This window comes from Hyperolius riggenbachi, unplaced genomic scaffold (assembly GCF_040937935.1).
Source record: "Hyperolius riggenbachi isolate aHypRig1 unplaced genomic scaffold, aHypRig1.pri scaffold_216, whole genome shotgun sequence".
NCBI lineage: Eukaryota > Metazoa > Chordata > Amphibia > Anura > Hyperoliidae > Hyperolius > Hyperolius riggenbachi.
In genome coordinates, this window is record NW_027152427.1 from 1 (window position 1) to 72089 (window position 72089).

A 72089-nucleotide genomic window follows, 5' to 3' on the forward strand; every position below is an offset into this window, starting at 1 on the left:
GCACTTTCAAAAGCGCTACCGTTTGAGCGTTTTGCCGAAATTGCCAGCAAAACGCTCAAGTGTGAATGGGCCCTTAAGGACCAGGCGAATTTGCATGCGGGGGGGGGGGGGGGGACAGGCAGCCAGATCCCCAGTGCAGATGGCAAGGCTTGGTGTCCCCCCTGTATCCAGATGTCCCCCCTGTAGCCAGCAGCATTTACTCACCTCTCAGGCTCCAGTGATGAGCAGCTGTGGACCCCTCCGCTCCGGCCGGCATCCTCACTCGTACTGCCGCTAAGTTCTGGGTCGCAGCTTGATGATGCCATAAAGCCAGAACCCGGCGCTGACATCAAAGCGAGCGGGGATGCCAGAGCGGAGCGCCAATTGCCGTGGGAACGGCAAGAAGTTAGTGGATCCTCTTCTTTCCCCCCCTACCGCCACATCAGGGGAGGACTGGGGCCTTTTGGCCTGGGTGGAAAACACAAACTAGAGGCCCGTTTTCACGGCAGCCCCAGCCCAAATGACATTACACACGTGCCCCACGTGCTATATGCCGGTAGTCACGTGGGAAATACAGCAAGGACACTCGAGGGACAGCGTGACAGGTAAAGTATAAATGCACTGGCACCGGGGGGCACATGATACATTTTGAGTTACAACGGTCGGCGTTTCTATCTCTTACACAAGTCCTGCAAGCAGCCCTTCTGGAGTCTAGGGACTGTCTGCAAGCAGCCTTTCTGGAGTCTAGGGACTGTCGAAAACTTTTCAACCTAGACAATATCTTATGTAGCTGTGCACATGCAGTTAACAATGGTGAGAGACCAGACAGATTTTTTCCCACGGACCCTGCAGGCAAGCCTCTGCTCTGTATCATGCTGTGTATATTTACTAGCTTGCCGACCCTGCAATTGCTCTGTAATTGGGTGTTTATTTCCCTCATTCAGCCTAGTATTTCACATTGCCTTATACAAAAACCTGAATTCACCCGCCACAGTGCCAGCCCTAAATCATTAAATGAAAGGCAGCCTGGGGGGAAATCTCCCCCCTTCCCCCCTGGCCAGTCCTCCCCTGCGCCACATCAGTAACAGGGATGACTATGATCCACCGGCGATCGTAGTGATCACGTGACCAGGAGCCATCCACGATGGCTGCTGATCACTGAGGGGAGATGTCAGCTGTCATGTGACAGCTTAATCTCCCCTCTCAGGTGTGCACGATTGCGTTGGCAGGCGGCGTAAATTCTACGCAGCATCAGTTAGGTGGCCACAATGGCGGGCGGCGTAGGATTTACATCAGCGGTCCTCAAAAGATTAAGGACACTAGAATTGAGAGGGATATGGAGATTGCCATATTTATTTCCTTTTAAACAATACCAGTTGCCTGGCAGTCCTGCTGATCCTCTGCCTCTAATAATTGTAGCCATACGCCCTGAACAAGCATGCAGCAGATCAGGTATTTCTGACATTATTGTCAGATCTGACAAGATTAGCTGCATGCTGGTTTCTGGTGTGTGATTCATACAGTACCGATGCCAAAGATCAGCAGGGCTGCCAGGCAACTAGTATTGTTTAAAAGGAAATTATATGGCAGCCGCCACATACTTCTTACTTCAGATACCCTTTAAATTTCAAATTTATATTTGCCAGATTTCGGTTATTCTTAATCAATTGACAATGTGTCGATGTATATTTCCAGCTTCAGAAATAGTTAGCCAATTAACCTTTTCACTTTAAATACCAGAGCAATTTTCACCCGTCAGCGCTCCTTCCATTAATTCACCTTTAACTTTATTACTACTTATCACAACGAAACAATCTATATCTTTTTTTTTTTGCCACTGATTAGGCTTTCTTTGCGGGGGGGGGGGGGGGGGGGGTTGTACTTTTTGCTAAGAATTATTTTATTTTAACTCAGATTTAATGGAAATAATAAGAACATTTTTAAAAAAATTTAATTATTTCTCAGTTTTCGGCCATTAAAGTATCAAAATAAAACATGCTACCATAATTAAAACCCACACATTTTATTTGTCCATTTGTATCGGTTATTGCAACGTTTCAAATTTTTCCCTAGTACAATGTATGGCGCCAATATTTTATTTGGAAATAAAGGTGCATTTTTTTAAGTTTTGCGTCTATCCCTAATTACAAGCCCATAATTTATAAAGTAATTGTAGTATACAGCTTTTGTATACATATTAAAAAAGTTCAGTCCCTAAGGTACTATTTATGTATTTTTTTTTTATTTGTAATTTTTTTTTTTAATTAATAAAAAATAAAAAATTTAATTAATGCAGAGGGGCTGCAGCACACAACAGGAAACAGTGACAGGGGCTCTTGGCTACGCTTTAACGCGCTTAAGCTCACCAACTGCGCCAAAGTGTCCCCAATCTGGTGAGTCCTACTCTACCATGCATAATGCCAGTTTTTATAAGCAGTCTAGTGGGAACTAATCCAAAACCCAGAGTCAACTAAATGGGAGAAAGAAATTAAAAGAAATTAAAAACACCTCACCTTTCACTAGCTACCAAATGAACTCTCTGAACATGTGCTATGCACTAATTTATATGCTTAACTGTGCTAGAGGTGGGCGTGGCTATGCAGGCTCACAGGGGAAAATTATAAACAAATACCAAAGGGGTGAGCAGCACAAACCAAAATTTAATGCAATATTTTTGCAAAGTATGCAAGCAGCAATGGAGATCCCCAATCTCCACATAAAATATATAATTAATGCAGAGGGGCTGCAGCACACAACAGGAAACAGTGACAGGGGCTCTTGGTTACGCTTTAATGCGCTTAAGCTCACCAACTGCGCCAAAAATAAAAAATGGTAACTTAAGAGTGTGGGAGGTCAGGGGTTAATTAAAAAAAATAAAAATAACTAGCAATGATAAACTGAAAAAAAAAGGGGATGTAATATTACAATTTGGCCACAAGATGTCCTCGGTGGTGACTCCAGCTCCGTACTATTAGTACGGAAACGGAAGCACTACGTAGACGGGATTCATGAATGGCAGAGCCGTTTGAATAGACGGCTGCAGCCATTCACAGGGGGACTTAGATCAATGAATGAATTTGGTTTTCCCATTCATTGATCTAGCGGCGGGCAATTGGCGGTAATGAGCGGCGGTATCGGGCGGGGGGCGAGGCGGGAGGGACGTATGACTTACGCCCCTGCACGGAGTTGTAGCATTTTGCAGGGCGTAGGTACTCGTCCCGGGGAAGGGGAAATGGTTAAATATTAAACAGTATACTGTGTGTATTTAGACCAACCCCTGGGGAACATTCATCGGAACTTGGGACATGCCCCTGAGGATCCCGCCCTCCAAGCTGAGCCTAACAGCCCGCTCTGCAGATGCGTCCAAACGTCTGACGGATTGGATGGAGAAGTCTGACCCACTGATCAGCGCCTGTAATGGACTGAGGCCTACGATTACTGGCAAGGTCAGTCCTTTTATCCTTGCCTATCTGCAGAACCTGGCTCACTAAAATTCTACATAAAGCTATAATATAATCTGTGATACAGAGTCTGCCATATTTATTTCTTTTTAAAGTCAATGGAAATCAAGAAAAAAAACAGCCAGACACTTTCCTAAGAAGAGGGAAGGCTCTGGGTCCTATAGAGTAGAGTAATGTTCCCCAACCCTGTCCTCAAGGCCCACCAACAGTGCAGGTTTTGTACAAATCCACAGAGGTAGTTAATTCAGCTCTGCTGAGACAATAATTACCTCACCTGTGAATGCTTGTGGTTTCCTGCAAAACATGTTCTGTTGGTGGGCCTTGGGGACAGGGTAGGGAAACTCTACTCTACAGGACCCAGAGCCTTCTCTCTGATTCCCAATGACTTTAAACAATGCACATTGCAAGGCTGTCCTGCAGATCTTCTGCCTCTAATACTTTTAGCCATAGACCCCGAACAAGCATGCAGATCCGGATAGATTAAAATGCAATGGGGCCCTAGACAAGGTAGTAGATTTGGGGCCCACTTGTGGTTTTTTGGTAAGCTGAAGTGGAGAGAGGTCAGAGAAGATGACAGGTGGGCCCCTTGACACCCACTAGGCCCCAAGCACCTGCCTAGGTTGCCTGGTGGATGATCCTGCTCTGATATCAGATGTTTTTGACAAAAACCTGACAAAATGAGCTGCATGCTTCTTCCAGGTGTGTGATTCAGACACTACTGCAGCCACAGAGATCAGCAGGGCTGCCAGGCAACTGGTATTGTTTTAAAGAGAACCCAAGGTGGGTTTGAAGAATATTATCTGCATACAGAGGCTTGATCTGCCTATACAGCCCAGCCTCTGTTGCTATCCCAAACCCCCCTAAGCCCTACCTGCGCTCTGCAATCCCTCATAAATCACAGCCACGCTGCTGACAAACAGCTTGTCAGAGCTGGCTGTGTTTATCTCTATAGTGTCAGTCTGCTGCTCTCCCCGCCTCCTGCAGAACTTCAGTCCCCGCCTGCATCCCTTCCCTCCCTGTTGATTGGAGGGAAGGGACGGGGGCAGGGACCAGAGCTATGCAGGAGGCGGGGGAGCAGCTGAGACTGACACTACAGATGTAAACACAGCCTCACAGCATGGCTGTGATTTATGAGGGATTGCAGAGTGCAGGGGGACATTAGGGGGGTTTGGGATAGCAACAGAGGCTGGGCTGTATAGGCAGATCCAGCCTCTGTATGCAGATAATATTCTTTAAACACACCTCGGGTTCTCTTTAAAGGAAATAAATATGGCAGCCTCTATAGGTCTCTCACCTCGGGTTCCTTTTAGGCCTCTTTTCCACGGACAGTTGATGCCTCTCAAATATCTCACAACTGCTCGCTGCTGCCTGGGGTAACTGCTTGCTGCTGCCTGGGGTAACTGCTTGCTGCTGCCTGGCAACTGCTTGCTGCTGCCTGGCAACTGTTTGCTGCTGCCTGGCAACTGCTTGCTGAACACACAGTTCAACTAGCCATGGAAAAGAGGCCTTAACGAGATTGCACACAGTGGTAAAATGTGATCTGATTAACGCATTCTCATTATCACGGTCACAACAGGTCTCCGCAGAGATTCAGGTCCCACAGAAGGTGAGCCAGTGCTCCGATCAGGAGAAAAGAGAACCTGCCACAAAGAGTGCTGAGAAGGTATCAGAGAAACCGACGCAAAGATCTGCCACGGCCAGTCCGGCTGGTTCCCACAGATCTGACCGCAGCGCCCCCAAGATGCAGGAGGAGGAGCACAAGCCCTGGGCCAGCAAACCAAGCTCCAGGTGTGAGGTCCAGAAACAAGACCAACACATGGACTTCTGCTAACAACTATCTGTAAACACCTTGTCCACACCCAACCCAACAGCAATAAACCGCCAATGCTCGATAAAGCTGTGGTCTCCGCATGCAATTCCTGTGTACAATGCACTGTTCCAAATTATTATGCAAATTATTTTTCTCATTTACCTAAATAATTGATGTAAATGTCAGCATAATTCTCATCTTATCAACTATTAAGAGTACAATTCAAATTTTATTGAACAAACCTCCTAATGATAAGGCCTCCTTTCTACGGACTGTTGATAGGCAGTGAAATGCCTCTCAAACTCTCAGGCAGGGAACACACTTGGTGTGCAGAAAAAGTATGCAGAAAAACGCGCGCGGAAAACTAAAAGACAAGTGTGTTCCTTGCCTCAACTTCTCACTGCTGCCTGGTAACTGCTTACTTCTGCCTTGTAACTGCTTGCTGAGCACACAGCTCAACAGTCCGTGGAAAGGAGGCCTAACTTTGTTTTTCAAAAATAAAAACAATAAAAATTCAGTGTTCCCAATTATTACGCACAGTAAGAAACAAAACACTTTATAGGTTGTAAAGAAGTGAAAATGGACATTTGTTGAATTTGCAGAAATAGAAGGTCATGTTTGCTGAAATAAAAAAGCTATTTCAATTAACATGACTCCTTGGCCCATATGCAATTCACTTTCACAACTTGTAAATAAAATTACTTCTAAACCCCCAGCAAGCAAATCATGTAAATAATTTTGACAGTACTTTTTCTCCTACTCATTGGTATTTTTCCCATTGCAAAGTGCTAAAAAGCGAATTTAAATTGAAGATGAAAAATTATCTCCTTGGGGAAAACGCAGAAAAAAAAATGAATTGCATATGGCCCCTTATTTGATAGCAGCTTCAGAATTCTTGCATCCATTCAATATGTGAGATTGAGAGTTTTTGCTTGAATTTCTTTGCAAGATGTCAGAATAGCCTCCCAGAGCTGCTGTTTGGATGTAAACTGCCTCCCACCCTCATCTTTTGCTTCAGGATGCTCCAAAAGGTTCTCACTCAGGGCTGTTGCACACCAAGAGTGGTTCTGAGCGTTTTTTTTAAACGCTTTCGGGGGGAAAACCACTTGGTTAATGTTAGTCAATGGGATGGTGCACACCAAAACGGATCGTTTTTTCCCCCAAACCCAAACTCAGGTCCTGCAGCATTTTCGAGATTTCTGCCGCAATGTTATGTTTAAGAAAGTGGAAAACTGCTTTGAAAAACGCTAGATCAAAGCGGTTTTCCAGGTGTTTTTTACAGAAGCTGTTCAGTAACAGCTCTAGTGTAACAAAATATAAAATCTGCTACACAAAACCGCTTAAACGCTAGGCATGCTTAGAAAACCTCTAAACATGCCTAGAATCGCTCTGAAAAACAGCTTCAAAAACCGAGAGCATTTGCAGATCGGCTAGCGGTTTTTAGTGTGCATCAGCCCTAAGATAGAGGTCAGGGGAGGATGAGGGCCACATATTATGAGTTTCTTTAAATGTATGCCGATAGCAGCCTATGGTGCATTGTCATTTCTTGCAGCATGAACTTGTGCATTGTCATGCTTGAAGATACGGTTCTTTCTTGTGCCATGGAAACAAGTGGTCAGTCAGAAATTCCACATACTTTTCAGAGGACATTTTCAAACCTTCAGAGACCCTAAAGGGGCTGACCACCACCAGCTCTCGCCTCATGATTCCGGTCCGAAGCAGGACTCTGCGACCTCCTCAGAAGATCTGACTCCATGGCCTCAATTCACTAAGCTTTATCAAACAATTTATCGAATGTTTGATAATTTACCTCATGAGTAAAATCTAATTTTGAATTCCCTAAGGTGTTATAGATATATTGAATGTTTTATCGATAAAACATTCCATAAATCTATAACACCTTGTGAATTCAAAATTAGATTTTACTCATGAGGTAAATTATCAAACATTCGATAAAGCTTAGTGAATTGAGGCCCATGGGAGGCCATCTGTACAGTGCCGGTACTGAATTCACCGCCTGTCATTTGCCTATGTGAAAGGGGCCTGAATGAAGATCTTATGCAGTTTGGATTTGGCCCAATCAAATTCAATAGGAAGAGCATTTGATTGGTCCAATGCCAAACTGCATACATTTTCCATTCAATTTACAGGCAATCATGAGTGATAAGTTGCAAAAGTTATAGGGCCAGTGCACACAAAAAACCTCTAGCAGATCCGCAAAACGCTAGAGGTTTTTGAAGCAGATTTCAGAGTGATTCTAGGCATGTTTAGAAAGGTTTTCTACACATGCTTAGCATTTTTTGGAGTGTTTTTGTGTAGCAGATTATATTGTTACAGTAAAGATGTTACTGAACAGCTACTGTAACTAAAACAACTGGAAATCCGATCTGATTTAGCGTTTTTCAGAGCAGTTTTTCCCTTTCCTATACTTTACATTGAGGCAAAAACGCCTCAGAAATTTAAAAAAAAAATAATGCTGCAGCCCCCGAGTTTGCGTTTGTGGAAAACACAAACCTCTCTGGTGTGCACCATCCCATTCACTTTCATTAGCCAAGTGGTTTTCCCCCTGCAAGCGTTTTAAAAAATGCTCCAGAGCCGCTCTGGTGTGCACCAGCCCATAAAGTGTAGGTGAAGCAGACATGAAACTATCCAGTGTAGAATGATCATTGTACAGGCACCATGCTTGGCTTTGCAATCGCCAATACTTCCAAACAGTATTATCCATCTGTCAATCTTCAGCAGTGGAGACGGTCTCAAAAATGCTAATGATCCCAGCTAGCGATCACCAAGCCAAGCATGGTGCCTGTACAATGATCATTCTCAAAACCAGGGCTGTGGAGTTGGTACAAAAAAATCATCCGACTCCTCAGTTTATGAAACCACCGACTCCAGGTACCCAGAATTGCTCCAACTCAGACTCTTCGACTTCTTAGTCTAATTTTTACAAAGGCTATGGATTGTTGAGAAACACTGCTTTATTCTACTGGGCATGCACAGACCTTATTCTTCCCAGTCCGGATTCACTCATCCATGGCAATGCTCACAAATTTTGTAGAACAGGTATAGAGGGGGTCCCTACACTGGGATGGGGGCTGCAGGAGGATCCGGGTAGCCTCTACGGCATCCAGAGGCTTTCCACTACTGAGACAAGTATTTAAAGTGAAAAACTTACCTATGAAAAGGGAAGCCTCTGGATCCTATAGAGGCTTGCCGGGCTCTACTCGCTCCTGCCGCCACTTGTTAGGAGCCTCTACAAGATACATGCCGTGCTTCTCTTCAAGCGTGACTGTGCTGCACTAGTCCGAGCACGGCCGCACCTGTGCAGTAGCATGAGCACCTCTGGCTTACTGCGCAGGCACGGCCGTACTCGCACAGGCGCAAAAGGACTTCACATGCTCAATAAAAAAAAGCCTCAGAGGTCCGCATACGGCCCTCGGGCTTTAGTTTGAGGACTACTGGATAAAGATGGATAAAGTTCAAAACGCTCACCACCTCAAACTAGCAATTGGGGGAGATACTGTACAGTATAAAGACTCTGTGCGAAACCTTGGGGTGATCCTGGATGGAAATCTAAAACTCAAACACCAGGTATCAGCTGTCATAAAGTCTTCCTTCTTCCATCTAAGAAATATAGCGAGAATCAAACACCTTATCCCAGCTGAAGACCTACCTGCCCTGGTTCATGTTTTTGTATCCTCCCGCCTAGACTACTGCAACGCCCTGTTCATCGGATCTACAGAAAAGGTTCTGCGCCCCTTACAGCTAGTACAGAATGCTGCAGCCAGACTCCTAGCCAATGCCCCCCGCAGCTCACACATATCCCCAGTACTGCAATGCCCCCCGCAGCTCTCACATCTCCCCAGTACTGCAATGCCCCTCGCAGCTCACACATATCCCCAGTACTGCAAACTCTTCACTGGTTGCCAGTAAAATGGAGAATCAATTTTAAGATCTGCCTGCTGACATTCAAGGCTCTACACCACATGGGACCCAAATACATAGCGGATCTATTGGAACTTTATGCCCCTCCACGCACCCTCCGTTCTGCCAACAAGATGAAGCTGGTTATTTCCAGGATACACTTAACATTTGGTGCTCGAGCCTTTTCCTATGCAGCCCCTACTCTATGGAACTCACTTCCACAATCAGGACGAGAGGCTCCTTCTCTGGACAGCTTTAAAAAAAAAAAGGCTAAAAACTCACCTCTTTTCCCAAGCCTCTGAGACTGCATAATGCAGGGTCACAGCGCTTTGAGTCCCCAGGGAGAAAAGCGCTATATAAATATTATTATTATTGTTACTGATCTAGAGACTTCTCACTTCTAATGCTGGGCATACACTGTTCGTTTCTGCCGCTCGATTCTCCTGTTCGATCGTTTCGCTGCTCGATCCTGCAGTTGACTCATCTTCAGCTCGTTTTTCTTATGTTTTTCTATTCACAGCTATCACAAAATCGAGCAGCGAAACAATTGAATGGGAGATCAGACATGTCGGAAATTATCTATCGAGCCATCTAAATGGCTCAAAAATGAACCGTGTATTCCCTGCATGAGGTAAATATCTAACCTAAGTTCTCATGACAGCTTGGAAAGTGGATGGAGATGAAAAACTGCGAACTGCTAATCCAAACAGTTTATATCAGACAGTGGTACAGAGAAGTTCCATTGTTCCATCCAGCGCTGGATCCGAGGGGTCACTGGCCGCTGTGGTCCGCATCATGGTGGGAGACCGTCAGACACAAGCGACATTCTGATAGCGCACAATCATTTGTTTTATATCTGAACAATACGACTTGTTTCCTATATGGAATCTCACCATCACGAGTTTTGTCTCGGAAAAGACAAAAAAAAAAGTCAAACTGTTTCATTATTTAAGAACATATTTTTATTGAATTATTCAGGAGATGATCTCATTTGTATTATTGTACAAATGCACAATAAGTTTACTTAATTGCAAAAAGGCAAAACAAAAGAAAAAAAAAAAAACAAAAAAAAAAAAACAACCAAAACATTGCCCTGTATTTTTGCTTTGGCAAAATTAGCCACAAATTAATTTTGCTTTTTTTAATAGCAGAGTGTGGAAATTGTCCCCCGTAAAAGTTCTACATTCTACAAGCGACATAGAGAGAACACTTTGTGAGATCGATGAAGGACGGCATGAATACACGATCTGTACATGAGGGTGTTTGTAAAGTGGAGGTAAATTCCCTTCTTGAATAACAGGCAGATAAATAAGTGGTTTAAAGTGAACCGGTCACATTACAAGGCGTGACCAGACATACTGCAGAAGCACAACGCCTTCTAGTGTCCACAAGCACCTGCCATAATTCTCATATCAACTTTTGAGCCACGCCCTCTGACAATTTTATACAAACAGTCCTCCAAGCCACACCCCTTGATGCTAACCAAAGCCTGAGCCTCAGTGGCCATTACAAGTTCTGTTACATGACACAGCTAAAGGCAGGTTTTTAATAGAAAGAACGAGATTAATTGCCAGACAGGAAAAGCAGAGACCTACTTTAAGTACACCGAGGGCTCATCAGATGCCCCAAAGCTGCTTAAAGGCTCATATTTTCAGAATACAGATACCCCAAAAAGCTTTGTCAGCTTGGCTACACCTTGTGACGTGACCAGTTTACTTCAAGGATTTCCCTTCATGCAAAAAACAAGACATTTGGTTAAACAAAAAACAGAATGCAAAAACATTTTGGTTCAAGAAGACAACCTGAAATAGAACAGAGGTAGCCAACGTTTGAGCCCAGGGATCAATAGGTAGTAGGCTTTGTGGAGCTCAACAAGAGGTCTACTAAGTCAGGCTTGGTGGAGCATGGCAAGAGGTCTACTAAGTCAGGCTTCATGGAGCTCAGCAAGAGGTCTACTAATTCAGGCTTCGTGGAGCTCGCCAAGAGGTCTACTAATTCAGGCTTCGTGGAGCTCGGCAAGAGGTCTATCAAGTTGGGCTTTGTGGAGATCAGCAAGAGCATAAATACTAAACTTTAACATTCACCCACCCTCCCCCCCAATGTTTCAGGGAAACCTAGATCATGTTAGTTTTATAAGCTTTCCAGTTGGGAGTAGGTACAACCTAAGAGGCTACGAGGACTGTTCCAGAATTGTATAGTTGAAGACTTTGAGGAATGAGTAAATCTCAGTCACAATTAACCGTCCGATAAAAAACAGCACTCCTTTAAAACGCCGGCCCCACTCAAACGCTGCAGTTCAGCGTTTGTTGGATGCGGTAGTGTCTGATCACACGTCACGGTTTCCGTCTTTCGGGCCTCAAAAGGAGAAGACAGTGGAGTACAGATGGTCAATGTCACACAGGTGTCAAATTCCAGTCCTGGTGGGCCTTATCCATGCCAGTGTTTAGGATGGACTGAGAAATATGTTCTACTTGATGAACCATCCTGATTCAGTCCCAGTAATTGATTTGAGCTGTCGGGAGCAATTTTGGGTACCCGGAGTAGGAGTCGGTGATTTTATAAACTGAGGGGTCGAGTCGGATGATCCACAGCCCTAGTAAGTATTAGACTAAGGAGTCAAGTCTAGGAGTCGGACCCATTTTGGGTACCCGGAGTCGGAGTTGGTGGTTTCATAAACAGGAGTCGGAGTTGGAAGATTTTTGTACCGACTCCACAGCCCTGCTTTGTACTAATCTGGATTTATGAGCGTGTGCCAAATTTTCCCCATCTCTACACACCTTTAATATCTGTAGCAAGGTGTGACTCATCAACCTGTTGGAGTTTGTACTTAAAGCGTGCCCATCATAAAAGTAGTATGGAACCCATCAATTCGCTTTTTTTTGGTATCCAGGGTCCAGACAGAATGCTAATCATCTGGCCAGAAGATGCCTGTCACAAACCAATGTATGCACACAGTGCTACACTTACTCCCTACTTGTTCCACTCAACTAGAGAAGGAAGTCAAGATGGTCTCCTCCATTTCTCTCTGCTGACAGGTATACTTCAAGTTTTTTGAACACCCAAAGGCCAGAGATGGGGCATAACCAAGCATGGAATTAATACAATGGACATATTGCTGCTGATTAGCCTACAATAAAAGAATCCGCTAGAAATCATAGGCTAAATACCACCTGATGGAGGAAGATGGATTCAACGACGTTCCCCGACGAGCGCTCCGTGTTCCTTTTTGTGGCCGGCGGGTATGCGAGATGATGCCGCATGAAGGGCGCGAACAGGAAGTCAAGAAATAACGGTCAGTGTCCTCCCCAGATATTTTTTCCAGCCAGGTGGCATGAAATAGTAGCCGGGTGGGGCGAGATGATAGAATACAGGGCTGGCGCTTCTCTGCACAACTCTGCTTACAGCGGAGGAGGTGAGCCGATGACAGCCGGGTGCTCACCAAAACTAGCCGGGTGGAGCACCTGGCTAAAAGATCCTGGGGAGAACACGGACAGTACTTTGCGTGGAGTCATTGGGGATCTTACAGATCCGATATGTCGGTCATCGCTGCACATTGCTAAACGTCTTTTGCGTGATGCCGGGCCTGTATCCACGTCGTGAGATCATGGAAACAATCCCTCATTGGTCAAAAAGGAAGTCACCGATCGGAAAAATCGCAGTGGGTATGGGCCTTTAGCCCCTCAGGGCTCCTTCCACAACTCTATTATGGCGTTTGAGCGGACAAACTCATCATACAGCTATAGATTGTTTTTACCGAGCATTACGTCGATTTTTTGGGGGGCTGACAAACTCATGTGGACTTAACTAAAGATTTCTCTGCTGTCCATTTAATATGCCCTTTCGGTGCTTCCCACGCATGCTGCGGAATGTTAAATGCCACTTCCCACAATAGAATCCAGACAAGAGGGCCTATTGTGCGTCCGCGGCGGGAGAAGACAGAGACGCTTCATTCACAGAGTCTGCAAAAGTCAAACGAAAACGGGTTCTACAGCAGAAAAGCAAATGAGCCCTCAAAAATAGATCTCTGGGAAATACTAAGGAAACACCCCGCATGCGGCCCTTGCTGTTAGCAACAGACGTCTATAGTAAGAAGCTAACAAACCCATCTAGTATTCTATGTCCGTTGGGCTTAGCTGTCAGGCTCATCTCATCTGGCCAGTGTTCTGGTAAACGCGCCAGATTGTGGGGAATTGTGCAATCTAGGCCAGCTGGGGACCATAGTCTAAACCAGTCATCTGCAAACTTGGCTCTCCAGCTGTTAAGAAACTACAAGTCCCACAATGCATTGCGGGAGTCCGACAGCCACACGATTCATAAATGCAAATGCATTGTGGGATTTGTAGTTCCTTAACAGCTGGAGAGCCAAGTTTGCAGATTATTGGTCTAAACCAGGGGTCTCAAACTCAATTTACCTGGGGGCCGCAGGAGGCAAATTCAGGATGAGGCTGGGCCGCATAAGGGATTTGACAATCAGCAGCTCCCGCCCCACCCCCCCTTTCCCCCCACCGTCCCTTGCATTGATTTTTATTTCAAAATCAAATTCACACTGAAGCAAACTATTTTGCCTATTTTACCTTATAGTTCCCTTCAGTGCTCCCATTACAAGTAATCCGCCATGTCCCTGCTGCAAAACGAGGGCTGCAGAGCCCCCAAATCGCCTGGGGGGCAATCTTCCGGCATTTCCTGGAAGGGGCAGAGCTTTCAGCTTCAGCTCTGCCGCTCCTGACGTCACTCGTGGCCCCTCTCACTCTTCCTTCACAGAGAGGGGCGGGGAGAGGCGGCAATCCGTGCGGCGATTGACGTCAGGAGGGGCAGAGCTGAAGCGGAAAGCTCTGCCCCTTCCAGGAAATGCCGGCGGATTGCCCCCCCCCCCCCCCCGGCGATTTGGGGGCTCTGCAGGCCTCGTTTAGTGGCGGGGATGCAGCGGATTACTTGGGAGCACTGAAGCGAACTATAAGGAAGCTTTTGCCGGCGAGGGCTACAAAATATTGTATCGAGGGCCGCAAATGGCCCGTGGGCCGCGAGTTTGAGACCCCTGGTCTAAACAATACGATAAGACTGCAATTCAAGAAAAGCCGGCAAGAATTATTCCTGGAAAGTCAATTCACAAGAATTGCAAAAAAAATCCAGTGAATTTAACAGACATCTGTCCATTACACGGCAAAGCAAACCTGCCATGAAAAAAAACCCTTATGATCTAATGAATTGTTTGTGTAGTACGAATAATGAAAAGAACATTAGTAGCAAAGACCAGAGTCTCATTTTTATTTTCAGTTATATAGCTTTTTAAAAACAACCCTGCATCACTCTGTCATATTTGCACTTTAATAACCATAAGCTATAAAACAAAGCAGAGATAAATGACCCTTTAAACTTTCCTGCAGTAAAACCTTTTCTCAATCTGTCTATTTCTTGGCTGTATAAGCTTTTCAGAAACCCAGTGTGGAATAGCTCAGGGAAGCTCTTTTGCATAAACAATGCAAGTTTTTTTTAACTCCTTCTGTACTGGAAGCAACACAAGACTTGTTTGTTCTTTACTAATGTTCTATCCCTTAGCTGTACTACACATACAATTTACTTTCTCATATGTTTTTTTTTTTTCTTCGCTCCAGGGTTGCTACAGGGACATGGAGGCTGCCATATTTATTTCCTTTTAAAAAAAATACCAGTTGCCTGGCTGCCCTACTGATCCTCTGCCTCTAATACTTTTAGCCATAACCCCTGAACAAGCATGCAACAAATCAGGCGTTTGACATTATGGTCAGATCTGACAAGAGTACCTGCATGCTTGTTTCTGGTGGTGTTCAGACGCTACTGCAGCTAAATAAATCAGCAGGGCTGCCATTTGTTTAAAAGGAAATAAATATGGCAGCCTCCATATCACTCTCAGTTCAGTTGTCCTTTAAATGGCCAATTCCAATCAGCATAGAATGTGGCTTTAATTCAGATGCAAGCCTTCCAGTGCTGAAATCTCAAACCTGGGTGAGCTGTCAGACAATGTCAGATGATTCTGGGAGAGATTCCCAGGTGTAAAGACTTGAGAGAGATTCAGTAACACAGTGCTTCCCTTTGTGTCTTCTGTGGTTAGCTGGAGAGATAAAAGAAACAGAGCAAGGCACAGAGTCTGTTCCCAACCGATTACCAAGTCTTTGGCTGCATGAAGAGACATTCGGGGGTCTCCTTACATTCGGTGAGCCGCGTCGGCAGTGTAAGCCTACATTTGGGAAGGCAGTCTACAAGTTACCTTAGAGGAAAGGGGACACAGGGAATTGGAACTACTCTGTACGGCTTCAGGGAGAGCAGACCTAAAATCATGTAAGGAATGACAAACTACCGATTCCCCAGACACAGCAGCATGACTAACGCATAAGACACTCCAGCAACAAATCCGAGTTGACTGAGGTGCCGACGTGCTGAGAGGCGCCTTTATTAAAGTGGACCGCCGGGCAAACCCTTTTAAGTTAAGACACCTGTCAGGCTTATATTGCTGTTGGTAACCGCGTAGTGGAGATTTCCAATCACTTGCTGACAGGTGATCCATTTTTAAAGCCCGACCACTCCTAGAGACCAAAGTACGGCATCTTGTGGCTCAGTAAGCGGTGTGCTCACAGGTTATTCTTTAACTGACCAATGAGGCCACTGCAGCTAAAAATCATAATCGAAAATTTGCAGGTGTGGCGTAAAGCAGCCTAACTAGAAGTTAGCAGTGTATGCGAACAAGCCTGAAACTGACAAAATGGTGAGGAAGTGTATAGGCGCATTACAGCAGACATCCTCATCGCCTGATCTTTCAGGGGCTGACAGCGCTGAATCCCGGAGGTTGTAGAGGACAGGGGGAGGCTCATTAGGATCCAGAGATCTCCCCCTCCCGAGGCAAGTATCCCCTAGGAGGGGTTTTCTTTCTTACATTTTCCTTTTAGCTTCAAAAGGTACAAATAATTGGCAACACGTTAGCAAACGATTAACCGTCTGATCCAATAATTGTGATAAGGTAAAAAAAAATAGATCAGGCCCATAAATGGGATAAAAAACAAATTAAACAGTCCAATCATTTCAGATTGCATCAATCCATAAAAAGGGATTGATCAACGGATCGATAAAAGGTTGATCATTCGCTAAATTGTATCGTTAATGGCCCCCTATCCACTAGTGTAAAGGCTGTAATACTGCTCTCCTCCTAGAAGGGACTCAAGAGGCTCCTATGAACACTGAGGAAGAGATCGGATATGACCAGTATCTGATGTTCTTTGAGGCAGATTAAGAAAGATGACTTAAAAAAAAACCAAAAAAAAAAAAAACTTTCAACTATATTCTGAGGTTAAAGAAGTCTTTCCACCTTCCATGGAAAAATAAAATAAAAGTCACTGTACACCCTTTACCACCAAATGTATTTATAAGATAATTTACATTTCCTGTCCTGGCAGTCACTAGCTATGGTGCTCCCTCCACCCCGAGGCCAGGCATCCTTCCGCTCACGCGTCACTTCCGGGGAAGTCAAACTTCCTCTGTAGAAGCAGTATATATCGGTATGCCCTGCCCAAGGGTCGGCTCTATGCACACGCCCATTGGGGGTGTGGTGTAATGATGTGAAACTGTAGCTCTTGCAGAAGCAGGTGGGCAGAAGGTCTCGGGGTAGGCGGAGCACTGTACATTGCTGGTGGGCGGCATGGCAAGTAATATCTATTATCCATTATAAACTGTAAGGATAGCTGGATCCAAGTTATATTCCCATACAAGGTGGAATACCGCTTTAGGCATTAATGGCAACAGAAGGTGGTTAAAATGGCGTTTTCCGATTACATGGAGGCGATGCCGGCTGCCGACAGAAGGGTGAGGACCAGAACTATGTAACCAGACCGGTACACTTCAGGATTCTTGAAGCCTTTGCCTAAATCCCAGCTCTGCAAAGAGAAAGAAAATATTGTGGTCAAAAAAATGGAGGCGACACAGGAAACAAGAACGGATTTGTCAACATGAAATAACAGAGTTAAAAAGAGTAACTGTCAGGCTGCAAAAGCTAATTTAAACCTCTATTCTCCTGTGTTAAACAGTTTAGAAGGAAGCCAAAAAGGCAATACTGAAGTTAAAAATCTCTCTTACTTTTGATGTGTGCTAAACATCAAGGCTGTTATTCCCAAGTTCTTAAGAGGCCGCATAACATACTGCAAAGCATTCTGGGGCTGCTTCTTCCCACCTTGGGTCCTCCCCTCTGCTGCTAGTGAGAAGTTACAGGCTCATGTTACAACAGCTTGTAACGCAGTCCAGCTCACAGCACTGAAAAATCTCCAGGCAGAGTATACTGCATGAGTCCGCTATTGTTCCTAGCCACATGGCTAATTAATATTCACTGCACAGTAGTGTTGTCTTTTTTCTGAGTGGAATCATCAGGAAGCAGGGAGGACATGACGACACATTTGGCTTCATAGGAGACAGACAAACATGGAACCTGCCATGAGCTGTCAGGAGCATCATTCTCTGCATATACTATATAAAAATTCTGTGAAATCCAAACGTGGACAGTGAAATGCATATGTAATGTAAGTACAGCCAATCTTTAGCTACTGATATATGTGTTTTTTTTCCTCTGAGACCTTATACCTAACAGCTCCTCTTTAAAGTGAACCAGAGACGACGATTAGGAAAAAGTATTATACATACCTGGGGCTTCCTCCAGCCCCATTCGCACAGATCGCTCCCATGCCTCTGCCCTTCTCAGTCTTCTGCATAGAGTCCCGCAAGTTCGGCCAGTCGCTGCCTGTCTGTGCTACCTTTGTCTCCCTCTGGCAGAGAATAGCACTGCGTCTGCGCAGTACTATTTTCCACCGGAGAGAGAGCACTGCGCTTGTATCAGACTGGCCGCGACTCGTAGTGGAGGATGGCGAGGGACCAATAACCCTGAAGAGGGCTGGAGGAAGCCCCTGGTATGTACAAAACTTGTTTTTGGCTCATCTCAGGTTTACTTTAAGTGGCATGTGACATGATGCGATAGACATGTGTATGCACAGTGGCAAGCATACAAAAACCAATGCCATTTTCCTTTTCTTCTTTCTTTGCCTGAAAGAATTTATATTTAGCAATGCAAAGGACAATTTTGCTCCAGTCAGGCTCCAGACGGACTATAGCATCCCTCATTGCCATAAAACACTTTCCTGGCAGACAATTGGGCTTCTTAGAGCAGGGAATAGATTAAAAAAAAAAAGAGCAATAGTTCATATATTTTAGCTCTCTGAGACACGGGAGATACTGAGTCATTGAACAGAGGCAAAACAATAAGTCTATTTTTTAAAGTTTTTTTTTTTTTTAAACATAACATAAAACTGGGATATCTAAAATTCACATTTAGGAGTAGGAGGATAGGTACAATTGTTTATCTCATCAGTTTATTTTCACGTAAGGTTCACTTTAATAGCGCCCATACACAAGACAATCTAGTGCTAAGAACACTCACTGGATTAAACTCAGTCGAGGCCGTAAGGTGTAAAAACCCCTCCGGTGAGAAATATCTAAAGAAAAGCGGAGGGTACCCAGGCCACTGTACTGTCCGATAAGATGCTGTGTCAAGTCACTCACCAAGTGTCTGATGCCGTTCCACGTGTGGTACATGATGGGGAAGGCCAGGGCAAACTTTGCAGAGTAGATGAGCGCTGGGCCCAGGTGCAGGGACCTCACAAGCTCCAGATGGGATGCATAGTCCCCGGGTAGAGCCAGAGCTGCCAGACTAAATATCGACACTCCTGGGAACAAGAGAGAGATCAGTCAGGAGTTAAAAATGATCTGAACTTCACCCATTTTCAGTCATTGGTGGAGTCTGGTACACGACTGCTGCATCCCTCAGGAATGTTTATATCGAGATCTCCCTCCATCTTGGTGGTTCTGGTAACAGGCACTGATTAAAGCGGACCTGAACTCAGAACTTCCTCTCTGCTCAAAAAAAAAAAAGCAACTACTTAATCATTAACAAAAAAAAACAAAAACATTTCTTTGTTACAGCTGATAAATCCTTCCAATAAATCTGCAGTCTGTCTACTTCCTGCTTTAATAGAAACAGACAGAACAGACATATTGTTAACATCCTGTGTTTACAAATTAGTTTATCTGCAGAGGAAGCCAGCTGACACAGCTGAGAGATCAAATTACAGTTGTGTGTGTGATTAGACAGGCTAAACTCTCTAGATACATGCAAGGTGCATTTCTCTCTGTTTTCCTGCTGTCCTGTGCAAGAGTTCAGGTCCACTTTAAGAACAGCAACAGAAATAACCTTCACTTGCTAAACAATGACTAACAAAGTCCACAGGTCATTTTCCCAGATCAGTAAACATGGGCTGTACAAACAGAGCACAGGGAAGAGAAATAAAAAAAAGGCATCAGCTTGGATTTCCAGTAGCAGAAATACAGCACGCTGAAGCATAAATGTAACTTTAAAGAGGTCCTGTGGTGACATATAGCAGAATGCAGAAAGGTGGCCATAAATTACTCCATATATGGCCAGAACGACCATGAGAAGATGTGATCAGAGAGGGATCTACTGGCTGCCCACACACACACTGCACAGTGATTTCTAATAGCGTTATACATGAAATCTACAGAAAATCGACCTGCTGTCAACAACCTCGCTCCCCCAAACCAGCAGTGTTTATTTATATAGCGCCGACATCTTCCGCAGCGCTGTACAGAGTATATTGTCTTGCTACTGACTGTCCTCAGAGGGGCTCACACGCTAATCCCTACCATAGTCCTATGTCCATGTATGTATCGTGTAATGTATGTATTGTAGTCTAGGGCCATTTTAGGGGGAAGCCAATTAACCTATCTGTATGTTTTCTTGGAATGTGGGAGGAAACTGGAGTGCCCGGAGGAAACCCACACAGACACGGGGAGATCATACAAACTCCATGCAGATGTTGACCTGGCTGGGATTCCAGTGCTGCAAGGCGAGAGCGCTAACCACTATGCCCCCGTGGTGTTGAAAGCTTAAGGCTGGTTTCACAGTACAAATTGGCATTAGAGTTGCGCAGCCGTCAAAAACAGGCCTTCAGGGAACACAGCGTTAGTACACGGGGTTCCCTGACTGGCATTCAGCCAAGCAGGAAGTGATGTGCGCTTGTGGTCACTTCCTGCTATGCCAGTGCAAATCCTGGCCTCCTCTGGAAGGACAGCAAGCGCCGGTACCATGTGACTTCGGCACATGCACTTATTGCCACATGGCATGGGCGCCAGCTGGGACCAGGATTAGCATGAGCCTTAAACAGTGCAAGTGGGCACCATACATATAGACCTGAGGGGGGGCACCAGCCGGGTGTCCATTGGTTGTCGCAATATGGAACATCATTTCCGCCGCGCACCCGATAGAGCCCTTGCACCAATTTTCCAGCATTCCTGATCTTCCAGGCGGCCATGTTATGCCACCGATTTGATAAAATTATCAAAATTGGAAGGTAGATAGGTCTGAAATATTAATATTGAGTAATGTATGGGCACATGTAGGCCCGGTTCACACTGGCACAGATGGAACGCATCAGTTTTCCATCCATGAGCCTCCGTTTCGTTAGCACGTGGTCTATGCGACGCACCCGTCAGCCCGTAAAAAAACCCCCAAAAAAACAAAATGCTGGAGACTCAAAATTGCTATGAATGCTGCGGAACGCACCAGACAGATCTGCTCGAACCGACCAATGCGAACCGATTCATTGGTTAAAATTGGATCTGTTCGCATCTATTCCGGTCCGCTAAACCTTTTGTTTTTAGGCCAGTGTGAATTGGGCCTCACTGTTGTCCACGGGGCAGACACATAAAAATATCCTGGAATGAGGCAAACTAGTTCCTAAAATCCTGTATTCATTTCTCTAAGAGATCTATTTCGCACAGTTCAATAAACAACACAGAAAAAAGCTCAGCTCTGCTGCAATAACTGTGAGAGTTCCTCCGGCAGAAGTAGGACAATGCTTACCCGCGCTCAGGGCGATGCCAGTACCCCTGTGTGTGATGGACATGAACATGGGCAGAGACCATCTGCAGAAAACAAAGCAGGAGAGAGGTTAGCCTCGGGCAAAGGCAGAGTGTCAGCGGGTGATATCTCAGCTCTGCCACTTAGGAGAACACGCAATGTACAGAAATTACAGCACACAACATGGAGAACTGAGCATACATCATCCTGCAAATACAGCACAACCCTCTACAAACACACCGCTCACATCCAATCATCAACTGCTGTATACAGATAACCTGCAGGGGCGCTGCTAAGGGCTTTGCGGCCCCAAACACCACTTCATAGGTTCAGGACCATCCTGTTATCAGGAATGTTTGTTGAGCCAGAAGCAAGTGTTTTAGCTTCTATTTACTTTTCAGGACTCTCTGCCATTTGACTTTTCAACTGTACATATTTTTGAAAGGTCTGTTGTATTAACCCTTGCAACGAGAAATAAAGAGGGAAAACCGACAATTTTCTGACAAAGTGCGTCTCCAGCAATTTACAAATTTGTCCCAAAACGATTACCTTTTTAGTTAGCAGCTCAGTTTTAAAGTGGACCTGAACTCTTGCGCAGGACAGAAGGAAAACAGAGAGAAATGCACCCTATATGTAGAGTGATTAGCACGTCTAAGGGCCTGTACACACTGAAAACCGCAAGCAAAATCGCAAGTACATGTAGTTTTAAAAACGAATCGTATGCGTTTTAAAAACGCATGCGCTTTTGCCTGCGTTTTTGATGCGTTTGCGTTTTTCTTGTAGTTGCTAATTGGCTAAAGAATCCTTTGTTTTTTTCCTAGTTTGCATTTCAACAGGAATCAGGAAATTGCCGAGTCTTCTGGGATACTGACTTCTGAAAAACGCAGGCAAAAACGCAAGCGCATGCGTTTTTAAATGCATTTTTCAAGCACTTCGCTTAAAAAAAGCACAGCAGGCAATGCAATTGCGTTTTCTAAAAACGTATCGCACCAGTGTGTACAAGTCATCACGATTTTCATTTTTCAAAAGACCTTGCGATTTTAAAAACGCAGCGCAAGCGCAGCAGTGTGTACAGGGCCCTAAGTCCCCCTCATGTGTGACTGATCACAACTGTAATTTGATCTTTCAGCTGTGGCAGCTGGCTGCCACGGCAGAGCAGCTAATTTGTAAACACAGGATGTTAACACTGCACATTTATTGCTGGATTTTTATCAGCTGCATCGCTTGAAGGATTTTCCTGGGCCAGTTGTGGGGGATCTAGGGGATGCAGAACAACGGCGAGGGAGCAATTAAGGTTACCCCTTTAAAGGTTATTATGCTATTGTTTATCTTTTAGAGCAGAGAAAGTTTTTGAGTTCAGGTACATTTTAAGCATAAGAGGTAGAGGACCAGCAGCACCGCCAGGCAATGTGCATTATTTAAAAGGACATAAACATGTCAGCCTCCATATTGCCCCCCCCCCCAAAAAAAAAGCATAACAAAAACACCACAAGATTTTTTTTTTTTCAAATTTGCACCCATCCTATCCCCCCCCCCCCCCCCAAAAAAAAAAAAAAAAAATTCACCTGCTATTCCACTGAGTGTATTTTTGGTAGAAGGAATAGCGGAGCACTTTATCGTGTCGGGCACAGAGCGCTGGTGGGCAGAGCTGGCACTGGGCTCCTGATAGGGGCACAGTTAGCACATTCTGAGCGGGAATTTGTCAGGAATGCATTGAGGGGGAGATGCGGAGCGTGTGGCCATCTTCACCCCTTGTCTGTAAATAGCAGCCTTATTCATGCTGCTGCGGGGCCCTGGTATGTGAGCGGGCGGGCAGCGGCTGCCACTGGCGCAGGCTTGCTGCTGAACAGTCACGTTTCCTTGGCAGAAGGAGCTGAGCAGAGCCCACTGCGGAGGAATTCTCACAGTGTGATCGCTGGATACAGACGCACCATTGATCAGCTCCCTCCTTGTCACTCTCACAGTCATCAGCCAGAAACATACAAGCCTGTAACTGCTGTTCCACTAAAACACCTCCGGCCCTGATAACAGAGTCCTGAGCAACCTGCTGCTACAGTATTACTGTACTCATACTTCAAGGGAACCTGATGTGAGAGGGATATAAAGGCTGCAAATGTATTTCCTTTTAGTTGCCTGGCAGCCCTGCTGATAATCTGCCTGTAATACTATTAGCCATAGACCCTGAACAAGCATGCAGCAGATCAGAGGTTTCTGACTGAAGTCTGACTGGATTAGCTGAGCTGCATGCGTGTTTCAGGTGTGTGATTCAGACACTACTGCAGCCAAATAGATCAGCAGGGCTGACAGGCAACTGGTATTGTTTAAAAGGAAATAAATATGGCAGCCTCCATATACCGCTTCACTTTAAAGTGAGCCAGAGACGAAGCACCCTCATGTATTTTACCATATATACCAGTGGGAACAGAGAAACCACCTACCCTGCTCTCGGTTTCATTCTTCAATGCTCAGCTTGCTTATCAGCTCTGATAAAATCCCTGACTGAGCATTGAGTCTGGCTTTGCTCGGGAATCTCTATAGCTGAGTCTGCCTTCTCTGAGGTCTTTTCAAGCCCAAGCCTGCCCCCTGCTGGCTCTGCTCAGGAATCATTATAGCAAAGCCAGACTGAATGCTCAGTCGGGGATTTTATCAGGGCTGATAATAAGCAAGCTGACCGGTTAAAAATGAAACAGAGAGCAGGGTAGGCGTTTTCTCTAATGTTTCCACTGATATATATGGTAAAATACAAGAGGGTGCTTAGTCTCTGGTTCCCTTTAAAGGATACCCGAAGTGACGTGACATGATGAGATAGACACGTGTATGTACAGTGCCTAGCACACATAACTATGCTGTGTTCCTTTTTTCCAGGGGTCTGGGGTGGGGGGGGGGGTGGGGGGTTACGGCATGCAACTGTGGGATGGGAATAGGATGGAGAAACCCGCAAATCCCCCACTGTGTGGACAGTCCAGAGAAGAAGCTGCAACTCCGCCTCTTCACTCTTCTGCCAGTTTCTATGGTAACGGTTGTCCTAAGTCTTTGGAAAGTTACTTTTACTTACTTGTAAATGGTCATGTGGGGCGATACGGGGCGATTTAGACGGGTGTTCTTTTCCCAATACCGATCCATCTCCTGCTTTGACGTCGTCCCCATGGGGAGAGCGCTGACAAGACAGACAGAAGCGTAAGCCCATTAAAAGACAACAAATGCACAAGAAACTAGATAACAAGTGATACTTCAGCAAAGTAAAAACATTTCCGATATCTATCATTTGATATAAAGCCCCACCCCCCCAGTGATGTTTAAGTCAAGGCTATTGAGTTCAGGTGTTGTTTCTGCTCACTTCAGAACACACAACAGGCATTCTGCAGTGATGCACCTGCCAGCAGTAAAGAGGTTGCCACCTGTGATAAATTAAGGAATGTGAATCAGGGGAGAGGAAAGATTGTACAAGGGGCAAACACTGACTGCTTTTATTTTACAATATTGATTTTTAAGTTATTTAATTTACACATCCAGTAAAGTAACTTCATCCACTTCAGTACCAGCAGTCTCTAGCACCTTAAAGAGGAACTCCAGCCTAAACAAACATACTGTCATTAGGTTACATTAGTTATGTTAATTAAAATAAATAGGTAATATAATCTCTTACCCACCCTGTTTTAAAAGAACAGGCAAAGGTTTGTGATTTCATGGGGGCAGCCATCTTTTTGGTTGGAAGGAGGTGACAGGGAGCATGAGACACAGTTCCAACTGTCCTGTGTCCTGATCACCCCTCCCAGCTGCTAGGCAACAACATAGGAAATCCCATCATGCTTTGCACAGTAGCAGGGGAAAAAAAAAGCCCGGGCAGTTTTCTTTGATGGGTGGAGCTTAGCTAAAAATGATGCTTTGGTAAGAAAAACAAAGTTCTGATGCTGTGAAACTGTTAGGGCCCGTTTCCACTATAGCGTTGCGGAATCGCCGGCGAATCACCGCAGGAAAAATCGCATGCGGGTGCGATTCCGCATGCGTTTTTTGCCGCGATTTCGCATAGGTAAGGGTGATGCGATTTTAACCATGTCACTGCCTGTGTGAATTAACATGGGTACCTATGCGAAATCGCGGCAAAAAACGCATGGGGAAAACGCATGCGATTTCCCTATTAAATACATTGCGTGCGATTCGCCTGCATTCCACACGCAGGCGAATTCTGAGGGCCCTACCCTGCAGATTTTTTCTGCACAGAAAAACGTGCAGGAAAACGCACAAGTGGAAACAGTCCCATCCACTTGCACTGGCTATGCGAATTCGCATGCGGGCACCGCATGCGAATTCGTGATAGTGGAAACGGGCCCTTAAAGAAACACCAAGCCTTTTCAGTGCTGCTGAGTAGATTTTTAGACCGGAGGTTCACTTTAAGGACCAGAGACCGCTGGTACAAAAGAAAAGAAATGGGGCTTACTGACGTCTCGCTGCACGGACCAACCCTTGCCACCTATATCCCGTTGCTGAAGCTCACATGCCCCGCCGTCGCTATGACAGCAGAGCTCTATGAACAAATCAGGAGACTATTTCATTGGCTCCTGACCCTGTTATCACTGTGAGCCAGGGAGATTGGCACACAGTAATCATGGGGTCAATAGCCAATGAAATCAGCTCCTGACCAGCCCATGGAGCTCTGTCGTCATAGCGACAACAGGGCTAGTGAGCTTCAGCAGTAGGAGAGCGGTGCGATCGGCGGTAGCATGAGGCAGGCTAACTGAAATCTGGCAGGGATAACAGGTCCCAAACGGGGCGTAGACTTCAACTAGTGCGGTCTGGAAGCGGTTAGCATGCGCGTTTTGTTTTCACAATTAACCACTTAAGCACCAGCAGTCTCCGCCCCCTTAAAGACCAGAGACAGCTGGTACCATAAACCACAGGATATTGACCAATCACCGCACATACCCACCACAACCGCCACCTCCGCCGCACACCCATCGATTCAGGCCACCCACTCTGCCATCTCTTATGACGGCAGAGTTCTTCTAGGTACACACCAAACAATTTTCTGTTAAGGGGCCCATACACTTAACGATTTTCCCGCCGATATACAGCAGATTCAATCACTGCTATCAAATCTGTTGTGAAACCGTTGCGCAAACACTGACCGAACGATCAATTTCCGTCCGAAATCAATCATTCCCGTCGAACCGTTCTTGCGGAAGATTTCGCTCGATCGCTGGCGGGTCGGGAGTGCGTCGATAGCGGCGTTCGAATGTCCGACGACCGATGCTAGCGGCAATACATTACCTGATCCAGCCGGCGCGTGTCCCCGCTGTCCCTTCTCCGCTGGGTTCCGGAAGGCTTCACGTCTTCCTGTCTCGACAGGAAGTTTAAACAGTAGAGCGCCCTCTACTGTTTAAACTTCCCCGGACAGGAAGTACAGTGAAGCTGGAGCCGAGCGCGGAGAAGAAGACAGCGGAGACCGGGGGACTCGCGCCGGCCGGAACAGGTAAGGTATGCAGGAGGGCGGCGGCAGCTTCACAGATGGTGAATAGATTTCATGCTGAAATCAATTCACAATCTGTTTGCAGTAAAGACAGCCATACAATCCCTCTCTGATCAGAGAGGGATCTATCTGTTGGTCGATCTGATGGCAAATCGACCAGTGTATGGCCACTTTTAGATTTACCTGCCAGATAAATAATTTCCAACATGCTGGAAAAACATGCTGGAAATCATCCAACCATCTATCTGCCTAGCAACATTAAGCACTTAAGGATGGTGGTGATTGAAATCCACGCCCGTTTTGATTCCATAATCCCTGTCAGGGCGTAGATTTCACCACACCGTTGCGCTTTCAAACTGTCCGCGTCGCTCTTTGCCCACCAAGCTCACTCGCCCTGCCGTCTCTATGACAGCAGAGCCCTGTGAGCAGGTCAGAAGCCAATGAAAGCTGCCCCTGTACGGTTCTAATGCCTGGTACACACCATACAATTTTCTGTTCGATTTTTCTGTTAGACTTTCATTAAGATTATGTTCTGTAAAGTACTGGTAGAGACTGGTCGTTCTCTGGCCTTCTGTGCACAGATTTGTAGGTAAGGCACAGAACCTTAAAAGGAACCTGAACTGAAATCTTCAATATCCCAACGACTGAAGAACCAGATAGACCTCTGGACGGTGTCCCTCTGAGTGTATATAGCCCTCCTCCTGTGTCACTGCTAGCGCATGTTCCACAAGACACTAGCAGATATTATGTCATCACTGTGCTTTGAGTCACATGGAACAGGGGCTCACTACGACAACGGACGAGGCCAGGAGTCAGGCCAGTGGAGAGCTAAAACTTCATGCTGCTTTCTCACCAGGACGTTGCGCTAAGTGGAAGGCAGAGTCCAAACTTTGCACGTTTTCCCGGACCGCAGAAGCCTAGGCTAGTCGCCGCCATAACATAATACTTACATGCCCCACTGCCGCTAGGTCCCCATACACAGCCTTGGGGCTGGCAGAAGCATGGGAATCTCCACTGGGCTGCAAATGTCCAACAGGAATCTTCAGCAACACAGACGATTTGCATTGGCTCGTGGTGGACCAATGAAAATTCTCCCTGTTGCTAGGGAGAATTGCACTATTCTCCTGTCAGCCCCTACCGGCCTCCGGGCAGTTTACTGAGGGGCCGGGCGGCAGCGGGACGCGTGAGTGGCGATGCATACGGCCGGAAGTGACCGACGCAAAAAATGTGATCGAAGCGGATGGTGAAATTACTGGAAGCGGATGCAAAATGGACAAAACGCATATGCATAGCAAATACGCTTACCGTGCCCGTTTTGCATACGCTCTAGTGTGAAACGGTCCAGGTGTTCTTCTGTCTGTAGTGACCACGCGAGTGGCACAGAAGGGAATTCTTTACTTATAACAATACTGAATTAGCACCATTACAGCCTCAGAGCTATATTCCTTACTGGATAATTATCTGACTTTTTTTGTGACCTTCTACGGCAGGCGTTTTGGAGGCACTGACTCTATAGGAAACAACTGGGAATGCCTGTTGGCACCAGTAACAGTCACTGGCAAGCACCAGCCAACACCTGCTAAAGCGACAGCGCCAATCATCTCCTGTAAAAGCACCAGGCATCGCTATGTTTATATCAGTGCTTCCAGTATGGCTGAACCCTTATTACAGCAGTAAACAAGCATCTACCATTAACAAAAGAAAGATTTGGTAACTAGCAAACTTCTCTTTACTGCACTGCGGTAATATAAGGCCTTACCCAGCGTTCTGAATGTCAGAGACAGTGAGATGCTACCACTTCTGAGTTGATGTCATTTTTGTTGTATTTAATAAGTAGGCTGAAAATTGGCTCATATTTTTTATTTTCAGTTATAGCTTTTATTTTTTTAATATATAACATTGCATCATTCTGTCATGGTTGCAGTTTTAAAACCACACTGTCTTTGAGGGCTCGTTTCCACTATCGCGAATCTGCATGCGTCCAACGCATGCAGATCCGCACATGTAATACAAGTGGATGGGCCTGTTTCCACTGTAGCGTTGTTGAGGTGCGTTTTTTTCAGCGTGAAAAAAACGCACAAAAGAGCCAACGATTTCGCCTGCGTCGGGAATCCGTGCGAATCGCCGCTAATGTATTTAATAGTAAAAACGCATGCGTTTGTTACATGCGTTTTTACCCGCGATTTCGCGTGCGATTTCGCACCTTTTTCAATTTTATTTAGCCCTGGCAGTGTCATGGTTAATTTCGCATGGCACCCTGCCATGCGAAATCGCATGCGAAATCGCGGGTAAAAACGCATGTGGAAACACATCCGCATGCGTTTTTACAAGCGTCGGAATGCGGCCGAAATCGCGTCGCAACAGTGGAAACAAGCCCTGAAGCTATAAAACAAAGCAGAAAAAAAAATGACCCTTTGAACATTGCTGCAGTACAACCTTATCTCAACATTTCTTGGCTGTTTAAAGGAGTTATCAGGGCAAATCTATGAAAAAGAGTGGTACTTACCGGGGGCTTCCTCCAGCCCCAAGCTCCCAGGACCTCCCTCGCCGCAGCTCTGAGGTCAGCCGTTCGCCGGAGCTCCGACCCGGTCCCCTGCGCAGTCCGCTCTGGCTCACGTGGCGGTGATTGACAGCGCCGATGGCGCAGTACAGAGCGACCTGGAGGTCGCTCTGACGTCATCGCCGGGGACCGGGTCGGAGCTCCGGCGAACGGCTGACCTCAGAGCTGCGGCGAGGGAGGTCCTGGGAGCTTGGGGCTGGAGGAAGCCCCCGGTAAGTACCACTCTTTTTCATAGATTTGCCCTGATAACTCCTTTAAAGGGAACTCGAGGTGAGAGGTATATGGAGGTTGCCATATTTATTTACTTGTAAACCATGGCATAAGTAGTGTCTGAGTCAAAACCCTGGAACAAGCATATGGCTAATGCTGCAAGAGTTGAGTCAGAGTACCCTATCTGCTGCAGGCTTGTTCAGGGGCTATGGCCCAAAGTATTAGTATTAGAAGTTTAGGATCAAAAGGATAGCCGTTGAATGTGCAATGTTTAAAAGGAAATCAAAATAGCATACTCAATATCACTCTCACCTAATGTTCTTTTTTTAAAGAGAATCTGTATTGTTAAAATCGCACAAAAGTAAACATACCAGTGTGTGAGGGGACATCTCCTATTCCCCTCTGTCACAATTTCGCCGATCCCCGCCGCATTAAAAGTAGTCAAAAACAGTTTTAAAAAGTTTGTTTGTAAACAAACAAATTGGCCACCAAAACAGGAAGTAGGTTGATGTACAGTATATTCACACATAGAAAATACATCCATACACAAGCAGGCTGTATACAGCTTTCCTTTTGAATCTCAAGAGATCATTTGCGTGTTTCTTTCCCCCTGCAGCTCACTGAAGAGTTACAAGCTGATTGTTTGTTTCTTCTTGCAGACAGCTCTGCCTGGTTGTCTGTAATTCTGCAGTATGTGATTCATCAGTATGTGAACAGAGAATTTATCCGGCTTGTAAAAGATAAGAGAGCAGAGAAAAGCTGGCTAATGTAAATAACACACACACAGGGGAGTGTGCATAGAGGGGGCATGCATAGCAGATCACACTGAAGAGTTGGCAGCCTTCCAGACACAGGAGGACAAGTCCGACAGGGGAAAGATAAGCTGATTTATTACAGAGATTGTGATAGTAGGAAGTGCTGCAGTAAGCCAGAGCACATTATAATAGGTTTAGGAACCTGTAGGATGGTAGAAAACACAATGACATTTTTGTTACAGAGTCCCTTTAAAGAGACACTGAAGCGAGACTAAATTTCGCTTCAGGTCTTATATATCAGGGGCACGTGTGCCCCTGCTAAAACGCCGCTATCCCGCGGCTTAACGGGGGTCCCTTCACCCCCAACCCACACCCCGCAAAAGTTGGTCATAAAATGGTCGCTGGGAATCTTCTTCCTGGAGGCAGGGCTAACGGCTGCAGCCCTGCCTCCCAGCGCGTCTATCAGACGCGCATCGCCGCCTCTCCCCCACCCCTCTCAGTGAAGGAAGACTGAGAGGGGCGGGGGAGAGGCGGAGATACGCGTCTGACAGACGCGCGTGGGGCAGGGCTGCGGCGGTTAGCCCTGCCCCAACAAGGAAGCGCTCCCCCGCTGCACGGAGGGGGTTTGGGGGGACAGGGACCCCCGTTAAGCCGCGCTATAGCGGCGTTTTAGCAGGGGCACGCATGCCCATGCTAGCTATGAGGTCTGAAGCGAGATCTATTCTCGCTTCAGACTCTCTTTAAGTGCTTCAGAACACAAGGCTGTATTCAACCCAGTGAGTGGAATAGCTCGGAGAAGCTCTTCTGCATAGATAACTGAAGTGTTTCAATCTTCCTGTACTGGAAAACAATATGAGACTCATTTTTTTTGCTACTAATGTTCTATTTCTTAGCTGTGCTATGCATACAATTCATTATGTCATACGTTTATTTTCCCTGCAGGTTTGCTTTGAAGCACTGCATATACCAGTGATGGCTAATCTTGGCACCCTAGCTGTGGTGGAACTACAAGTCCCATGAGGCATTGCAATACTCTGACAGCTCTAAGCATAACTCGGGGAGGCAGAGGCATGATGGGATTTGTAGTTTTGTCACAGCTGGAGTGCCAAGGTTAGCCATCACTGGCATATACTATCTCAATAACAGGTTTAGCATATTTGTATGGTCACCTTATGAGATGCCTAATTTTAGTAACTTAAAGGAATACTATCGATTCACATATTTTTTTCAATTGACACAGGAATTGTTTGGGAAGTGCTGCTAAGTACTGGTGTATACATTTTAGTAGCAACTTCTTTGTTTACTGTTAGCAAAATACCTTCAAACTTTACTGACGCCAAAACTGACGGCTGACTGAGCCATGAGGAGAGGGGAAATTCCCCTCACACTTGATCAGGTAACTCTATGTAGCTCTGTGTGTGACAGAGAAGAGAGCTCCCAACAGCTGCAGCTCCTGTGTTTCTGACTGACCTGTCTAAAGAGAGCAGAGGAAATGTAACTAATTCTCACAGCTTTTTCATACTGTTTTTGCTTTCAGAGTTTGATATGTTTGATATTTGCTTTCTGTAGTCTGATATGCAACTCTGGCTGTGCATTGAAGCAGATTTGTCCCAATATAGCTAAATCCTACCCTCAATAAATTACAGCTTTTGCCTCTGATATTTAACATGAAAAGTAGGAAAATGTTTACACAGCTACTTAGACATTATTTGTACATTGTCATTTTAGAACACTTGGGTATCAATAGTATTCCTTTAAGTGTCCCTCAGGATAATAAAGTGATAGAACTGACAGCACAGCCATTTCCTTCTGATAAACATGACCTTCAAAAATAGTAAAAACATCAAACATAAAAGATGACAAAAAAAGGCCATGTCTGACGCCACTAGAGAACTTTTGCATAAGGGCCAGTTTCACACGGACACTTGGCGGGCGTTTACCGCCGGCGTCTGGGACTCATTGTCAAATGCTCCCGTTCAAGTGACTGGGAGCGTTTGTATCTGGCTTTTACCGGCGTTTGCGCAAATTCGCCCTTCCGATCCCGATTTTCCGCATCATTCCAGACGACCCTGGGCACCAGGGCTGCTCATCACAGATGAATCACAAGTAAACACAGTGGTTACTCGTGATTCATATTAGCTTTAATTACCACAGCTGAGCGGCTAGATGCGGCGGGGTTACTTACCCACAATGCTGATCTCCGCCCAGCGTTTCCCTGGCTATGGAGCACTTCCTCCTTCCGGCTTGGAGGAGGAAGTGCTCCATAGTGAGGCTTGCAACGCGTCCAATAGATGCTTGCAAGCTCGTGAAATGCTGGGCGGAGAGCGGCATTATGGGTAATTAACCCCGACGCATCTAGCCGCTCAGCTGTGGCAATAAACTGTCTTCGTGTCCCCCTGCGGGGATGAAAAACAATATTTGCAACAGAAACTGCCGAAAGCCCCCGAACGAAGGGCCACTGAACAGGATGCCGCTGGAAGCCGGCCCGAAGCCTGTGTGAGCCGGCCCTTACTTCCTGTGCCAGCAAGGTCCATAGCGTTTAGATAAATCCTGGAGGTTTTGAAGACAGGGAAATTAGGTTCTAGGTTTACACACACTCACACACTCACACTTTGTGCTATTGTGAATCACCAGGGATCGCTGCAAGCAGCGGTTTGTGTACAGGAAGTGCACAGACACACTGGTGAACCGCTGGGCGAGCAGCATGATCCACCCGTTGGGCAAGTGACCCATTCTGCCGAAACGCTATGCGGAGGCCAACAAAGTGACACACTTCAGAGTCCCAGTCAAATAATTCCGAATTGGTTCAAGATTAATGTTAAATTGTACGCAGCTGGCAAATTGTCTGCATTTAAATGATCCATCTACTAGCTGCATACATTTGCATAACATTAACATGACGTCATAATTATATACATCTTACTGATCACACCGTCTAAATCCTGGTACACACGCTCCAATTTTGATTGGGCAATGAGTGGCCAATGTTACCACCTCCAAGTAGTATGAGGGACAACAGATTTTGAATAGTATGAACAGATTGCGCAGGTAAGCCTTCATAGCAAAGGGAAGTGGTAAAATTGGCCAATCAAGACTGGACGTGCGTACCAGGCTTAAAGTGAACCTCCGGACTAAAAATCTACTCAGCAGCCCTGAAAAGGCTTGGTGTTTAACAGTTTCAGAACTTTGTTTTAATTACCTAAGCCTAATTATTAGCTATACAGAAGCTAAGCTCCGCCCCATCAAAGAAAACTGCCCGGGCATTTTTTCCCTGATGCTGTGCAAAGCATGATGGGATTTCCTATGTTGTTATTCACGTTGCCTAGCAACTGGGAGGAGTGATCAGCACACAGGACAGTTGGAACTGTGTCTCATGCTCCCTGTCACCATGAAATCAAACATTTGCCTGTTCTTTTAAAACGGGGTGGGTAAGAGATTATATTACTTATCTATTTTAATTAACATTACTAATGTAACTTAAAGGGAACCTTAACCGGCGGGGAAAAATAAATTCACTTACCTGGGGGCTTTCCCAAGCCTCCTGCAGCCGTCCTGTGCCCGCGCCGGTCCTTCGGTGCCCTCCGGTCTCCCTCCGCCGCTAAGTTTCGTTTTCGGACGACTGCCAGTCGTCCTCGGGCCTCTTCCGCATTCCTCGTCGTAAACTGCAGTAAAGCGCGTCCGCATGACGCCAAACGTGTCATGTGCATGACGCCAAACGCGTCATGCGGACGCGCTTTACTGCAGTTTACGACTAGGAATGCGGAAGTGGCCCGAGGACGACTGGCAGTCGCCCGAAAACGAAACTTAGCGGCGGAGGGAGACCGGAGGGCACCGAAGGACCGGCGCGGGCACAGGACGGCTGCAGGAGGCTTGGGAAAGCCCCCAGGTAAGTGAATTTATTTTTCCTCACCAGTTAAGGTTCCCTCTAATGACAGCATATTTGTTTAGGCTGAAGTTCCTCTTTAAAGCTTTGTACACAAGCTAGATGAATGTGCTGATAACGACCTTCTGTGCAGAGAATTTAGCATGTGTACAGCGGCTCCTGATCCCTTTCCGCCAGCGATCAACCTGGCGGAGCGCTTAGGAAGAGAGCATTGTTCTTCCCACTCACCTGGCTCCTGTGGGACGTCACACCTGCACTGTCGGCACTCTGCCCCACCCCTCGAATAGCAACCGAACATTTTCTAGCCTGCAGGCTATGCATCTGTACAGCCTTGACCCTGCAGTGTCGCCCGAGGTATCCGGTCCCACGAGCCACTGAGCAACACACCTCGTACGTGTATACAAGGCTTACCTCCTTGTACATACCACTTACAGCAGAGCACCCGTAATCTCGAATTCAGGCAACTGGAAGTCTCAACTAACTGGCATGCCTGATGGATAACGGAAGCTTTATTTTTAAAGGAGTTTTGCAGCCTTTAAAATACTTACTGAGCCTCCAGTGAAGTGTAGAAACCTTCCTCTTGCACCTAGCGGCTTATGGCGTCCGTGCACGCAAGTTGACAGGTCACATTACCTGATGGAGGTCAGGTGCTACGCCGGCTTCCATGCACGGGGAAGCAAAAAAGCCGATAGGAGTCAGCTAGGAGCAAGAGGAAGGCTGTAAGACATCTCTGCAGGCTTGGTGAGTATTTGGGGAAGGAGAGAAAGGGGGGGTTGCGGCATCAGGCAATTGGGGGGGGGGGGAGCTCAGTTGACAACACTAATTAGCACCGGCAAATGGAACAGTTACAGTACTTTGCAGTGCGATCATGTGTCACATTGATAACATTGCCACAGATCCTCATACACTAGTTATTAGCGTCTCTGTGACTAGCACAGTACAACTGATACTACAAGTGTTAAAAACTGCAATAGATTTACTTTTCTCCTGTTACAGGGAAAGAGAACGTCTCTTTCTCCAGACACTTTAGACAGAGAGGTCACATGCTTTTATACAGCATAACCCTTTCTGGGCACCATTGATAAAATGCCACTCCCTGATGTAGATAATCAGGCATGCAGCCTTCTCCACGCTCCAAGAAACATTGCACACTGATTATTTTACAGGGACATTCTCAGAGTCTTCTGTTCCTTTTTCTGGGAATATACGATTAGTTTTTTGGCAGATTTACTTTCCGATCGATTTCCATTCAATTCTAATGAGAAAATCCAGGGCTGTGGAGTCGGAGCTCTCTTGGGTACCTGGAGTCGGAATTTTATAAACTAAGGAGTCGGATGATTTTTGGACAAAATTCACAGCCCTGGTAAGTATTGGACTAAGTAGTCGGAGTCAAGGAGTCGGAGGCATTTTGGGTACCTGGGGTCGGCAGTTTCGTAAACTGAGAAGTCGGAGTTGGAAGATTTTTGTACCGACTCCACAGCCCTGAGAAAATCGATCAGAAAAAGGTTCAGAATCAGATCGGACCTGTCAAATGATCTTTTGAGCCATCTATCTGCCGAAAAAACCTCATGGCGTATTCCCAGCATAAGCCACGCCATGAAATTTTCCCAGCAGATCCAGAGAGAGCGAGTGATCAGACTGATAGTCAGATCTGACATCAATTGTATAGAGAAGAAAGCTAGCACACACACACGTATATAATTTTTTCAAATTCCTATTGGATTCTGGTAAAAAAAAAAATTGACGGAAAGGACACACAGAACGATAGCCAGTATTTGAACCACCCTGGCGTTCTATTGATTGTGCCAGGGTGGCTGCGCAGCACTATTTTTTTTTTTTTTTTAAATCATGTAGCTAGTCTAGCGCTAGCTACACGATAGCCGCTGAGCAGCAGCATCCCCCCGCCCCTTCCGATCGCCTCCGGCAATCAGAGCAAACAGGAAATCCCGTTCAGAATGGGATTTCCTTTTTGGCTTCCCCCGTTGCCATGGCGACAATCGTGATGGGGGGGGGGGGGGCAGCGGCGCATCGGCGGCGATCGACCCCAACACGCAGCTAGCAAAGTGCTAGCTGCGTATTTTAAAAATCGGCCCACTAGGGCCAGAGCAATCCAACGCGGTGGTCATAGCTCGTCCATACCGCTAAGCTGGTTAAGCGATATTTTTCAGCCTGCCCGATTGAGAACGATCTCCTTTGAGCTTGGGATCGGGCCCTGGCTATCGGTACACTGTATATATTTTTTTGCCTGATCTGACCACTTTCTTGATTGAAAATAGTGGTGAGCTAAGCCCAGCTCCGCAATTTGTAACAGGCTGGGCGCGGCAGAATAGGAGGTTGACTTACCCATGTCGCCACCAACAGCCGATGCTCTCCAAGTTGCGTTTCACATCACTCCCATACTTAAGGCTCATACACACATCAGACTATAGTCTTTGGAAAATGAAAGATCACAGACCAATCTTACCCCCTTCCATGTAGTATGAGAGCCATACTCTACACAGTCTTTTCTATGGAGCTGAACTCCCCATCAGAAAAAAATCTTTGCAAGATGCTGCACACACAGATGCTGTACAGACACGAAAGATCAGTATCTGCAAAAGATCTGTTCCTGCCAAAAATCCATTCCTGCAAATTGCAATGATAGTCTATGAGATCTGCAGATCATCATACACACATGATTTAACTGACATTCATCTGCAGATCAGATCCACCAGGATGGATTTTCAGATCTGCAGATGATTGCTTGATCTGCAGATGAATGTCAGTTAAATCATGTGTGTATGATGATCTGCAGATCTCATAAACTATCATTGCAATTTGCAAGAATTGATTTTTGGCAGGAACAGATCTTTTGCAGATACTGATCTTTTGTGTCTGTACAGCATATGTGTGTGCAGCATCTTGCAAAGATTTCTGGCTGATGGGGAGTTCAGCTCCATAGACTAGACTGTGAAGGTATGGCTCTCATACTACATGGAAGGGGGTAAAATTGGTCTGTGATCTTTCATTTTCCAAAGACTATAGTCTGATGTGTGTATGCACCTTTACTCCCTCAAACCCAGAAGGAAGAAACATTGGAGTGACATGAAGCACAACAGCTATAGGCGACATGGGTAAGTTAACCCTCCCTCTGTCGTGACCAGCAAGTTGTAATCGTAATTACGAATGGCGTAGCTCACCACTAACGGAAATAGGATCTGAAGTGATGTGTATAATGCTGGGCATACACGGCGCGATAATGCGCCGGTATCGAGCCAGCGGCTCAATGCCGGTGCGTCCCCGCCCATGCATGCGGATCGATCCCCGCCGGCTCGATTCCCCGCTATTGTCCACCCGCGAAGATCGAGCGGGGAATCTATCCGGTGGGTCATCGGACCTGTCGGATATTATCAATCGAGCCATCAGCGGCCCGATTGATAAGGACATTCTCGAACCGTGTATGTTTAGCATAAGGCCTGACACCAAGGCAGATTATGTCACCACGTAAAAGAGATTAATATCAGACGGTACCGTACTTCCAAACAGGTTCCCTTCCAGGAGATTGATTGCACTGTAAGTTGAATTTGTTTGTAAGTTGAATCCTGTGTTAAAATTGTGAAACCTGGATAAATGACAACTGTGGATTTGGACATGCAGTAGTATATACTATGTGTTTTTGGTTGTTTCCAGTTGTTTATAACTGTATACAATGCTGTAACATTTAAAGGGAACCCAAGGTGAGAGGGATGGAGGCTGCCATGTTCATTTCCTTTTAAATAATGCACACTGCCTAGCTGTCCTGCTAATCCTCTGCCTCTAATTAAGCCACAGACACTGAGCAGGACTGCCAGGCAATTGGTATTATAAATATCGTAATAATCGTTTTTTTTTTTCCTCCCCTGATGACGCAAGATTGCGAAACCGGTCGGGAAGGCGACAGGCGGCACCATTTTATTTGAGGTCTTCTATTGACCATTTTATGCGCGCTACTTTTTCGGGGTTCCCAGTGCACGGGCCCCGTATGTGAGTTTTCTTTTATCCTTGTATTTAATTGTTTTACTTGTTATGTAATAAAGACGGTTTACACTTAGATGTGCCGTACATCTCTTTCATGTCACACTATCCTACTGGACTCCCCTTTGGTGAGTCTCTGCGATCTCAGGATATCTACTATATTCCGGAGGAATCTGTAGTGTGCAACATCGCTGGTGAAACGACACCATTTGAAAGTTCTGCGGACCATCTATCAAACTCGTTTAAAACCTTATAATGTGGGTTGTTGGAATCTGGTAAGCCTTGCTTCTTTACCCTTTTGTTCGAAGATCCTGTATACCAAAAAATGATGAAAGCTGTATTACTATAGACCTGCGCTGACTTTGTATATTCATTGCTTGTGTGGACTTTTGGACATTGTCCTTCTCGGCTGCGGTCGCCTTCTGCCTTGGCGCTGACACTTGTTGTTTATTTTTGGTATTATAAATATGGCAGCTTCCACATGTCTCACACTTCATGTTCCTTATAAGAACATGCATATATAATAAGAAAATAGTATGATCTATTTTGTACATGAAGACAACTGTTTGTGTCTCTGAAACGTAACTGGAGTCATTTGTAAATAGGGGACTGTCTGTTCAGGAATATAGGTTGTGCTTTGTGCAGGGCTGAATGAAGTTGAAGGGAATGCTTTTATATACACTTACTTTCTATAGCAGAAGGCAGGTCTGAGCTGAGAGCGGAGACATTGCCGAGCTGTGTGCCTATAGCAGAGAGAAATACAATTATTAACGAGACAAAGGTTCATCAGCTGATAGGCGACCCAACCACCATGTCATAATCATACAGAGACCTCTATATCCACATCTAATCATGCAGGGACCCCTATATCCACATCTAATCATGCAGGGACCCCTATATCAACATCTAATCATGCAGGGACCCCTATATCAACATCTAATCATGCAGGGACCCCTATATCCACATCTAATAATACATAGACCTCTATATCCACATCTAGTCATGCAGGGACCCCTATATCCACATCTAATCGTGCAGTGACCCCTATATCCACATCAAATCATACAGGGACCTCTAAATCCACATCTAATCATACAGGGACCTCTAAATCCACATCTAATCATACAGAGGCACCAACACCCCTATCTAATCCCACAGGGACCCCTATATCCACTTCTGGGATTTGAAACATGTACCACTTCAGGGACCCCTATATACACAGGCTGGGATTTGAAACGGGGGAACAGCGCTGCAAGGCATGAGTGCTATCCACTACTCTACCGTTTTCCACCCCTCACCACGCAGAGACCCCTATATCCACCTTTCAACATGTAGGGACCCCTATATCCACCTATCAACATGTAGGGACCCCTATATCCACCTTTCACCATGCAGGTACCTACCCCCTTATTGATCTCCAATCACGCAGAGACCTCCTTATCCCCTCAGCCAGCAGGAAACCCCTATATCCATGTAATCATGCAGGGAACCCCATTATCCACCTATCATCTCATAGGGAACCCTATAATCTCCTCTCATCATGCAGGGACCCCCTTATCATGCAGAGACCCCCATTATCATCCTATCATCTCACAGGGAACCCTATAATCTCCTCTCATCATGCAGGGGCCCCCTTATCATCATGCAGAGACCCCCATTATCCACCTATCATCTCATAGGGAACCCTATAATCTCCTCTCATCATGCAGGGACCCCCTTATCATGCAGAGACCCCCATTATCATCCTATCATCTCACAGGGAACCCTATAATCTCCTCTCATCATGCAGGGGCCCCCTTATCATCATGCAGAGACCCCCATTATCCACCTATCATCTCATAGGGAACCCTATAATCTCCTCTCATCATGCAGAGACCCCCATTATCCACCTATCATCTCCTCTCATCATGCAGAGACCCCCCATTGTCCTCTGTAGTGATGCCCCTAGTACTCTGATTATACAGGTTCCCCTCTCACAGGGACCCCTCTCCAGCCGCACAAGACCTGGGCTCCTCCTTACACCGGGGTCTCCCCATGACCGGTGCAGCCACATGCCAGGCACCCCCAGCGCTACCGCCCCTCTCCCTCCCCCGGCTCCCGGGAAGCCCCGTTATCTCGGAAAGTCACCTCAATAACAGCGCCGCCATCTTTCTCTTGTTGTACGTAACGTCACGCGCCTGCCTGACACGCCTCCGGGCTCTGACTGGTTGGCTTACGGTAGGGGGGCGTGGTCACTACAGTACAGGCGCCCTCCTGACGTCACTACACAGCTTCCTCTACTATGCGTGAAGCAAAGCAAATCTGTCCCCATAGTAACTACTACTATGGAAGACCACGTGCCTGTGCCCCGCCCCTCCTCAGTCCCCTCTGCGTGCATATACCTATCCACTCAGTGGCGTAGCTAAGGAGTTGTGGGCCCCGATGCAAGTTTTACAATGGGGCCCCCCAGACACTCTATACATAACAATTGATACGGCGCACCAAAACCTGACAATGGCAACTACAGTGTCAGAGGTGCAAGAAGGGGATGGGGAAGAGCTTGTTAATGTTTACCACTATTCAAAGTATCTATAGAAGTGATTATTATGAGCACAGGACCAATAGAGAGCTAATACTGTAGTTGAGGAAGGGCCCTTCGGGGCCCCTCTGGCCCAAGGGCCCCGATGCGGTCGCTACCGCTGCACCCCCTATTGCTACGCCCCTGTATCCACTGCTCTATACATTATACACCCCCAACTCCTGTCCTGTACCCCCTCACTGCATATACCTGCCCACTGCTGCTACTGCTATATATACATTATATACCCCCAACTTCTGTACTCCCTCACTGCATATACCTACCCACTGCTGCTACTGCTATATATATATATATATATATATATATATATATATATATATACACGGATCGCTCAGAAACAGACGTATCAGTCTGCAGACAGACTGTACACACGCTGGACTGTCGCTGGAACGCGCACCCAGCGGGAGGTGACGACAGACCCGTCGTTGCCTGCAGTCTGGCGTGTCTACGGGCCTTAAAGAGAATCTGTATTGTTAAAATCGCACAAAAGTAAACATACCAGTGCGTTAGGGGACATCTCCTATTACCCTCTGTCCCAATTTCGCCGCTCCTCGCCGCATTAAAAGTGGTTAAAAACAGTTTTAAAAAGTTTGTTTATAAACAAACAAAATGGCCACCAAAACAGGAAGTAGGTTGATGTACAGTATGTCCACACATAGAAAATACATCCATACACAAGCAGGCTGTATACACCCTTCCTTTTGAATCTCAAGAGATCATTTGTGTGTTTCTTTCCCCCTGCAGCTATCTTCCACTGAAGTGTCAGGCTGTTTCTTCCTGCAGAGTGCAGACAGCTCTGCCTGTATGTAATTCCTCAGTATGTGAAAGCCCAGCCAGCTCAGAGGAGGATTTATCCCGCTTGTAAAAGATAATAGAGCAGAGAGAAGCTGCACTAATCTAAATAACACACAGCAGTGTGCAGAGAGGGGCCTGGAGGGGGGAGATGCATCACAGAACTACAACACTGAAGAACTTGGCAGCCTTCCAGACACAGGCTGACAAGTCTGACAAGAGAGAGATAAGTTGATTTATTACAGAGATGGTGATAGTAGAACGTGCTGCAGTAAGCCAGAACACATTAGAATAGCTTTTGGAACTTGTAGGATGATAAAAAACAGGATGCAATTTTTGTTACGGAGTCTCTTTAACATACTTCTGTGCAATCTCTATTTTCACCAAACAACTGTACACAAGATACAATGACCAAAACAAAAGCTATTCTCCTTGTAAAACACTCATTCACTTCTAATTGCTTCATGTGATCTACACTCACAATGGCTGACTAAAGTATATACACAAATACAACAACAACAGGAGAAGAAGCTTTTGCTGCCTCTCACAGACCATTCATATACAATCCACACCAGGGCCGGGCCGAGGCATAGGCTGGAGAGGCTCCAGCCTCAGGGCGCAGTGTAAGAGGGGGCGCAGAATTCATTCTGCTGTCATTCCTAATTGTGTATGAAGCAGAAAGAAATAAGAAAAGGGGATACATAGCAGTGACTGCAAGCCAGATAACTAGATATTAGGTGTTGGGGAAGTTGTGGGCCCTGTGGCACCTCTTAGTCTAATAGCAATCAATGTGGGACAGCTGGGGTGGCAGGGATGGAGGGGCGCACTTTGGTGTCTCAGCCTTGGGTGCTGGAGCAGGGGCGTAGCAATAGGCCCTGCAGCGCCTGCGCCCGCGGGGGGGCCCGGCCCCCCCCTGGGGCCCGCTCGGGGCCGTTTTTTGGGGGCTGGAGGGGTGGCAGCATGAGGGGAAAGCCTTGCCCACAGTCGGCGGGGAGAGGGGAAGTTCCCCCCTCTCCCTCACCTCGGGGCTCTCCCCTCTGCGCCCCCCTCCAGCTAGTCAATGTGTGTGGGCAGCGGGCAGCGGGATACATACCTTCTTCCTTGCGTTCCATCGCCGCCTTCTCGCTCTAGCGGCTGACGTCACTTCCGGAAGCGGAAGTGATGTCAGCCGCTAGAGCGAGAAGGCGGCGATGGAACGCAAGGAAGAAGGTATGTATCCCGCTGCTTCCCGCTGCCCACACACATTGACTAGCTGGAGGGGGATTTTCAGGTGACTGCTGCCCACATTACGATTTTCTGGTGACTGCTGCCCACATTACGATTTTCAGGTGTCTGCTGCCCACATTATGATTTTCAGGTGTCTGCTGCCCACATTATGATTTTCAGGTGTCTGCTGCCCACATTACGATTTTCTGGTGTCTGCTGCCCACATTGTGATTTTCAGGTGCCTGCTGCCCACATTACGATTTTCAGGTGTCTGCTGCCCACATTGTGATTTTCAGGTGTCTGCTGCCCACATTACGATTTTCAGGTGTCTGCTGCCCACATTACGATTTTCTGGTGACTGCTGCCCACATTACGATTTTCAGGTGTCTGCTGCCCACATTGTGATTTTCAGGTGTCTGCTGCCCACATTACGATTTTCAGGTGTCTGCTGCCCACATTACGATTTTCTGGTGACTGCTGCCCACATTAGGATTTTCTGGTGACTGATGCCCACATTGCGATTTTCTGGTGACTGCTGCCCACATGGCGATTTTCTGGTGACTGCTGCCCACATTGCGATTTTCTGGTGAACTCTGCCCACATTACGATTTTCTGTCCCACATTACGATATTCTGGTGAACGCTGCCCACATTACGATTGTCTGGTGAATGCTGTCCACGTTACAATTTTCTGGTGACTGCTGCTCACGTTATGATTTTCTGGTGAACTCTGCCCACATTATGATTTTCTGGTGAACTCTGCCCACATTATAATTTTCTGGTGAACGCTGCCCACATTACGATTGTCTGGTGAATGCTGTCCACGTTACAATTTTCTGGTGACTGGTGCCCACATTACGATTTTCTGGTGAACTCTGCCCACATTATGATTTTCTAAAGGCCCACATTACGATTTTCTGGTGAACTCTGCCCACATTACGATTTTCTGGCCCACATTACGATTGTCTGGTAAAATGCTGCCCACTTTACAATTAATTTACAGTGAAACGCTGCCCCATTACGATTATTTGGCACCTATGGGGGGGGGGCCCATCCAAATATTCGCAGGGGGGGCCAGTGATTTCTAGTTACGCCCCTGTGCTGGAGGACCTTGTCCCTGCTCTGATCCACACAATTCCTAAAAAATATTGTTTCCTATAGCATACCTATATACGCTTTCAACAAACTATTTTCCTAGCAGTTAACTCGTCATACAACTAAACATCACAAGCTGCAACCAAAATTGATATAACAGAAACAAAATACCTTATAGCCTCTCGAATGCTTGCATCACGTCCTGGTTCCCCGCTGGAGTCTTCCATTAGGTCCTTCCTCGTAATTGTATGCTCTCTGGAACTACTAGCTAGAGTAACGTCTGTTATGGGGTTCTATGTGGTATTACTAATTATCCACACACTATCTTGGGGTGCCAAATGTAGAATGTACTCTAGCTTATGTTACTTATTTCTATGTTAATGACCAGACACCTGAGGTCCTTTCAAAGGGTTATATATACAAGGGAATTTATTTACATATATACAAGTTACAGTATATAAAATATATGATTACATAATTGCGGGCTCAGTGTACACTACTACTAGGAGCATTCTTAAAGAGAATCTGTATTGTTAAAATCGCACAAAAGTAAACATACCAGTGCGTTAGGGGACATCTCCTATTACCCTCTGACACAATTTCGCCGCTCCTCGCCGCATTAAAAGTGGTTAAAAATAGTTTTAAAAAGTTTGTTTATAAACAAACAAAATGGCCACCAAAACAGGTAGTAGGTTGATGTACAGTATGTGCACACATAGAAAATACATCCATACACAAGCAGGCTGTAAACACCCTTCCTTTTGAATCTCAAGAGATCATTTGTGTGTTTCTTTCCCCGTTCTCATGCACTGAAGTTTCAGGCTGCTCGTTTTTTCCTGCAAACAGCTTTGCCCTTGTCTGTAATTCTTCAGTATGTGAAAGCCCAGCCAGCTCAGAGGACGATTTATCCAGCTTGTAAAAGATAAGAGAGAAGAGAGAAGCTGCTCTAATCCTAAATAATACACAGGCAGTGTGCAGAGAGGGGCCTGAAAGGGGGAGTTCATAGCAGAACCACAACACTGAAGAACTTGGCAGCCTTCCAGACACAGGCCGACAAGTCTGACAGGGGAAAGATACATTGATTTATTACAGAGACTGTGATAGCAGAAAGTGCTGCAGTAAGCTAGAACACATTAGAATAGCTTTTGGAACTTGTAGGATGATAAAAAACAGGATGAAATTTTTGTTACGGAGTCTCTTTAAGCCCCATCTACACGATGGGACATTGCAGCCCCCGCTCGCCACGCGTGCGCCGGCATCAATACCCGCTCGATTCCCGCTCGTCCCCGCGCCGCACCGCTTATCTTCTGCTCGATTCCCTGCCATCGTCCCCTAGCGGGGAGCGAGCAGGGAATTGGCGGAAGCAAGATCTGTCCTGTCGGATCTTATCAATCGAGCCGCATCAGCGGCTCGATTGATAAGGAGCATCGCGGCCGCATCTACGCGTGTAGATGCAGCTTAAAGCCCAATCTACACGATACGATTCTTTATACGATTCTTTATACGATTCTATTTACGATCCGATTAAATCCGACATGTCTGATCAGGATTCGATTCAATTCGATTTGCCTTTGTTTTGTAATGGAAAATCGAACTGAATTGAATCGAATCCTGATCGGACATGTCGTTTTTAATCGGATCGTAAATAGAATCGTAATCGAATCATATAAAGAATCGTATCGGGCAGATTGGGCTTAAGTCTAAGCCATACACTGGTCGATGTGCCATCAGATCGACCAGCTGACAGATCCCTATCTGATCGAATCTGATCAGAGAGGGATCGTATGGCTGCCTTTCCTGCAAACAGATTGTGAATCGATTTCAGCCTGAAACCGATCACAATCTGTTGTGGTGGTGCTGCCGCCGCTTCCCCCGCCGGTATACATTACCTGAGGCTGGCTCCCGGGCGTGATGTCCCCGTCATGTGGCACCTCCGGCTCCGGCATCCGCATAGAACTTAAGCTATCACACCAGTGACAGCGGAAGTTCAAATAGAGCGCCCTCTAGTTGTACTTCCGCTGTCACTGGCATGACAGCGGAAGTTATACGAGGATGCCGGAGGTGCCATGACGGGAGCAGTGACGGACGGGATGCCCGGGAGCCAGCCTCAGGTAATGTATACCTGATCGGATCGGCCGCCGCTAGCGACGCGCTCCCTACCCGCGGGCGATCGAGGGTAATTTCCCGCACGGCGCGATCGACGGACCGATCCGATTTCGGGAGGAAATCGGATCGGCGGGTGCGTGTTGCGCGAACGATTGGCAGCAGATTCGATCCCAGTGATCGAATCTGCTGTCGAAACTGCCGCAAATCGGGCCAGTGTATGGCCACCTTAACCTTACAATCCATAAACACCGCATTCGCTAGCTGTGCCCTGAATGCATTATCATCTCACCTCTATCAGCGTGGCAGGATAGAGAGAAAGCTCCCAAAACAAGTCTTTGATCTGGATACAACAGGTATAGAGACACCTCCTCCCTGGGAGGTCATTCAGGTGACAGCTGGATGTGTACCTGCCAAGCCCCTCAGCAACCACTGTGTTGATAAACTGGATAAACCAGGCTTCTCTCAGCTTGTGTGGTCACCTCTTCAATGGCTGTTTACTGGGACTGGGGTCAGAGCCTGAGGATCCCGCCATTGTCTTTGCTGTTTGTTAATTACTCATATGTAGTTGTTGTGTGTCTGTAAACAGTCCTTTATGAAACACAGGCTTTGCTTGAAGCCCGACTGATCAAATAGATTCACTGCGAATCTCTCATAGCAACATAAATGTCCAGACATGCTTTTCCATTAAAGAGAATCTGTATTGTTAAAATCGCACAAAAGTAAACATACCAGTGCGTTAGGGGACATCTCCTATTACCCTCTGTCACAATTTCGCCGCTCCTCGCCGCATTAAAAGTGGTTAAAAACAGTTTTAAAAAGTTTGTTTATAAACAAACAAAATGGCCACCAAAACAGGAAGTAGGATGATGTACAGTATGTCCACACATAGAAAATACATCCATACACAAGCAGGCTGTATACAGCCTTCCTTTTGAATCTCAAGAGATCATTTGTGTGTTTCTTTCCCCCTGCAGCTATCTTACACTGAAGTGTCAGGCTGTTTCTTCCTGCAGAGTGAAGACAGCTCTGCCTGTATGTAATTCCTCAGTATGTGAAAGCCCAACCAGCTCAGAGTAGGATTTATCCAGCTTGTAAAAGATAATAGAGCAGAGAGAAGCTGCACTAATCTAAATAACACACAGGCAGTGTGCAAAGAGGGGCCTGGAGGGGGGAGATGCATCACAGAACCACAACACTGAAGAACTTGGCAGCCTTCCAGACACAGGCTGACAAGTCTGACAAGAAAGAGATAAGTTGATTTATTACAGAGATGGTGATAGTAGAACATGCTGCAGTAAGCCAGAACACATTAGAATAGCTTTTGGAACTTGTAGGATGATAAAAAACAGGATGCAATTTTCGTTACGGAGTTTCTTTAAGGTACACATAAAAAATACGTTGTTTATACCGATAAAATGCAACACTTGGGCACTGTGCCCCCCCCGGAGAGTCACTGTGCCCCCCCCCTTCCCTGCTCAGTAACATAGAGTCAACTGTTTCCAGGCTCCAGGAGCGCACACTGAACACGGTAGGGTCTGTAAAAAAAACTCTCCATGTCAGCCTGAGTCTATGTAGGCATTAAGTAAGCCGAGGGCCTTATCTATTTGCCATAAATACCTCACAATCCTTGCAAGATCCCTTGTAATTAATGTATCTGGATGATACTTATATTTGCAAAAAAATCTCTTTACCTCTGATTGTGTGTTCTAACATTGTCAAGCAACAGGAACAGAGTCTGAAGAAGACTTACAGACTGAAAGTTTTCTGTTTTTCTTTTGAATTAGCCAGAGCTTGTATATGAACATTGATTTTGATCACTGATATGGGCCCCGCCAGCCATCATGCCCCCTTTGTGCCCCTCTAAAAGGCTGGAGCCGCCGCTGTGTGAATTTTTCATGCAAACTGCAAATTCTTATGCACAGTTTCTGCATTTCCATTGACTTGCAAGTCAAAAAAATAGGCAAACCTGGCATCCGAATTGAAAACGCAGAAAACTTGTGATGGTACTTTTGAATATGAATGCAAAGAACCGGCATGCACAGCAATCACTTTCTCAGAAAATCACAAATCGCATGTGAATTTTAAAGGCTGATTGCTCCTTCACTGTCCTCCTGCGCCAATTGGATCCTCCACAATTTGGCTCAGAAAGTCCTTCAGTCTAGGGCAGGCAAGGGCAAACTCGGCCCTCCAGCTGTTACGGAACTACAAATCCCACTGGGAGCGCTGGGAGCGTTCGCAGAACATCCATGGCCACGGTAGCAGAACGGGAGAGCGCACACTGCCGGACTGGCCACGACTGAAGAACTTTCAGACAGGCTCTTTTCTCTAAGTACACAGAGGGTGCATTTCTCTCTGTTTACCTTCTGTCCTGTGCAAGAGTTCAAGTCCACTTTAAACATATTTTTTGGCATGTAGCAGAGGAAGTTCTGTCTGTGGTCATTCTTATGTAATATATACTTGATTAAAAAACATATTTTTAGTTTTTACTAACCAGAATAGTAAAAAAAATACATTTTGTACAACTTTTTCCTCACTCAGCTAATTCAGAGACAATATAGTCACTGTTAGTAGTTCCACATTATAAGCTCGTTGTGCTGATGATGAAAGTTTGGGTACTTTTCCAGATTGCTCAGAAGTGAAACTGCAGAAATTTTCTGACACTTTCCCAGTCATCAACTTCATGAGGGGGGGGGGGGGGGGGGGGATCTGCAAAACGCTAGCGGTTTTGGGAGCAGATTTCAGAGCGATTCTAGGCATGTTTAGAGCGGATTTCTAAACATACCTAGCGGTTTTGGCTGCGGTTTTGTTTGTGTAGCAGATTACACAAATTGTTACAGTAAAAAGTGTTACTGAACAGCTTCTGTAACAAAAACGCCTGGCAAACCGCTCTGAAGTAGCGTTTTTCAGAGCGGTTTGCTTTTTTCCTATCCTTTACATTGAGGCAGAAACGCTTCTGCAAACCGCAAACGTGCAGCAGGAAGCATGTTTGCGGTTTGTTACAATCCTCAAATCGCCGGTGTGCACCATCCCATTGAGATACATTAACCGAGCGGTTTGACGGACGGATGTGGCCAGCAGATCGCATCAAAAACCGCTCGGTGTGCACTGGGCCTTTAAGAATTTTTACTCAAGGCGGTATTGTGGAGGTCCGGTATACATACAGAAGAGTTACAAGGCCAAATTACATAACACCGCCACTTCCCAGCAGATCTCATCCCTTGTAGTTACCTTTCCATTTGTCCCAAGAATTCTGCACACAGGTTCAGGTAAAATGTTACCATCTCCAGTACAGCGCACTGACTTCTCTGCTGATCAGTGATGCTGCATGTTTATAGGAATGCTGGAGATATCACATATCTCTGTATTTGCATTCGTAGGACAGATCGAGTGATTACAGCAGGCAGATCCTCCTTCTTAGCACTTGGTCAGGTTCTTACTTCCAGAACCTTTCTCATTGCCAGAGCAGGCATAAGTAAATGTGCCCATCCATGTAGCGATGATGGGCAAAGTCGACCAAGAGACAAATCTCTCTTTAATCGAATGGCCACACACAATACAATAAAATGATCCAATTTTACGGCAATTCGATAAACATGATCGGATCTCCCCAAAAAATCGAAAGCTTTTTTTTCATTTAACTGAAAAATACGATTTCCCTTTTTTTCGATTTTAATTGATCCGGAATGCTGGAAATGTGTCTTCAATTTTTCTAATGATTGTATGGTGTGTGTTAGATTGGTAATTTATTAATAGACACACCCAAGCAATTTTCTCAGAGTTTCCAATTATTTTTATCATAATTGGGGAAAAATTGAACATAGATGTGTGGTACATTGGTCAGGTTTTTGTTGCAGTCAGTCAGAAAAATGGATTGCTATTCTTGAATTGAACAGATATTTAAAAAATTGTATGGTGTGTGGCCACCTTTAACTACTTTACAACCGCCTAACGCCAATTGGCGTCAAGTCCCGGGGCTGCAGTTTCCCAGGGATAGGCCGCGCACATGCGCGACCGTTCCCTGCCACTTCACGGAACGGAGTCCCGTGATTAGCCTGCTAGCCGCCGATCGCGGCTAGCAGGCTGCTTGTAACCGAAAGGGGAAAGAAATCCCCTTTGTTTACATGCGTACAGCGCTGTGGTTTCCAGCAGCGCTGTACGAGATCGGCGATCCCCAGCCTCTGATTGGCCGAGGATTGCCCTCCACTCATGAGAGGCAGAGAGCAGGACGGATCGCCGTCCTGTGCAATTCTTTAGACAGAAGGGAGAAGGGAAGGAGAGGGAGGGGGACGGCGGCAATGAGAGCATCTAAGAGGCTGAAGAAAAAAATAAATAATAGTGACCTCGGCGATCGGACCCCGCCGGCAGCATGTCCCCTTAGGGACAAAAATAGGAGGTGATTCCGATTGCCATACTCCTTAGCTGGGCTGTGCAGGAGGCTGAAAAGCCTGCACAGCCCACTACAGAAAAAAAGTGCCTGGTCTTTAGGGGGGTTTAACACTACAGTCATCAAGTGGTTAAAGTGAACCAGAGACGAAGCACCCTCATGTATTTACCATACATATCAGTGGGAACATTGGAGAAAACACCTACCCTGCTCTCTGTTTCCTCCTTCATTGCTCAGCCTGCTTGTTATCAGCCCTGATTAAATCCCTGACTAAGCATTCAGTCTGGCTTTGCTCAGGAATCATTATAGCTGAGTCTGTCTTCTCGGATGTCTTTTCAAGCCCAAGCCTGCCCCCTTGTGGCTCTGCTATAATGACTCAGCTATAATGATTCCAGAGCAAAGCCAGACTCAATGCTCAGTCTGGGATTTTATCAGGGCTGATAACAAGCAGGCTGAGCAGTGACGGATGAAACAGAGAGCAGGGTAGGTGTTTTCTCTAATGTCCCCACTGATATATATGGTAAAATACATGAGGGTGCTTCGTCTCTGGTTCCCTTTAAAGAGAGAGATGTGTGGACTGCCCATACACTGCAGGCCAATTCCCATGGGAATCAGCTGCATCTGCCATCTCGGCGCTGCCTCCCAATATGTAAATGTGCTCCCCATATGTGCATTTATACATTAGCTGTCCTGTGTCGCAGTTCCCATCCATCTGCCAAATCCGCCGCTCTACACGCATGTATAGAGCTAATGGAAGATCGGTGGAAGACAGACAGGCACCACGACACAGAACAGGTCATTTATAAATGCACACATTACATGCACATTTATACATTAGCGGAACAGCGCCAGAGGTTTTGTCACTCGTCCCAATATCTCTCACCATTACCGCCAAGCACCCGATCGACCGCGACGGCTCGACATCTCGCTGCATGTGCAATTAACATGCTCGTCCCGCAATCAGTCGCATCGTCGATCAGCCATGCACTTAGCGGCACTGATTTTCATCCGATCCGATCTTAAAGAGAAATTCCGACCAAGAATTTAACTTTATCCCAATCAGTAGCTGATACCCCCCTTTTACATGAGAAGTCTATTCCTTTTCACAAACAGACCATCAGGGGGCGCTGTATGACTGATATTGTGGTGAAACCCCTCCCACAAGAAGCTCTGAGTACCGAGGTACTTCTGGCAGTTTCCTGTCTGTGAACCTTGTTACATTGTGGGAAATAGCTGTTTATAGCTGTTTCCAACTGCCAAAACAGCAAGCAGCAGCTACATCACCTGCCAGCAGTAAAAATGTCACCATGTAATAAATAACACTGACTAAATCATTTATACATAATTAATTGTAAAAATGAAGCACTTTTTTATTACATTATTTTCACTGGAGTTCCTCTTTAAGCATCTATAATGTTTGATTAATGATCTATATCGATAAGCTGATCCTGAAAGAATTCCTCAACCAATGTGAAGTTTGACTTCAGGTCCGACAGCACCTATCAGTATATATAGAGATGTCTCACTGAAATCCAGACAAGTTAAGGTGGCCATACATTGTCCAATCTGCCTCCAGATCGACCATTAGATGGATTCCTCTCTGTCTGAATCTGATCAGAGCGGGATCTATTGCCTGCTCTGCTCACACACTGCACAACGATTTTCTATAGATTTCAGAATGAAATCTAGCAGAACAGCACCAGGGGGGTTGGGGCACACATACATTCAGGGGGACAGAGGCCGGGGGTCTATCGTGTCTGGCAGTTGTCAGACGATCAAATGGCAAAACCGTCCAGCACTCGATTGAGCCCTTGCAATTAAGATTTTGAAAGGACAACTGTAATGAGAGGGATATGGAGGCTGCCATATTTATTTCCTTTTAAGCAATACCAGTTACCTGGCTACCCTGCTGATCTTCTGCCTCTAATACTTTTAGCCATAGACCCTGAACAAGCATGCAGCAGATCAGGTGTTTCTGACATTATTGTCAGATCTGACAAGTTTAGCTGCATGCTTGTATCTGGTGTTATTCAGACTCTACTGCAGCCAAATAGACCAGCAGGGCTGCCAGGCAACTGGTATTGTTTAAAATAAAATAAATATGGCAGCCATATCCCTCTTACTTCAGTTGTCCTTTGAAAGCCATCGAAAGATCGATCAGGTGGCCATGTTCTGACAACGCTTCTCCTCCTATTCGATAATGATTGGATTGGAAGGTCATGCAATGTATGGGCACCCGTATAATGTGATGTTAGCTCTTGCACTGTGCTGAGTTGTTTGTTCAGCAGTCAGTGCATTTATTTGCTGGCATCCCTCCTACATGGCTGAGAAACAAACAGCCCCTTATACAGCGCGAGCCTGTAGTCAGCTCTCTCCGTCCGGACTGTCAGCCTCAGCACCCACCGACTGTCCCAGCCTCAGCACCCACCGACCGTCCCAGCTCTGCCTCCTGGTTGGTCTAAAGTTTAGTAGATGTTTCTGTGCCCCGCCCCTTGGGGTTTTTAAACCACAGACCCTACCAGCCCTCCCTTATTCCATCTCAAGAGGAATCCAAGGGTTACTGGGGCTCTGAGACCCCCCATGCATTTGGGGTTTACACGCTACTAGACAACCAATGGAAGCCCCCAGCCTCTCCAGGATGCCGTCCGGCCTCCTGGCACTTGTAGTGCTCTTTGCTCTCAGTAAGTCTATCTCATGTAGTCGTTGTTCGTTTTGATTATTTTTTATTGCAATTGCTTGTTTATTTCTTGCAGTCTTTCCAAGCATCTGTCTTAAGTCAGGTACACACTTACAATTATGATTGGCCAATCATAATTGAAAGTGTGTACCAGGTTTTAGCTGCATTCCCTATTGCATTCATATAAATATCTCTTGACATTACATTATAATCACAAATCAAAAAGGAAGGATAAACAGGCAATGCCTACATTTGCTGCTTCCTCGACTCAATATTGGTTCAGATTTACCAGATTTTAGGATATTACTTCATCTAGCAATCGTGTAGTGGATGGAAAAATTGTTACTGAAAAATTCCACAACCAAATTGTAATGTGTGTAGGGATGTCATTTCATCTGGTGAAGGCTGTGTGCAGATTTCTCTTAAGGGCTGGTTTAGACGGACGTTTGGAGGCGTCGCGTTCATTGGCGTCGCGGTTGCAATGCGCTCGGGCTTTCAGCAGCGTTCGCGCTGCGTTCGCGTTTTTTCTTCCCCTACATTACCCGTCGCGGTTAACCGCCCCTGGAAGCAACATGTAGCTTCCAGGGGCTCCTCAAACGCCAGTTAAAATCGGGACCCGAACGCCGCGTTCGTTTAAACGCACGTAAAAGCTTGGTACAAACGCTCCCATTCACTTGAATGGGAGCGTTTTACGCCAAGCCCTGAACGCTGGCAGTAAACGCTGCACAAGCGTCCGTCTGAACCAGCCCTTAGGACCATTTTCACGAAAATGGTAAAATTTAAAATACACAAACACATACAGATACATTTGTATGTTTCTTCCAGAGTAAAATGAACTATAAATTACTTTTCTCCTATGTTGATGTCACTTGCAGTAGTAAATCTGACGGAACTGACGGAATCTGACAGAACTGACAGATTTTGGACTACTCCATCTCTTCATGAGGGATTCTCAGCAAGGCTTGTATTCTTTAGAAATACACTCCCTGAAAAGGATTTATACAAAGATGCTGGCCAGCCCTCCTGGTCGCTGCACATTATTCTGGCAGTTGGGCAGAGCAACTGCCATTCACTAAGTGCTTTTGAAAATAAAGAAAACCCTGAGAATCCCTCGTGAGCAGATGGGCTAGTCCAAAACCTGTCGTTTCTGTCAGATTTCTCCTATCTACATTAACTGAAAACAGCATTGGAGAAAAGTAACTTGTACCTCATTTTCCTCTGGGAGAAACATACTTGTTATTTGTATGTGAATACATGTGTTTTAAATGTTACACTATTCATAATATTGGTCCTTTAAGGGCTTATTTCCACTGCGTTTTCGGATCTGACGTGGCACCCGTGCTGCTGTGAAGCTGCAGCCAATGCGTGTTATGAAAATCTGCTGCATAGTGGCCAGAATCGCGCCGGCATACAATTTGGATGGCAAACTATTGATGAAATAGGCAGCGTTTCCCCGTCCAACTGCGGGGAAACTCTGCGTATTCGTACTTCGTGGAAACGGGCCCTAAAAGAATATTTAAGTGACTAGAATATGGAAAGAGCCATTTGTGATTCCTTTGAGGCTGGGAGCACACTAGGCAATGCAAAAAAACAGGCATTTTCTCCACTATGCGGTTTTATTTTTTTGGCGTGTTTCTGTTTGCATTTCCTGTTTGCGTTTTTTATGTGATTCTCATCTGTTTTTTTTTTTTTGTGCTTTTCATGTTTGCGTTTTTTTATTATGGTATTTTCCCTAATCAATGGAGTAAAATACAGTGACATATTTTTTTTCTTTTAAATAGCATAAAAAATGCGTGTAAAAAACGTATTACTCTGCGTCTCCATTGAGATACATTGGGCTCGATTCACAAAGCGGTGCAAAGTGTTAGCACCGTGGTGAAAAGCCCCTCTTCACGCCTAAACTCACTTTAGGCATGATAAGGAGCTTCTCGCGCGAAGTTTCCGCGCGCAAAGTTTTGCGCGCGCACCCCGCGCGCGTGCGCGCGAAGCGCCCCGCGCTTCGCGCGATGCGCCCATTAAACCCTATGGGACTTTGCGCGCGCGCCTGTGCGGGTGCGCGCGCAAAACTTTGCGCGCGATAACTTCGCGCGAAGAGCAGGCAAAAGCGGTGATAACTCAGTGGTGAAGAGGTTATCACGCCTAAAGTACTTTAGGCGTGATAACTGGGTTATCACCGCTTTGTGAATCGAGGCCATTATGTAGCAATTTTGGTGTCACTACTGAAATTATGCGAAAATTACGCAACATTTTATGCGAAATTACGAATGACTGTGCAAAATCAGTTGAATTTACAAATCGTAATTACGAATAGGTGTAATTGCGAAAAATTATGCAAAATTTTTCCTAATCGTAATTAGCTGATTATGACGATCGCTATGCCACCGGCTGCCTGCTTGTCCCAAGTGTCACTCCACTGAGGTCAAAACGTCAGCATGACAGCCAGGCAACAAGCATTTTATAAACGGAAATTAAGATGTCAGCCTCCATATTCATTTGGCATTTTTGGATCATATTGAGAGTGAATATCTGTGTTTATTGCATAACTTGCAGTGATATATGTATATGGAAGCCATGCTTGTGTTCAGCTTAATTTAAAGGACAACTGTGGTGAGAAGAATATGGAGGCTGCCATACTTATTTCCTTTTAAACAATACAAGTTGCCTGGCAGACCTGCTGATCTATTCAGTTGCAGTAGTGTCTGAGGGTAGGAACACACTAGACAGACTCGCATATGCGTTTTGTACTGTGTGCTACAGAAAACACATATGCGATTCTGCCTAGTGTGTTCCTACCTTGAATCTCACACCTGTAACAAGCATGCAGATAATCCAGTCAGATCTGACAATAATGTCAGAAACACCTGGGGCTCGATTCACAAAGCGGTGCTAACCCAGTTAGAGACTTTAGGCATGATAACCATTGCACCACGCTGGTGAAAAGCCAGTTTAGGCGTGATAAGTTTAGGTGTGATAAGTTTAGGCGTGATAAGTTTAGATCGCGCAAAGTCCCGCACGCAAAGCAGCGCCATTAAACTCTATGCGAAGTGCACCAGACTTTGCTATCGCAAAACTTTTAATCAGCTCTGCACTGTGGTGCTAACCCAGTTGGTGCTTAAACTTATCACGCCTAAACTTATCACACCTAAACTTATCACACCTAAACTTATCACGCCTAAACTTATCATGCCTAAACTTATCATGCCTAAACTTATCACACCTAAACTTATTACACCTAAACTTATCATGCCTAAACTTATCACACCTAAACTTATCACACCTAAACTTATCTTGCCTAAACTTATCACACCTAAACTTATCACGCCTAAACTTATCACACCTAAACTTATCACGCCTAAACTTATCACAGCTAAACTTATCACACCTAAACTTATCACACCTAAACTTATCACGCCTAAACTTATCACGCCTAAACTTATCACGCCTAAACTTATCACACCAAAACTTATCACGCCTAAACTTATCATGCCTAAACTTATCACACCTGAACTCATCACACCTAAACTTATCACACCTAAACTTATCACACCTAAACTTATCATGCCTAAACTTATCACACCTAAACTTATCATGCCTAAACTTATCACACCTAAACTTATCACACCTAAACTTATCACACCTAAACTTATCATGCCTAAACTTATCACGCCTAAACTGAGTTTAGGCGTGATAAGGGGCTTTTCACCAGCGTGCTAACTGCTAGCACCGCTTTGTGAATCAAGCCTCTGATCTGCTACATGCTTGTTCAGGGTCATGGCTGAAAGTATTATGCTGGATCAACACCATACAATTTTTCGGCCGATTTACATGACCGATCGATTATTTCCAGCATGTCTGATCTGAGGATCAATCGATTGTACGAGCGCTTTTATGACCGATTTCCATAGAAACCAACGGAAATCGCTCATAAAATCGATCGATCCTTAGATCGGACATGCTGCTGTAAATAAACGATCGGGCAGGTAAATCGGCCGAACAATTGTATGGTGTGGATACAGCATTAGAGGCAGAGGATCAGCAGGGCTGCCAGGCAACTGGTATTGCTTAAAAGAAAATAAATATGGCAGCCTCCATAGCCCCCTCACTTCAGGTGACCTCTAAAGAACACCTGATGTTAGAGGGATATGGAGGCTGCCATATGTATTTCGTTTTTAAACAATACACATTTCTTGGCTGATCCTGATCCTCGCCTCTAATATTTTTAGCCCTAGCCTAGAGCAAGCATGTAGGTCAGATGTTTCTGACTGATGACTGACTAGATTAGCAGCATTGGTATGTAGCCCTGTTCTCCCAGCTGTTAGCTATGCGGAATCCTCCTCCCAGAGCATTCTGGGAGACCAGGAAATATTGTACTGGAACTCTTAGTAAACATACATTCTGTACAGATCACCTGGCAGGACTAAAGATGTTGTCACCAGTGATACATTTTAGAATATATATCTGGGAGAGATGAGATTTTACAATGGGCAAATAATGACTATAATCTATAAATGACTATTGTAAAAAAAAAAAAAATTATTGATTACACTAGTTTCACTACAACTCCTCTTTAATAGCAGCCCTATGGCCCGTGTGACTTGGTTCTTGTAAAGGGATTGCATGGTAAACATGAATGTTCTTAAAGGGGTACTATAGCGAAAGATTGTAAATATTTAAAATATGTGCAAACATATACTAATAAGAAGTACGTTTTTTCCCAGAGTTTAATGAGCCATAAATTGCTTTTCTTTTATGTTGCTGTCACTTACAGTAGGTAGTAGAAATCTGACAGAAGCGTCAGGTTTTGGACTAGTCCATCTCTTCATGGCGGATTCTCAGGGATTTATTTATTCTCAAAAGCAGTTGGCAGTTGCTCTGTCCATCTGCCAAAAACTGTGTAGTGAGCAGGGAAGCTGGCCAGTATCAATGTTTAAATCCTTTTTAGGGAATATATTTATAAAGTATAAAAGCCTTGCTGAGAATCCCCTATGAAGAGATGGACTAGTCCAAAACCTGTCGCTTCTGTCAGATTTCTACTACCTACTGTAAGTGACAGCAACATAGGAGAAAAGTCATTTATGGCTCATTTTACTCTGGAAAAAATTTACTTCTTATCTGTCTATGTTTGCACATATTTTAAATTTTACAGTTTTTTGCCATAGTACCCCTTTAATGCACGTAATCCACACATTGCGTTGCATACAGTGAAACATACCATGATGAAAAGGATTGTTAAAGGGGCATTATGGCGAAAAATTGGTTTTGGACTAGTCCATCTCTTCATTAGGGATTCTCAGCAAGGCCTATATTCTTAATAAAGATATTGCCTAAAAGGGTTTAACCACTTCACCACTGAGGGGTTTTACCCCCTGACCACCAGAGCAATTTTCACCTTTCAGCGCTCCTTCCATTCATTCGTCTATAACTTTATCATTACTTATCGCAATGAAATGAACTATATCTTGTTTTTTCCGCCACCAATTAGGCTTTCTTTAGGTGGGACATTATGCCAAGAATTATTTTTTTCTAAATGTGTTTTAATGGGAAAATAGGAAAAATGTGGGGAAAAAAAAAATTATTTTTCAGTTTTCGGCCATTATAGTTTTTAAATAATGCATGCTACTGTAATTAAAACCCATGAAATTTATGTGCCCTTTTGTCCCGGTTATAAAACCGTTTAAATTATGTCCCTATCACAATGTTTGGCGCCAATATTTCATTTGGAAATAAAGGTGCATTTTTTTCAGTTTTGCGTCCATCCCTAATTACAAGCCCATAGTTTATAAAGTAACAGTGTTATACCTTCTTGACTTAAATATTTAAAAAGTTCAGTCCCTAAGGTAACTAATTATGTATTTTTTTTAATTGTAAATTTTTGAATTTTTTTTTAATTACAAAAAAAAAAAAAATGGGGAGTGTGGGAGGTAATGAGTTAATTTTTTGTGTAAAAGTCATTTATTTGTATGTGAAAAATGTGTAGGGTGTAGTTTACTATTTGGCCACAAGATGGCCACAGTAACTTTTTGCTTTATTGCGACCTCCAAGCCTCCTTCCGGAAGCTTGGAGGAAGAATAAGGAGGCTGGACACGTGAGTTTCTTCTCACAATGATCGCGCTGCCCATAGGAGAGCAGCGGGTCATTGTGGGGCTTAGATCAACGAACGGGAATGGATTTTCCCGTTCATTGATCTCCGGGCGAGCGGGCGGCGGCGGTTTTACTAGCGGCGGGCGGCGTGTTTACGAGCGGGAGCGCGGACAGCGTCGGGAACGCGGAAAGTACGTGTTTCTCCGTCCCTGGTTTTTAAAGGATGGAAAAAGGGGCGGAGAAATACGTACGCGCGGGGGTAAAGTGGTTAAACAATGTTGCTGGCCAGTTTCCCTGCTCGCTACACAGTTTTTTGGCAGATGGACAGAGCAACTGCCAACTGCTTTTGAAAATAAATAAATCCCTGAGAATCCGCCATGAAGAGATGGACTAGTCCAAAACCTGTTGCTTCTGTCAGATTTCCACTACCTACTGTAAATTTTCTCTTAGATTTACCTGCCAGATAGCTTTTTTCCATGTTGTTGGTAAATCTAACAGAAGAATCTAACAGAAAATTGTATGGTGTGTACTTAGCATAAGTGACAGCAACATAGGAGAAAAGTGATCTACCCTGCAAGAGTCATAGAAGGAAAGTAATTTATGGCTCATTTTACTCTGGAAGAAACGTACTTCTTATTTGTTTATGTTTACATATAGTGTATTTTAAATTTTAAGATTTTCACGACAGTGGTCCTTTAGTAGCCAACCTATTTTTTTACAATTCAGCACAATGCTCTGGTGTGAACTAGGCCATACCAACACATTAGCCAAGCACTTTTTAAAACATTGGCGCTTTTAAAAGCACTCAAAAGCACTTTTGGTGAAAACCAGCCCTTAGTGAGTTAAAGCGGACCCAAACCAAACATTTTTTAATTACAAATATTTAGTTGCACCACTCTGACACATACAAAGATAAATAAACACTCCTTCAAACTTATGAGCATTTTAGTGCATGCTTTTCACCCTTCTCTTTTCATAGCTAGGGTTATACTGGGGGCAGCCATTAGCAATTCCTCCATTGCTGGACACCATCTACTCCACCAGTTTGCCGGAAAAAATCCCGGCAATTTGAAAGGAAGGGAGGGGTTCCTCCAATAAATGTAAAATATTTTATATTTGTCATCATGCAGCTGAAAAAAGGCTGCTATTTATTATTATAAGTTAGAAAATTGATTTTATTTCTGAAATCTTGTATTTTTAATTTGGGTTTACTTTAAAATTGCCATTGACCAATCAGTATTCAAATGTGTATGGCCAGCATAAAGATTGTTCACACATATTATAACAAACGTTTTTGTGTAATGCTAACAATGACTACATAGCGTGAGGGTCGACAGAGTGACTATAATAAGATTACATTGTATAGACAGACCATACTATGCTATATATAAGGACAGATTGCACATAGGAGGGGCCTCTTTATGAAGACCAGGGTAATTAAATGGAAGCAAATGTGCAGCAGTTATCCAAAGCAACCAAACCCAATCAACTGCCTTTGCACCTGACTTCTGACTAGTTGCTACGAGCAACTGATCACTAGATAAACCGGTCCCGATGTTCATCGTATCTGATTTTGCAGTGTGTGTGTGGGTACCCTGACTGTTATGTCATAAAGCACAAATACGACTCCTTCACGTTACTCCCAAAGGATTACCTAATTTTTTGTTATTATTTTTATTAACTGCTACAAGCACAAACTCTTTCTTTATTTTATACGTGATTTAAAAGTTGTCAAATGTGTAATACTGGTCCAATTCTGAATGATATATTCATAGTCTACTCATACAACTAAGTGTGCTTAAAATAACTTAAAAAAGGGGCCCTGATAACGCAATCTATTTACATTTATTTATTTTTACTTATTTCTTTTTTGCACATGCATGACTGTATGTCAGAATGTCAGAAACACCTGATCTGCTGCATGCTTGTTCAGGGTCTATGGCTAAAAGTATTAGAGGCAGAGGATCAGCAAGACAGCCAGGCAACTGGTATTGTTTAAAAGTAAATAAATATGGCAGCCTCCATATATCTCACACTTCCTTTAACACCTCCACCTAGTGCCTAACCCTAACCACTCCTGGCATCTGATGACTAATGCCTAACATTAACCCCATAAAACTCCCCGGACCAACAGCACCCCCCCCCCCCCCTCTTCCCAGCAGGGATTATATTGAAAGCTCCTCTGAGGACAGTTAATGAAGTAATGACAGGGATTACATTATGAACTCCTCTGAGGACAGTTGGTGGCATGATGGCAGGGGGTACATTATAAGCTCATCTGAGGACAGTTGGTGGCATGATGGCAGGGAGTACATTATAAGCTCATCTGAGGACAGTTAGTGACATGATGGCAGGGAGTACATTATAAGATCATCTGAGGACAGTTGGTGACATGATGACAGGGATTACATTATGAACTCCTCTGAGGACAGTTGGTGACATGATGGCAGGGAGTACATTATAAACTCCTCTGTGGACAGTTAGTGACATGATAGCAGGGATTACATTATAAGCTCATCTGAGGACAGTTGGTGACAGGGCAGGGAGTACAATATAAGCTCATCTGAGGACAGTTAGTGACATGATGGCAGGGATTACATTATAAACTCATCTGAGGACAGTTGGTGACATGATGGCAGGGAGTACATTATAAACTCCTCTGGGGACAGTTGGTGACATGATAACAGGGAGTACATTATAAGCTCATCTGAGGACAGTTAGTGACATGATGCCAGGGATTAGATTGTAAGCGCCTTGGCGTGCGGCACATTTGGTGAGTGACAGGCAGCTCAGAGATCATTGTAAGTATGCTTTTGCTGCCCGTTCATCCCCAACTGCAAGATCCGGCTGTTGGTATCCGCCCACCAGCCTGTTCGGCAGGCTAACTACTACTGTCACCCTGCTGCCCACAGCCTGCCCCTTGCTTTCCTGGTGCCCTAGGCCATGGCCTTTTGTAGCCTTGCCTGAAATATGGCCTTGTTAACAATAGGAGGTGTTTGCCAAAATGCATTTCCACTATAAAGTGTCCCTCTTAGGCCCAGTGCACACCAAAAACCTCTAGCAGATCCGCAAAACGCTAGAGGTTTTTGAAGCAGATTTCAGAGCGATTTGCCTAGCGTTTTTTTGGGGCGTTTTTGTGTAGCAGATTACATATATTGTTACAGTAAAGCTGTTACTGAACAGCTTCTGTAACAAAAATGCCTGGATAACCGCTCTGATCTAGCGTTTTTCAGAGCTGTTTTCCACTTTCCTATACTTAACATTGAGGCAGAAACGCCTCAAAAATAAAAAAACTGCAGCAGCCCCCGAGTTTGCGTTTGTGGAAAAAACAACCCGCTCTGGTGTGCACCAGCCCATTCACTTTCATTAGCCAAGCGGTTTTCCCCATGCAAGCGTTTTAAAAAACGCTTCAGAACCGCTCTGGTGTGCACCAGCCCTGACTCATCTCAAAAAGAGGTGAGACTGGGAGGCATTGTTATTCTGGAGCAGGGCCGGGCCGAGGCATAGGCTGGAGAGGCTCCAGCCTCAGGGCGCAGTGTAGGAGGGGGAGCACAATTCATTCAGCTGTCATTCCTAATTGTGTTTAACCGCTTGCCGCCCGCGTCACGCCAGTAGGCGTGGCCGCGGCGGCAGCCCCAGGACCAGCTAACGCCAATTGGCGGAAAGTCCTGGGGCAGCAGTTTACGGGAGATCGCGCGCACGGTGCGCGCGCATCTCCCGCTTGGTGGGCGGAGCTGAGCTCCGCCTTCAGTCTCCGAGCGGCGATTGCCGCTCGGGAGACTGTTGCACAGCGAAACCGCCGTGTATTTACATGTGCAGCGCTGCGATCAGCAGCAGCGCTGCACTGGGGACAGCCGTGTGACACGGCTGTCCCCATGGGGGACAAGAGAGCGATCGGCTCTCATAGGCAGAAGCCTATGACAGCCGATCGCCGTGATTGGCCGGCTGGGGGGAGGGAGGGGATTTAGAAAAAAAAAAGAAAAGAAAATGTCAAAAAATATTTTAAAAACAAACAAACAAATATTTATAAAAAAATAAAATAAACACAGGGGGGGCGATCAGACCTCACCAACAGAGAGCTCTGTTGGTGGGGAGAAAAGGGGGGGGGGGGATCACTTGTGTGCAGAGGTATACGGCCCTGCAGCTTGGCCTTAAAGCTGCAGTGGCCAATTAATGTAAAATTAGGCTGGTCACTAGGGGGGTTTACCACCATGGTCCTCAAGAGGTTAAAACAGAAAGAAATAAGAAAAGGGGATACATAGCAGTGACTGCAAGCCAGATAACTAGATATTAAGGTGTTGGGGAGGTTGTGGGCCCTGTGGCCCTCTTAGTCTAATAGCAATCAGTGTGTGACAGCTGGGATAGGAGGGATGGAGGGGCGCACTTTGGTGTCTCAGCCTTGGGTGCTGGAGGACCTTGTCGTGGCTCTGTTGTGGAGTAACCAATCAAGGGACCTCAGAAGTTTTTACAGATTTGTCTCAGTCATGTTATATAGCTATAAGGCTGCTTCCCCACAAAGCGTGATTTTCACCGCATTTTTGGGAACACGATACGCCGCAGTCTGCAGTGACATCAGAAGCGTACAGACTTCTCTAAGGTCTAATGTTCCCATTCATGCATTGTAATTCACTATGGAATCGTAACGCATGGTTGCCAACGAAAATATGCAAACACATGGTAATTTCCATCCATTTTAATGAATGGAATCGCAATCGCATAGCCGAAAATGGCATTGAAAAGAAGGTGCTGTGCATTGTGACTACAGCTCTGTTTCCTAAAGTGCTCAAGTGGGGAAGGGGGCGGGGCCTAAGCTGATTGGTTGGACTGGGGAGGAGCAGTAAAAACTGCAGATAACTAAACAACATACATGACCAATCCCAGGCTTAATTTATCATTACATTACATGCTGTAACAGTGGGAGGACTTTATTGAATGGACAACTGTAGTACGAGGGCTATGGAGACTGATTTATTCCCTTTTGAACGATACTAGTTGCCTGATCTATTTGGCTGCAGTAGTCATACCTCCCGAATTTTTAACATGAGAAAGAGGGACACTTAAGCCACACCCCTGCCACACCCCTGATCACACCCCTGACACACCCCTAGTCACGCATACCATAAAGATTTCATAAGAGAAATATGTTGTTTTATAATTCAAACCACACTGGTTCTTTCTATCCTGGTTCATTTTCCTTCATATTAACATTTTAAAATTAGTAATATATCAATTTAAGGCCTCTTTCACAGTGGGATGTTGCGTTTCATGCAACGTTAAAGTCGCACAACGTGCCCCTAACGCAGCGCATGTAGGTTATGAAATTGGACGTTATTTTGCACTGCGTTATGTGTCTCTTGGTGCGCCGTTTTCGTCGCATACTGATGGAACAAATACGGCGCATGCGTTACATAAAAAAAAAAACCTTACTGAGCATGTGCAACACACATAACGCAGTAGATACATTGCTAAACGCACAGCATGCAGCACTTTGTACATATTGCTACACGTTACACACTAACGCAACATGTGCACTGTGAATGTCGCACAGACTTTGCATTGCTGTGCGTTACTCTGCGTTAAGGTATTTTATGGCGTGCGACTTTAACGCACTGTGAAAGAGGCCTAAAGGATGGGAATAAAGTTTATTTAAACACATTTTTTTAGTAGAGAAATATATATATTTACATAGAAAGAGGGACAAAGTCCTGAAAGAGGGACAAATAAGGAGAAAAGTGGGACAGAGTGACAGGGCTCCCAAAGAGACTGTCCCTCAAAAATAAGGACAGTTGGGAGCTATGAGTAGTGTCTGAATCACACACCGGGAACAAGCATGCAGCTAATCTTGTCAGATTGGACAATAATGTCAGAAACACCTGATCTGCTACATGCTTGTTCAGGGGCTATGGGTAAAAGTATAAGGGCCCTTTTCCACTAGCAATCGCTAGCGTTCACGCTGAACGCTAGCGATTGCTGAATCGCAATTACCGGCGATTCCCCGACGTTCGCGGCCGCGATTTTGCTATGCACTGCATAGCAAAATCGCGGCAATTATCGCTCCGCCGCGTGTTCGCGTTCCCGGCAAAAACGAATCGCGGTAGTGGAAATGACCTACCGCGATTCCCATGTTAAAAAGCAAACCGTAGCGATTGTAAAATCGCTAGCGGTTTGCGTTTTTGCGATTCAGCCAGCGCAAACGCGCTGGTGGAAAAGGGCCCTTAGAGGCAGAGAATCAGCAGGATAGCCGGGCAATGCACATTGTTTAACCATTTCACAACTGAGGGGTTTTACCCCTGAAACACCAGCGCGATTTTTCCCTTTCAGCGCTGCTTCCATTACTGTACTGATGTACTATGATTGGTTATTGGGGACTGGAGAGTCCCCATAACCAATCATTGTACTGCAGAGCCGGGGTGTGTGCGCGCGCGCGGGTCGCGGGGGCGCGCGATCGCGGGCTGCAAGTTTGTTTACCTTGCATTGTTTTGAATGAAGACGGCATTTGATTGAAGCCGTCTTCATTCTACTCGCAATCGGCGAGGCTAATTGGATTTAGGAACGCTTGTTCCTAACATCCAATTAGTAACCTGCTGTGCTGGCTGGCTGGAGTGTGCGCGAGAGTTCCCCGCCCACTCCCAGCCAGTAAACAAACAAGTGCGCCTTTCTCCGTCCCTGGGGGTGAAGCGGTGCGCAGAGGGACGGAGAAATTTAGCACTGGGGGGTGAAGTGGTTAAAATTAAATAAATATGACAGCCTCCATAATCAGGAGCGTAGCAATAGCCATGGCAGCCATAGCAACTGCTGTGGGGCCCCGGAGAAGAGAGGGGGCCAGATGGAAATTGATGTGTTCACTATTAATTCTGTTGCTCCACCCTCTGACTATGTCTCAGTATTTATGGACTACACCCAGGTCCATATGCAATTAACGTTCGCTCCTTAGTTTTCTCCTCAGTGATATTTCACCCCTTGTCATAAAATGCATTTTAAATCACCAGCAAGCGAGAAAATACTTAAAATTATTTAGATAGTTATTTTTCAACTACATTCCTGTGCTTTTTCAATTGTAAAATCCTGAAAAGTTAAGTCTTAAAGAGAAGATGAAAACTATCTCCTAGGAGATAACTCAGGAGAAAAAGTGAATTGCATATGGGCCCTGGTGTGCATTGCATGAGAATGTAAATCGGCCAATCTACTCATATCCATAGGGTCGGGGCCGGTAGCATTGCTCAAGAGTGTCTAGATAGGATGGCCCCATAATGCCCCATAATGTCTAGCTACGCCACCCACTGCTCCATATCCCCCTCACTTCAGGAACCCTTTAAAGTGGTCTGAAAGTCAGCACTTCTACTTTTTTTTAGCAGATCACTGAAATGGTTAAACAAAGCACTTTGTCCTGCTATTCAGCTGCAAATCCGCATCCAAACCGGAGATAACAGTATCTTTGTTTACATTCCAATGTTATTATATTGTGTGTATACACAGTGTAACAAGTTAAAAGGAGCTCTCTGTGAAGCTCTCTGTGCTTCAAGCACACACACTGTTCAGAATAGCTCATTAGAAGACGTCAATATATAAAAAAAAGTCAGTTTAAATAAAATACAATGGCAGCTTTCAGGGCAAGATAAACTACACAATGGAAACGTGTAATTTGTAAACAGACAATATTAGGGCTGGTTCAAACAGAGCGTTTTAAAAGTAACGTTTTTAGGGATCTACCGCCCTCCCATGCAAGTGAATAGGAGCATTTACTACAAGCTTTTGCAGGCTTTCATGAAAGCCTGGCAGTTGATGCCAGCGTCTCGTCTCCTCTCAAAAGCAACATGCAGCTTCTAGAAGGAGTTTGAAAGCCAGCAAAAGCCAATGAAAGCCCATAAAAGCCCAGCCTTTCCATATACTTCCTGTAAAAGCCACCAAAAGCCCAAAAAATGCAACGCTCTCCTGAAAGCCATTAAAAGCCTTCAAAAGCCATTAAAAGCTAAGCTGTTGAATGCTGGCATTCTTGAAAAAAAAAAACCACAGCGTTTGAACGAAACGCTAAGCAGAAGCTCAGCAGAAGCCCATGTGGACCAGCCCTTACTTATGCACAAAAGCAAATATGATAACTGTATGAGTAATACAAAGTAGGAAAACACATTTTTATAGAATGTTATGTCGGAGTTTCAGACCACTGTAATGTAACCAGGGAATTGCTGAAAGCAGGGCAGTTTCTAGGCTAAATTTCACCCAGTTCGAGAGTCAAAAAATTGCCCCCCCCCCCCCCCCCCCCCCAAATCAAAGCTGCTAAGTGAAATCATGTCAAAAGGCTTCTTGAAACCAACTCACCATTTTTATTTTATTTTTAATTTTTTTACTCTGCGTCTGACCACCTGCCCAGGGAAAAAAAGAGTGACCCCCTCCGCCCCCTAGCCAGGGAGTCACAGTATGGTGGTCTGACCACCTGTCCAGGGAAAAAAAAGAGTGACCCTCTCCCCCCCTAGCCAGGGAGTCACAGTCAGACCATGGTGGTTTGACCGTCAGACCACCATGGTCTGACTTTGACTCCCTGGCTGTGGGTGGTAGGAGGGGTGCTCTTTTTGCCCTGGGCTGGTGGTCAGAGCCCACCATGGTCTGACTGTGACTCCCTGGCTGGGGAAGGGGGGTACTCTTTTTGCCCTGGGCTGGTTGGTGGTCAGACTCTGACCACCAGCCCAGGGCAAAAAGAGTGCCCCCCTACCCCCAGCCAGGGAGTCACACTGTTAGACCATCACCATGGTGGGTTCTGACCACCAGCCCAGGGCAAAAAGAGCGCCCCCCTCCCCCAGCAGCCACATCAGAAAGAGAGAGGCAGTGCTGTACATAGACTGCCTGCCTTACTGCCTACTTACCATGAGGTCCATCTCATGGCAGGTGGAACTGGAAGAAGGCGCCGGGCCAGGAACGGTGGGGGTCCGGGCAGGGGACCATGGAGGTGCTAGCGGGCAGCGGCAGCAAGGGCCAAGGCACCCACTAGCAGCAGTGGCAGCGAGGAGCCCGAGTCCAACTGGCCAAAAAGACTCCACCTTCTGGGGCTGGGCTCCGCCGCACACTGCTTCTGCACACAGGGGTGAGCCTGGGGTGCCTGGCACCTGGCAGCAAGATTTTCTCTGGCGCCTATGGGAGTGGTTAAATTAACCGCGCCCAACCACATAACCACACCCATGTCCTGCCTAATCACACCCACACCTTCCACCTCTTTACGCATGCATGTGGTACCCCATTCCTACCCCTCTTCCATGGGCTTGCTCCTGGCTGGCTTTGACTGCCTGGCAGTCTGCTAGTCTCTGGACTGACTCAGGTTGAGAGGCTCTGCGAGTGCGACGCAGTCACACACTGCGTATTTATGGCTGCCTGCGGCCACCGTACTCTCGCTCGCTGTCGTCGGCTCCTCCCCCCGCCAAGCCCAAGCGTGAGGTGGGCTGCCTGTATCTTTCCCGTTGCGCCGCGCAGCCTGCCAGTGTTGCCAACCTTTCACGTTATTTTTTACTGACAAATACCTAAAAATTTACTGACAAAAGATTATTTTTACTGACAAAATTTCCCCACTAAATGCACATAAGAGACAGCGTTTCACCAGTAAATGCACATAATAAGAGACCGCTTTTCACCAGTAAATGCACATAAGAGACCGCTTTTCACCAGTAAATGCACATAAGAGACAGCTTTTCACCAGTAAATGCACATAATAAGAGACTGCTTTTTACCAGTAAATGCACATAATAAGAGACTGCTTTTCACCAGTAAATGCACATAATAAGAGACAGCTTTTCACCAGTAAATGCACATAATAAGAGACAGCTTTTCACCAGTAAATGCACATAATAAGAGACAGCTTTTCACCAGTAAATGCACATAATAAGAGACTGCTTTTCACCAGTAAATGCACATAATAAGAGACTGCTTTTTACCAGTAAATGCACATAATAAGAGACTGCTTTTCACCAGTAAATGCACATAACAAGAGACTGCTTTTCACCAGTAAATGCACATAACAAGAGACTGCTTTTCACCAGTAAATGCACATAACAAGAGACTGCTTTTCACCAGTAAATGCACATAATAAGAGACAGCTTTTCACCAGTAAATGCACATAATAAGAGACTGCTTTTCACCAGTAAATGCACATAATAAGAGACTGCTTTTTACCAGTAAATGCACATAATAAGAGACTGCTTTTCACCAGTAAATGCACATAATAAGAGACCGCTTTTCACCAGTAAATGCACATAATAAGAGACCGCTTTTCACCAGTAAATGCACATAATAAGAGACCGCTTTTCACCAGTAAATGCACATAATGACAAACAGCCAGTTTCCCCAGTACATGTAGCCAGCCTGGACCCCCATTAGGCAGTGAGTGACAGGGAGCCCCTTTAGGCAGTGAGTGACAGGGAGCCCCTTTAGGCAGTGAGTGACAGGGAGCCCCTTTAGGCAGTGAGTGACAGGGAGCCCCTTTAGGCAGTGAGTGACAGGGAGCCCCTTTAGGCAGTGAGTGACAGGGAGCCCCTTTAGGCAGTGAGTGACAGGGAGCCCCTTTAGGCAGTGAGTGAGTGACAGGGAGCCCCTTTAGGCAGTGAGTGAGTGACAGGGAGCCCCTTTAGGCAGTGAGTGAGTGACAGGGAGCCCCTTTAGGAAGTGAGTGAGTGACAGGGAGCCCCTTTAGGAAGTGAGTGAGTGACAGGGAGCCCCTTTAGGAAGTGAGTGAGTGACAGGGAGCCCCTTTAGGAAGTGAGTGAGTGACAGGGAGCCCCTTTAGGAAGTGAGTGAGTGACAGGGAGCCCCTTTAGGAAGTGAGTGAGTGACAGGGAGCCCCTTTAGGAAGTGAGTGAGTGACAGGGAGCCCCTTTAGGAAGTGAGTGACAGGGAGCCCCTTTAGGAAGTGAGTGACAGGGAGTACCTTTAGGAAGTGAGTGACAGGGAGCCCCTTTAGGAAGTGAGCGACAGGGAGCCCCTTTAGCTAGTGAGCGACAGGGAGCCCCTTTAGCTAGTGAGCGACAGGGAGCCCCTTTAGCTAGTGAGCGACAGGGAGCCCCTTTAGCTAGTGAGTGACAGGGAGCCCCTTTAGGAAGTGAGTGACAGGGAGCCCCTTTAGGAAGTGAGTGACAGGGAGCCCCTTTAGGAAGTGACAGGGAGCCCCTTTAGGAAGTGACAGGGAGCCCCTTTAGGAAGTGACAGGGAGCCCCTTTCGGAAGTGAGTGACAGGGAGCCCCTTTAGGAAGTGAGTGACAGGGAGCCCCTTTAGGAAGTGAGTGACAGGGAGTCCCTTTAGGAAGTGAGTGACAGGGAGCCCGTTTGAGCAGTAAGTGACAGGGAGCCCCCAGCCGCCGCTCCCGCTCCCCCCTCACCTTGCAGACCTCAGGATCAGCGGCGACCCGACCAGTACCGGCGGGCGCCGGACGCAACCGCTCTATATGCGGAAGTGATGTCACTTCCGCATAGTGCGGGCGCTGGGTCCTAGCGCCCGCACGATTGGTCGCCGCCTGATCGAGGTCTGAGTGAGGCGCCAGGAGGGAGGGAGGGGGAGCAGTGGCGGCGGCCACAGGGACGGCCTGGCGCCCCCCAATCTGTCACTCATCGGCGCCCCGTTCAGCAGAACCGGCTGAACGGGGCAAGAAACGGCCCTGGCTGAAAGTATAACTGCCTAATTTTATGTCTTTTTTTCAATCTCTTTTCAATTCTCTCCTCAGCCCTACAACACACCCTGGCCATGGAAGTTTACACCGACCGAGAACTCCATGGCACTGTGGGGTCCAAAGTCCATCTGTCCTGCACGTTCTGGTCCAGCGAATGGATTTCTGATGACATCTCGGTCACCTGGCACTACAGACCGGACAACGGTCGGCAAAAATATTCGGTCAGTAGAAAATATTGATGCTTGTTGCTACCTGAGGGATCCTCGACTGATAGTTCCAGAACAGTGAGGCGGGTCTTCCTGAGCCTGTGCGTAAAGTGTTACCGCACGATGAGCAAAGAGTAATGCACTGTATGTCATGTATTCATCGTGCAGTAAGACTTTACGCAAGTTATTCTGCTTGCCGCCATTTAGTGAATACACCCTTACGCTTCTCATACTACAAGTTCAACTGTGTATTAAAGCGGACCCAAACCAAACATTTTTTTAATTCAGAGTATTTAGTTGCGCCACTCTGACACATACAAAGATAAATAAACACTCCTTCAAGCCTATGAGCATTTCAGTGCATGCTTTTCACCCTTCTCTTTTCATAACTAGGGTTATACAGGTGGCATCCATTAGCAATTCCTCCTTTGCCGGACCCCTCCTACTCCACCAGTCTGCCGGATTCTGTCCCGGCAATATGAAAGGGAGGGAGGGGTTCCTCCAATAAATGTAAAATATTTTATATTTGTCATCATGCAGCTGAAAAAAGGCTGCTATTTATTATTATCATTTAGAAAATAGATTTTATTTCTGAAATCTTGTATTTTTAATTTGGGTCCACTTTAAAGAGGAACTGTAAAGAGGAACTAAAGAGGAACTGTAAAGAGGAACTAAAGAGGAACTGTAGAAAAGGATTGAACTTCATGCCAATCAGAAGCTGATGCCCCCTTTCCCATAAGAAATATTTTCCTTTTCTCTAATAGATCATCAGGGGGCTCTGTATGACTGATATTGTGGTGGAACCCCTCCCACTCTGTGATGTCATGACCATGGTCCTGACAGTTTCCTGTCTGTGAGCCTCGTTGCATTGTAGGAAATAACAGCTTTTTCCAACTGCCAAGCAACCAGTATCTTCCTCTGTGCATACGCATATCTATAAAAAAACAACCCTTTAGCCTATTTCATTGATAGGGCTGTGTGGTTATAGATAAGGGTAGTTGGTGCTGTCGTTTTTTTCCCTGTCTGCTGGTAGTAAAGATGATTGTGGATCAAACAATGTAAACAAATTACATGGCGAATATCAATCAATTTCTTGATCTCTCTCTAAAGTTCCAAAATTCTTTCCATTTTCAGATATTCCACTATACCAAGGGAGAGGCCATTATTGATGACAGAGGTGTCTTCAAGGACCGCATAGAATGGGTTGGATATCCAAGGGGGAAAGACGGCTCCATTGTGATCCACAACTTGGACTACAGCGACAATGGAACATTCACCTGTGATGTTAAAAACCCCCCAGATGTGGTGGGGAAATCATCCTTCGTGCATCTGCTCGTCTT

General features: G+C 45.7%; 3 protein-coding genes across 5 annotated transcripts in view; 2 read left to right on the forward strand and 1 right to left on the reverse strand.

Moving 5' to 3' along the window:
- The first annotated feature begins 3251 nt into the window (after positions 1-3251).
- CFAP126 (cilia and flagella associated protein 126) lies at positions 3252-5336 on the forward strand. Its single transcript, XM_068264911.1, has 2 exons — positions 3252-3425; positions 5017-5336. The coding sequence occupies exons 1-2, from the start codon at positions 3285-3287 to the stop codon at positions 5269-5271; spliced, it is 396 nt and encodes a 131-aa protein (XP_068121012.1). The 5' UTR covers positions 3252-3284; the 3' UTR covers positions 5272-5336.
- Positions 5337-16545: 11209 nt separating this feature from the next.
- On the reverse strand, positions 16546-40210 carry SDHC (succinate dehydrogenase complex subunit C). The gene is made up of 6 exons (XM_068264907.1): positions 40111-40210; positions 38670-38726; positions 24171-24272; positions 21119-21180; positions 18742-18905; positions 16546-17072 (listed from the first exon to the last, which is right to left on the reverse strand). Exons 1-6 carry the CDS (start codon positions 40128-40130, stop codon positions 16968-16970), a joined length of 510 nt encoding a protein of 169 aa, XP_068121008.1. The 5' UTR covers positions 40131-40210; the 3' UTR covers positions 16546-16967.
- A 12466-nt stretch (positions 40211-52676) lies between these two features.
- MPZ (myelin protein zero) overlaps positions 52677-72089 on the forward strand; it is a 27547-nt gene continuing 8134 nt past the window's right edge. For all 3 annotated transcript variants that reach the window (XM_068264909.1, XM_068264908.1, XM_068264910.1), the window contains exons 1-3: positions 52677-52824; positions 70598-70764; positions 71884-72089. The exon at positions 71884-72089 is cut by the window's right edge and continues 8 nt beyond it. In XM_068264909.1, the coding sequence (XP_068121010.1) occupies positions 52758-52824; positions 70598-70764; positions 71884-72089 (440 nt within the window). In that variant the 5' untranslated portion in view covers positions 52677-52757. The remainder of the gene's footprint in view (positions 52825-70597; positions 70765-71883) is intronic.

Excerpts from the sequence above, each read along its gene's own strand:
- CFAP126 (XM_068264911.1), top strand. The coding sequence starts at position 3,285 with ATGCCCCTGAGGATCCCGCCCTCCAAGCTGAGCCTAACAGCCCGCTCT. Across the intron at positions 3,426-5,016 it reads GGCCTACGATTACTGGCAAG|GTCTCCGCAGAGATTCAGGT; the intron begins GTCAGTCCTTTT and ends CGGTCACAACAG.
- SDHC (XM_068264907.1), bottom strand. The coding sequence starts at position 40,130 with ATGGCGGCGCTGTTATTGAG. Across the intron at positions 38,727-40,110 it reads ATGGCGGCGCTGTTATTGAG|GCACACAGCTCGGCAATGTC; the intron begins GTGACTTTCCGA and ends TCTCTGCTATAG. Across the intron at positions 21,181-24,170 it reads CCCCACATGACCATTTACAA|ATGGTCTCTGCCCATGTTCA; the intron begins GTAAGTAAAAGT and ends TGTTTTCTGCAG.